The sequence below is a fragment of the Triturus cristatus genome, chromosome 2_1 (assembly GCF_964204655.1).
Source record: "Triturus cristatus chromosome 2_1, aTriCri1.1, whole genome shotgun sequence".
In the NCBI taxonomy this organism is placed as follows: domain Eukaryota; kingdom Metazoa; phylum Chordata; class Amphibia; order Caudata; family Salamandridae; genus Triturus; species Triturus cristatus.
Genome location: NC_140581.1, coordinates 648092066 through 648164154, shown reverse-complemented (window position 1 = coordinate 648164154; position 72089 = coordinate 648092066). Strand labels below are relative to the sequence as shown.

Here is a 72089-nt window from a genome sequence, read left to right as displayed (position 1 = left end):
CGGTCACTCGGGATGGGGTTGGCCTCTGATTTTCGCTGCAAAACCTGCTGGAGGCTTGGGCCACAAGTGGTCCAAAGCACAAGCTCGTAGAATGTTGTGAAGGGGTTGCACTTGACAATAGTACACGGTACCCAGGTATTGCTGTTCCTCGTCACTCGTGGGGTCCACTCGCCTCAGCTTTGCTGGGGACTCACAATGGCCGTCAAAAAGTCAGGAAATACACTTCTAGGGCTGCAGGGACTTCAGACTCTAGCGGGAACGTGAACGTTTGCGACTGTTGATTAGTGTTTTTGGTGCCTGCCAAGCAGGGGAGTCACTCCTTGACTCCAAGGGAGATTCTTCTATCTTCCAAAGGTAGTGGAATGTCAAAGGGCCAGGATTCTTCTTGTAAAGCGTTGTCCAGGGTTATCTACTTTGCAATGGCAAGGTTTGCTATCTTATACTGAAGATAAGGCAGGGACTAGCTCTATGACCACTCCACTGGGTAGGGTCAGGGTAGGGGGTGGTTACACCCACTTCCCTTTGTCCAGTTTTGCACCAGAGCAGGTGCAGGTAGCCCCTGAACCGGTTTGAGCTGGCATATACACAGAGGCGCCTACTGCTCCCCCAGTGCAGGACTTCAAAGCACTCTAGAAGTGCACCCACCCAGCCCCAATACACTGAATCCTGTCTGGGAGGTAGTGACACCTCCCTGTGACAGGATGCCTATTGTTGGGCCTCCTCCACTGTGAGTTTCAGTCAGCAGCAGGAGGGCAGCCCAGTGTCTGTGCTGGTGGCATCCATTTTGTGATGTCAGGGCTCTTTCAGATTTCTACTGTGTTACCACAGTAGGTACATGTCATCCCTTCTAGAAGGGTGGGATCATACTCCTACACCAGTTACTGGTGTGGGGGTATGATTCCAAGTTGTTTGACACCAAACACGACGTGTTTTGATGCAGTCATTCCAAAGTTAGCATTAACCGGGAGGTTATAATGCACTTAAGAGTATATGGTTTAACCGCATCCACAAACAGTCACAAGGAATAGACCCTGCCAGCTGCAGAGGGGCCCTGCTCAGGCAGAGGCACCCCCTCACATTGTAAACCAAGCACCCTGCCCTCAGGATTGATAGGGCCTGCCTTAGGGGTGACTGATAGGTTTATATGTGTGTGTATGGTGAGATATAGGAACCTATACCTCTGTGAGGAGTGCTAACACTACCTCACCCAGGCTGCAGTAGCAGGCCTGTGGTGTCAGATTTAGTCTGCTTCCCAGGGGTGGCATAATACATGCTTCAGCCTCTGGCATGCCTGTGAAGTGCCTATGCCCTTGGTACCTAGGGTTTCATATACTAGGGGCTCATAAGGTACCACAGTATCCAATCACCAGTGCATCTAGTATGCACTCAAAGTTGTTTAGAGAGAATAGAGAGACTGGGGCCCTGATTAGCAGGGACCCAGCCAGACTATAGCCAGAAACCAGTGTATACATCAGGAAAAAAGTGGGGGCTACATAAGTGCAGATCCTACTCTCCTACAACCACGTTAACACGGAGTTGTTTTCCCGCGATAGACAGCGATGTGAAGAGTTGCGTTTAGCTAACTTTGCGATGGTTATCACACGCTCTTGAGAATATGCCCCAACGTTTTTTACAATTTGAGAGCAAAATGAAAACATGGACCAGTCCTACATTTAAACAGAATGCAACATGGCAGAAATGTCATTTGGTTGATGATGCATTATGTCCTGCCGGTGTAAGCTACTGGGGGGCCTCTAACCCTTAATGTATTATGCTAAAGCAGTACGCACCCTGCCGTATCTCACTGCTATTGCCTGTTAAGTGCAAATATTCACCCCCCAGATGCTGGGTCAACACGTTTCAAACCCTCTGCAATTGTTGGGGTTCTCCTCAGGACCGGGACCTGGTCAGATCTGCAAAACGTAATATGAAACAGCGAATTACAATAATTTGTGAAATATTTATATTTTATATTTTAGTCAACCTACCTTCTAAAGTCTGCAATCGATTCTATTGTAATAAGGAACCTTCAAAAAGCCTCATGCTGCCAGGAGTCTGTGGGAAATTCCTTGTTGAAAACCACGTGTTTTCAATCATCAAATGTCAATAGTATGTCACCGTTTTTCTAAGAGGAAATCAATATTTTGCAACATTAGAGAATTAATTTGTATTCATTTGTATTTCTATTTAGTTTGTGCTATTCTTTAGTCCCCATCTTTTTCTGACCGATGCATGTGTGGCTTACTGTGCATTGCCTTTTTTGTAACATAGCCACATTCGTAATTAGTGCAGAACTTGTAATTTGTAAAAGTGGCATCTTCAGAATTCTAACTGAACGATTTTTAAATTACAGTTAATTTGAGTGCAAACAGCATCTCTATCTGTTCCTAATCCAAAACTAGCACTTACTAAATGTAATAAGGTAGCCAGGTGTTACTCAATGGGAGAGATAAGCCTTACAACAGTGAAAAATGACTTTAGGAATTCTTCGCTGCAAAGACATCTAAATCCTACACAGGTCCTACTTTTTTAAAAACAATACAACTTGCCCTATGAGCCTTTAAGGCCTACCCAGGGATGAATTATAATTATTGAAAAGGAAGGTTTAAGCCTGATAAAAGGTTTATTTTACCAGAGTGAAATGGCAGTTTCAAAACTGTATTACAGACTGCAGTAGCAGGCATGAGACATGTTTGAAAAGCCTACTTTAGTGGGTTGCACAATGAGAGCTACAGGCCCACTAATACCATTTAATATACTGGCCCTGGGCACATGCAGTTCCATTTACTGGGGACTACAAGTAAATGAAATGTGCCAATTATGTGCAGGCCAATGTAACCATGTTTGAAGGAGAGAGCACAAGCACCGGTTAGAAGTGGTAAAGTGCACAGAGTTGAACATCCAACAAAAATGAATTAAGCAAAACAGGAGGGGGTGAAGGACGTTTGAGGAATACCACATCAAGGATGTCAGGTTTCACACTGGAGATCTCGTCAGTCTTTTCACTCTCCCTCTCTGTTTCTTTAACCTTCAGTTACAGCTTTGTCCTTAACAGAACCCTCAATATCGCTTTTAGGTTCAATGACCTGTTTACCCAAGGCATCACAGCCCACAGAGGGCTGTTGACGATCTTGAATTGGAACTGCTGCAAGCCTCTGGTATATAGCCAGGTCTGATACTTCTCCGTTTATGTTATATAGGGTCATTGAGGAAACTTTTAACATCATACCTAAGTCCAGAGCCAGTGCAACTCTGTGCTCATTTTGTACTTGTTTTAATACTTCAGGTAGAGCTGCTAGAGAGCGTGTGCCATGCATGTTAGTGTAAATGCATGCAAATATCCTTTCCCGGCAGTCACACTCTTCTTTGGGTGGCACCATTCAAAGGAGAAGACACATTGTCTATCACTTCCAACTGATTGGTCTTGCAGGCAAAGCAGATAACAATTTCAAGATACTTCCCTGACATCTTTCTCATAATACAATTTATTGTCTGCGGACTGATTGCTTGTACGCGGACCTGCCCCTTGTGACTGGCCTTGCTAGATCTGGGCTATTGTTTATGGTTCATAGCACTTATTGCATTATTTCTTGTATAAGGAGGCTGTGCAATTCTACAATGTCATTAAGTGGTAGGTTCTCAGGATGTGGAAAGAGTGTATATCCAGATAGCACTGACTATTTTGCCCCTTCATTACTCTGGGAACCCAATCTAACATTCCTGTTTGTGTGTGGTAACTCACAGCAGACCAAGTTTGGTGCTTTTGGTAAGTTAAAGGGTTTCCAGATACTGGTATGGCCTATGGTGTGCAGATGATGCTGTCAGTTTGTTCACATGAACCTGCCAGGCAGCATCTATAGCCTTGAACTCCACTCATAAGCAAAACTTTTCAAGGGCAAACAGTGAGTGTGCATCTGTTAGAAATGTAACTGCCCCCCAAATCCCTAGATCAGGAAAACCTCTATTTCTGAGATGTTGTGTAACTGCCTCTTGGTAATTTACTTCTATCACTCCTGGAGCTGTCATTTTATTTGAATGGATTCAATAAAACATAAGATTCAAAGACACAGAAAACCACAGATGGGGAATAACCTTTTGAGAGTCAACTCTCTGTCTCTGAGTACTTGTAATGATGATTCCTCCTGTGTATTCAAATTCATAGACTATTCAAAGGTTAAAAAAAAGAGATTGCACCATATTGCCATGTTGTATAAAATACGGCTCTAGCCTAAAAGGTTTTGCTTTCCCACCCACAGCTCCCTGTATTTAGTTCAGACCACCAATGAAAGCCCAGGTTATTATGTCCTCACACAACCCCAATTAGCATACTTGTTGGTGTGGTATCCCTGCTTTCTGTGTCACTAACAGTCCCATAAAGGGATCAGAGATGCAGTGGTAATTCAAACACATAGAATAGCACCCCTACGTACTGGACTAAAAAAAGTCACTATATATATTTAGAAGTGTTTATTTCTAGGCCTGGGTGGAGCTTGCGGAGTTTCACTCCACGGAATTCGGCGGAGTTACAGAAAAACTCTGCCAAATTCTGCGAGCGGGCAGATTATTGCTTGGCCAGCCCTAGTTGTGTGAGGTTTAGACATGCCTGTAGGTTTATGTGGCAGATAATCTCATTCAGTAAACTGCAAACTAGTGTTGCATTGCAATGTTCTGCTTCAGTTTTTCTAATTGTTAATGATGTTTTGAATCATTAATCTGGGTTATTAACTCTTGTAAATTATTGCAGAACTGATGGAGTCAGCAAAGGTGTTTTGGTGTCTAACCACAAAGCAATATCCCTTTTACAATTGATGGTCCCATGACTTTCCTCAGATGGCACTTTAAGCTCCCTGGTATGTGCAAGAACCGGCTCCGGGACTTCCCCATGCCACCCTGCCAAGGTGCATCATTTGGGCGTCTGCTGCCAAGCATAGGGAAAGTCGGGACATGGCACCAGGTGGCGGTGTCTGGTGGCTTGGAGACAGAATAATGCTCATCGCTTCACTGAGGACATATACTGAGTCAGAACCCTATGCTGTCAGTGCCACATACTCTGTATCCGGGCTCTTGGCTTCTAATCAGTACTTGAACACAGCATTTCCAAAACGTGCAGACACAAGCTGTCCTGTCACAGAATGCGCCCCTGAACGGTCTTATCACAAGCACTAAGCTTTCCAAAATGCCTGAATTAGTACAGTGCTCTTCAATGGCTTAGGTGACATGTAGTGCATTCTATAAATCCACAAATATATTGAGGCAATGAGATTTGGTACCACAAAACAATAAACTGATATTTTAGTTTGTCAAAACATAAAATAAAACTGTTCTGGGATTTGTTTAAAAAAGTTAAATGGGGAAGTGTAGTTTGGCAAAAAAGCGCAATTAAAGTAAAAAGAAACACATTTAAAGTAATCCAGTGTAAATTCAAATAGGATATCGAGTGGACTAATAAATACCAGAGGGAGACGGTTTAGTGATGAATGGCACCATAGTGATGAGCTAGCATACTAATGCAGGATGTGCACTACATAAATAAGTCTAACTTAAGATCAGTCCATAACCTCATGGGTGACAAGACAACCTATTGATATCGAGAGTCACCTCCGTACCGGAAGGTGGGGGCCTGGGTTTTCAGAGGACAATAGATATTTTTTAGTTTTTACTCGTAAAGCCGTGAAAGAGATACAAACCAAAAATCACCCTGACGCCTTCAACAACCATTGTGAATAGATTTGAGGCCATAGGATTGTATTCTACCCCTGAGTGTAAGTGCTCTGGGCCTCGACTACAAGTCTTTTAAACTTATGCCTTGTCAGGACTTTAGCATCCGCAGTGTTTACAGTACAATTCACCATGCAGGGCAGGAGGATTGCGATCACTGAGGAAGCCTGATTACAGTAACTACGCCTGAGGATAAATAATCTGTCTGGCTTCAAAGTAATGCAAACATCTATAAAATCCCCACTTAACAACAGTAAAGTTGTCCAATGCGTGAGTTGACTCTTTTTTCAAGCTGGTCTGGTATTTCCTGTTCGCCTCCATTCAGCAACTGTTTGCAATCTGCATGACATCAATAAAAAGATTATGTCGCTCGATCATTATTTTCCAAAATATCTCAGGGGGATATGTACAAGGAAATGGCGGAGCGCGGCGTGAGCCTCCTTGACCTAACGCTGCGCTCCACCACTTTCAAAACGCAAGGCTGAACCATATGTACAAGAATATTGTGTAGCCTTGCGTTTCCCCCTGCGATATTGCTAAGTTTAGCAACTTAGCGCCAACGCAGGCACCCTTGCACAATAGTGCAAGGGTTTGTGCGTGCAGGGTAGGATTGTTTAGTGTAGGAATGTGTCCCTTCCTGGACATAAACAAACCTAAAATGCCATTCTGTCACTTTCATGTGTGCTGCTTCATGCAGCCCACATGGAAGTGCCAACATTGTGGGTTTTTTGAAGGTTTGCTTATGTACAGGAAGGGACACCTTCCTGTACATAAACAAACCATGGTAATTTGCTTTTTCCATGTATGCTGCATAAAGCAGCACACATGGAAAAAGCAAAAACGAGGAGAAATAATGCATTTCTCCTCGTTTCGCCAACTTAAGATCAGGATTTACCTGGTCTTAATTTTAGCGGTGCCTCCTATGTCTGCCACCCATGTACATAGGGGGCAGCATCAAAATGAATGGGTGTTGCAGTGGAATGCCCACCGCAACACCCACTGCCCACCCCTTTCAAGCTAACCATAGCGTGAAAGGGGGCCTTATATACAAGGCAGCGATAAGCCATGTTAAGTGGCCTAACGCTGCCTTGTACATAAGGTGCAGCCCTGTCGCCACCACAACGTCGGTAAAAGTCGATTGTGGTGGCGATAGGGGCTTGTACATATGCCCCTCAAAGTCTTATTGTTTGCACTTGAGGAGAGTTTTGGTCCTCGTGGACAAGCTGTGGAGATAGACACAATCTCACATCCCAGCCCACTGTTTGTGTGACGGGGCAACCTGCTGCTGGTCCACATTGATCTCTGGCACACTCCAAATGCTTTCCCTAATCCCCTGGTCCTTCAGCCCTCCACAAAAGGAATCTGGCAACTGCTCAAACTGACCACTTGATGCTGATGATAACATTCTCTTCATGAAACAGACCTGCAGAGCAGTTATTATTTCAATATGTAGCTGCATGTTTGAGGTGGCGAAGTTAGCGCTTGCTATGCTCAGCCTCGCTCGTGGCCCTCAAGAGTGCACTCCAATGGATAAATGGAGTCCAAATCCTTTAACTCAGGCAGGCAGTAAAACACGGGGTGAAATCTGCAAGGAGTCCCATGTGGGTCTGTTGCAAGAAGTGGGCAGATCTGTGCAATTTGTTTCAGCAGAACCAAGAACTCTCGCTGATCGGTTTTCTCACGTCCCATCATTGTTATTTAATATTTACACAAACTGGTTTACTTTTATCCCGAAAGAAGTATGTGTTTTTTCTATGGGTGAGTGACCCTGTAAACGATGCTCTGTAGGTGGTTGGCAGAGTTTTTTTTAACCAACTCCCACTCCAAGTGGAGCACATACTGGAAAGCCTTGCAAACTCACCCGGCGGAGTGGAGTTTACCACTCACCCCTATTAATTTCAACAGTCTCATCCTGTTGCTTAGTACATGAGTAATAACCACACTGATTATAGATAGAACAGCACTAATGCTTGTTACTAACAGTGAGAAAAATATGAAAATTTCCAACATAACTGGAATGTTCCTAGCAGCCTAACACTCTAAAGATGCTAAACTATAGGAGCATGGTGTAGCTAACTTGCATCTAGTGTTTCTTAGGATTCAGTGCACAGCATACATGTTTACAGTGGCAAAGCTTTGATTATCAGACTTCGGCCAGCAGAGAATGTTCCTTAGAAGCAAAAATGCACATAAGCTGGGCTCAGTTCTTTTCCTCTCTGTATCAGCTTTGTATCGGCTCTCAGCATATCAATGGATGCTGGGACTGTCACGTGGCCCATAGGGAAATTGTCGTCTTCACTAAGTTAGCATGAGCACGTTGCAGCTTGCCTGCTGCTTTGCTCACGTTACTACACATCTTTAATTTTGCAATATTTTCTATAGCTGCTTTCACATGAGAACTCAACAGTGTGTTTACTCTCTGCATGTTCCTGGGATTTTGCCTGAACATTAAGTGCAAGGTCGAACAACAATGCCCTTTGTTATTTTGTTATGGCCAGGCCTTAGCTCTTAGACAAAACATACTGATGTAGTTGTTGTGTGGACAACGTACTTTGGCTTTTAGTGGGGTACACAAATAGGTAACACACACTTGGAGAGGGACCTTTCCAGGGAGAAGAGCGAAACAGCACCTATGATGTAGATCTACCATCTATAGGCTAAGGTATGGGGTCTGCTGACAAAGCCCAGAGATCTTGTATTATATAATAGTACTTCTCCTTAGCAAGGGGAAGGAGGTTAGGCACTATAGTCGTATCTCCATTGTCTTTCCATGAAGACATCTCCCGTCAAGATATATGGACTAGCTGCTATGCTGACTGTATTTGTACACTGCATTTTCCTGCTTGTTGTGGCAGGTATACTGCATGTTAGGGCACGTTAGTTAAAATAAATATTTTAAACTGTTTTGTGACTGTCAGATCTTGTTGTTCAAGAGTGCGAGTGAAAGGTTGTGTCTTGTTACTGCGATTTCTGAGAGATCTGAGAGTGTTGTGTTTTGGGGTGTCTAATCATCTGTTTCTCTGTGAGTGAGTAGGAGCGCAAGTGAGACACTATAGCTAGTCGGTCCTGGACTCATGGGTACTAAGTTGGTAGGAAGACTCAGACTCTATACACCAAGGTCCCATATTCCTGCTCATAGTTCTGTATTTGTGCAGAATCCCTGTAACAGGGCAGTATGGAAGTCTTGTAGGACCTCTTGCAATAACCTGGGGCAGTCACCTCTCATTTGGTGCTCACTTCATGGCAGTGTTATAGGGTTGGCCACTGGTTTGTGCCCTAAATTCTGGTACTTTCCACTCAGTCCAAGACATAACCAGAGCAAGCCAGTGTGATGAAAATATGACAACTCGAAATACAAGTTTTTTCCACATTCACTGTCAAACCTTAGAATGTAGATATCAGGGAACTTGTAGCAGACTTGTGTCACCTTGGGTGTTAGTGAAGGCATTGCTTGAATGAATTGACACTTCCATGAGTTCAGCAAAAGATAATGACACGCGGAATATGGCCCAAAGGCACACAGGCTAACTGAAGGTTCTCAAAATGGAGTATGGCTTTGGGATCTTTATAACAGCATAACTGCACACAGCTAAGGGCAGTAGCCACAAGACCTATCACAAAGGCCTGGTGAATAAAGCTGCTTATGGATTAATTAATGAGTGTTCCTCATTCTTTTGGAGAATACATACATACAAGTATCGTTGGGTAAGTTGAGGTTTTGAGTCTTTGATAACATGATACTTTGTCACTGCCCGGGCCTGTGCATAGATTGGTCAGTTCCTGCTTGTATCCCTGTAAATTTGATGAGAATTTGTTTCTCTACCTTCACATTTTAGTTTTTGAGAACAAGTGGATGGTTAGATCCAGGGTTTCTGACCAGGAGTGATGTGAATGAAATTGCATATGTGCACTAACAGTCAAATGCATCCTTCAAGACGTTGTTTGGAATGTGAATTTATATAGGTTATAATATCAATCAGAGGTCTTCATTAATCTGGTATCTGGTTTAAAACAGCAAAGAGAGCATCATGGGAGTGGTTTCTGGTAGACATGGGGCCAGTTGCAGTGGGAATGACAGAAGTGGTGGAAGGTGGATTCTGATTCAGCATTCATGATATCATGATCAGAGGAGATGGGTCATTAGTGAGGAGAGAGTGAATACATGTGTTGGAGACTAGTATTTCATCAAGTGGATTTCTGAAGATAGGTGTAGGTGATGAATGTTCTTTTGTTAGGAAATGATCAGTGAGGAGCATAGTGGACAGTTTTTGTGTTGAGGTCACCAAGGATGATGGTAGGGTCAGCGGTGTTGTGTATTAGGTAATGAATTCAGTTTATCGAAACATATACTAACACCAACTGATCTTGAAGTGTCAGTATTTCAGAGGTCATGATGCTCTAATTAGATTAGGTTATCACTGAATTGGGGATATTATACCCTCCTTTATTTTCAATTACTATCTTTATGCAGATGAATCTCAAATATTCTTCTTATTTCCGACTCTCTCATTTCACCTACATCAATGTATATCTGACTCTCTCACTGCTATCCACTAGGGGTGTGTGCACAATTTACATATTTTGCTTTTACATTATTATGCAAAATTATGGGAAATACATATAATTATGTGAAATGCAAATCTTCCAATTAGCTCTATATATTTGCACAAAATGAACACTCACATAAATTTTTGATTCAATGATACATTTCCTGAGAAAAAATAGTGCAAGAAACAAAAGCACCATGAAAAACTTGTGTTCCGTAACCGCAAATGACTTGTAATTAAATGACATGGCGTAACGGTATAATTTCAGAAATTTCTCATAACAAACGTAATGCAAATTTCCCTAGTGATCAAACTATGCAGCTGCAATTAAAATTTCACCCAGGCCTACAATCCACCGCTGAAACAAATATGTTGAACTCCTTGAAATCCAAGATCTTCTCCTTTCTGCTTCAGAGACTTCTTTAACTTCTTCACCCTTCAATCAATTTTCACTCCCCTTTGCCTCGTCTGACAGAAATGTATGCATTCTATTCAAACAAACTATTCAGTACAGCCTTTCATCTCCACCACAGTCATGGCAGCATGATATTTGGCTTTTAGAATAGAAAGAATTTGATCATTTATTCTGTTGAATAGAGTCAAAGAAATGATAAATTGTCTGGATTTTAATAAACTGAATTTTTGCCATAGTCTACCCCACTTAATCTACTTCCTCCCACTAGACAAACACATCAACTTTGCAACTGGAACTTTATAGAACCTCCCTAAACATATACCCATTTTCCCTGGTTTTGAAATCGATTCACCATTTAGTACCGATGTACCTGAAAGTCTCCCTATAATGCAAGACATATGCACAAAACCTGTGTTCGGTTAACCTAAATCTCCTGAGAGCACCCAAACCTGAATGTTCTCCATCCCGATCCACTTCATTCCGTCTACTGGGATCTCTCTGCTGGAACGCCGCTTGCTCCAGTGTACATCTCAATTCAGAAATTCAGAACAGAGCTCATAAGTAATCTGTTTCTGGAAAATAAAGAGTAATCTCCAAAAACTAAATTACCTGATTGCTGCAAATATATAATTTATAACTATAGGATTTAGATTTATTTTCACTATCTGTCTCTGCTGATTACCGTCACATAACAGTACATATTTTACTCCCAAAAATAAAGATATGATATTTAGTTTATGCACACTATTCACTTATGCCCTTCATACCAACTTTGATCTCATGCGAATTGGTCTGTCCAAGGATTATGGTTATCATGCAATAAATAAAAATTAAATAAATAAATAATGCAAATTGCAAACTGCATTTTGATATAGTTGAGGGATTCAGCACTGTTTAAAGTGAGAGAAAAAGATAAGGGGGTTTAATGGGGTAGAGCCTAAGAACTGTGACAATCATCATTTATAAAAGATGAGGCCACTGTAACTAAGACTATTTCTTCATTAATGTTGCCTTCAATTTTATTGGCCTCCTCCTCCACCTGCTCATCCTCATCCACTTCCTTCTGGTCTCCCCCTCCGGCTGGGTCTTGTGGTTCTCTGCATGATACTTCTCCATGTCCTCCTCATCTTTTTCAACATCCTGGTCCTCATCATCCTGCTCCCTCTCCTCTTCCATGTTTTGTGATCTATCTCTTACTCTTACTCTTGGTAATCCTTCTTCTCCTCTTTCTTTTGTTCTTAGTGCTCCTTTTGTCATCATCAATTTTCTAGGTCCATAACATCCATATTCTTTCTGTTCCTCCATATGTTCCACATCTTCCTCCGGGACATAGCCCTCAATTATCCTGTCTGATGCCAGTCAACTACTCTGGAATCTGGGGAGCATATTCTCAAGGAGCTATCGCCAAGTTAACGGTACTTTAGCGCAGCCAAAGTCGCAATAAATGTATCACCCCATTCACAAGCTGGTGTTAAAAGCCCCTAACACAAGTTTACCCGCGATAGCAGGCGCAAAAAACATCGCCACAGATGACCCCGGCAACTATCGCTAATGAGATGCAGAGTAGGCGTTCCCATGCAAAAAGCTGCGATAACACCACTCCACAACATTCTCAACGACCAGCCTCATCGGCCAAAAAGCCACGAACCATGCGATAAGGCGTGTTAGCGGCAGGAAATTAACACCTGCTCTAACCTGGTGCAAAGTCGGACGACAGCCTGCAACAGAAAAGGGAGCCCAGCCCAGAGCCACACTTGAAGAACAACAGATGCCATGGAGCCACTGAACATGTGTGCCGGACACCCAAGAGAGCCACAACACCCACCACTACCACCCCCAGGACCACCCCACCTGGGCGCCACCCCGGGCACCCCCCACCTCCCCAGACCAAGACACTGCACATCTACGGCATGAAAACATGAACAAAAGTACACTCCTGATGTCGCACAATTTCAACATTCAACATACATGTGAGCATTGAAACCACGATCCATACATTTACCCTTGAAGACCAAACAAAATTTCACATCTTAATTTGTCACCAAACAACTATTTTGAAGGGTCATGGCAGGGCATCCCTGGACAATCTGTGACTCACAGCATACAAGACAATATCCAAGATAAGAAGGTGTGTCAGGAACTCATCAAAGGACAGGGAGAGAGAGAAAGAGAGAGAGAGGAAGAAAGAGAGAGAAAGAGAGAGACTGAACAAGGAGCGCAAGGCCAATCAGGCCCTTGGCTCATGCAAACATGCCAACAGCTGCGTCTCGAAATCTGTGCACTCCAAATCACAGGCCTGGCATCAAAGTCAGCACGAAGTCCACATCACATTTAAGAAATGCAGGCAGAAGCCAGACTGAAACCAGTAATGAAAGCCCCTCCGCCTCAACACACAAGGCTGAAGGCCAATTGAACCCCCGACCTTGGTCCAGAATGCGGCTGGCACATCCTGCGTGAGATACCATACCAGCCTCCGATGACTCCAACACCACAAACTGCGCTAATGAAACACCAATGTGCCCACACCCCACGCACACTTGTCCCTGCATGACCCACACCTGCAAGGGATGCCCTTGACACATGGGCTAAAAACTACCCATACGTCCAAACATTGCACACACATATGACTCATTGCCCAGAGCTGTGGCATATCGTCCACTGAACTGCCGCCGGTCTGAGGAGTGCCGGTGCCACGAGCCCAACCAACGCAATGGCAGGCATTCCTGGGAACTTGCACAGCCCCTGTCATGTGGAACTGTACCGTGGACAAATGCTGCATCTGTTGGGATCCCTGCCAATGGCAGTGTTGCGAATCAGTTTCCGTCTGAGTTTCCGTCTTGTCAATGTCACCTGCATCCAGCCATGGTTCCACTGTCAATCATGCACATTTGAGTGGCCCATGGAGGTCTGCCTATCCAACGCAACGGTACTGAATTGGATTATGACCTGACAGTGTGCCCCCTGTTGGCCCACGAACAGGAGTGTCACTGGGATAGCCGTGCATGGGATTCACTGATCTTTGGCATATGTGCTGGCAGTTGCACATGGGAGACTGCACAACTCCTCGTGTGTAGTGACCACATTGAGACGCTCCCCTATTGGGCTGTGTTGTGGATTGGGGAAACGGCGTGGACTGAGTAAATCTGCCCAGACCAATTATTGGATTGGCTCACCCTGGTGTTCCTTGAACACAACAACAACGTACTATTGGAACACATTGCACATGAAGCTGTGCTGGCATTCATGGACGAGTAACTACGTTCCTGCAGCCACATCGGATTGTCACCCACAGCACAGGTCCCCACACCTTGTAGCATCGTGGAGAATGCACACATATCCCACCACAACAGAGGACATGTCTGCCTTTGTCTGGACTCTAAATACATGTGTGTGGAACTACGTGTGTTTACACACACATGTGCAAGGTGATGCAGTTCCGTGGTCGGAGCAGCACAGTGTTGTTTGGCCACATTACCAATTCGGACACACTGTTGGGGGAAGAGCACACATATGGCAATGTAGCACGACATTTGACGTTGTCAGACCCTTTCACCTGATCACTGTCAGCAGAGCAGACAGTCAGCGCAGTCCGGTGGCAGAGCACTATGCAGACCCCATGGGCTGTAAGTCATGCCCCCTCACACGGGGCAATGGGCAGACGCCAAACAACACATGACTCATCCAGCAAGGCAAGGTGGACTTAGACCGTTGCCATTCATAATGATTAGTGTTCATTTCTGTCTCCCCATTCCCTGCACCTAGACATGTTCCCATGCTGCCTGTAAGTGTCTTAAGCATGTATCTGCATGTTGTGACCGTTGCCTTGTCCGTACTGACACGCACATGCCAATAAAGTCTGCGCAACTTCACTGGTGTCTAACTGTGATGAGTGTTGATTAGATTGACACATGTACAATGGGGGTGGGTCCCTTTTGACAGCTCCATCTCTGTGAGCCAGACATTGTCTTGGGAGAGTTGCTGGCAGACCTTTGCACTTACGTGTCTTCAGCAATGTGAGTATGGTGTCCAACCTCTGACCATGTGGAGCAATGTCATAAATCATAACAGAATGTGTCCACACAGATGTGTGTGAGTAGGTATGCGACGTGAAGTTCTGTTGTCACATGTGATGTAGGACACTGCTCCGGACCTGCTACTGATTTGGTCATTCCTACACACAGCCCTATTCAATACATGGACATGTGCCTACATTGGGGGGTTGTGAGATTGTTGTTAATGTGCAATGAGGACACAGCTAGTACTCACCTTCGCAGTCATCCAATTGGCGATTTGTCTCAGGGAGGAACATGCACATTGATGTCATTCACCAGGGTGTAATTTCCTGTTACCATCATAGTTCCTACATCCAGCCATACTTTTATACGTGAGTGAACATAGTCATGACACATCAGTGTGATTTTGAATGTTTTATTCACATTCTGGTGAATGACGGAGCTGGAGATGTACATGGCCATCCAAGCACACATAACATGGAAGCCAAATGGTGGGCCAACCAGAGTCCTTTGGGGAGAGAAAAGTGATTTGGAAGAGGGAGAGTGCAGCAGGATTGCAGTGTAATTGTCAAGCAGTGAAGATTTGGCAGTCCATGTCGGGGTCCAGGTGGATGTTGCAGAGTGTTCCGGGGGTCAGTGGAAGGTGTTGCCCCAGGGCATGATGCATAGGGCAGAACCAGGCTGGGACAGGCCATCTGGCGGTGATGGATGCAACTACCTCACCCAGTAATTACCATCCACATCTTACTCCTCTGATACTTCTTCTGTGTTCGGTGTGTCCGGTGTGTGTGGCGGTGTAATGGCTGCATCACTGGGTGCCACTGATACATCAGGGTGTGAAGGTGATGGGGCTGCATCACTGTGTGCCGCTGACACATCAGGGGTCAGAGATGTGTGTGTCATAGTTCCCGCTGCAGTTATCTTGGACTGGTTCAGTGGCAGCAATGGCAGGATGATGAACTGATGGGCATTGAAGATCCCAGCTACATCTCGCTGGTGTTCAGCCGTGGCAGGCATACTTCCAGCCTGCATCTGCTCCATGGTCTCCATTGTCCTCCACATCTGTGCAACTCTGTGCTGTCATCGCTGGCGCCTGTCTGACTAGACAATTCCTGTATCCGAGTAATGGCCCTAGTGAGGTCAGCCAAGGATTGTCGGTGAGCATGGTGTGTGCAGGGGGTGTCCGTTAGGGACTGTACGTGGTCCCTGATGGGACTCAGACACCCACATTTGGCATCAAGTTTGGCTGCCACGAGCTCGAAACCCAACCACAGCTGATCCGCCAACTCTACCTGGCAACCCAACACACGGTGTTGAAATTTCATGTATTGTTTGTGGGGGTCCTGGGAGACAGCCGTGGTGGTGTGTGTTTTCTGCTTTGTGGTCTGTGCAGGTGGTGGGGTCACCTTGAGGCTGCTGGCCTGCCCTGCTCCTGGGGGTGGGGTGCGGAGGCTGTCCATTATCCGTTGGAGTGTATCTTGACATATGTGTCGGTTGTCCTCTACATCATCAATGATGGGATTTGTGGTCTGCTCTGCAGTAAGTGTTGATTGTCCCTCTGCAATGTAACAGGGAGATACTGGTTAACAGTGTGTTCCATGTATGTTGACGCTATGCAGATGTTTACATACAGACCGCATGAGAAGGCACATTGTGACTGTTTTGGTGGAGCTGGCTATTTGATGGCAAACAGTGGGATTTTCGGCTACATGATGGATGTGTGGTAGTACCCATCCGTTATTATCACACAGTGTCAGGCAATGCCAGATGTGAGTGGACAGTTACTACGCACAAGCGGAACCTGTTGTGTCCTCTGTCCTGTGGTGTAGCTGTTGCACTTTGTACCACATTGCCGTCATTGCTGAGGTTCTGTGATTGCTATGTGTGTGTGCTGCATTGTGGGGGAGTTGCCCTTGCAGCTCTGATTTTGTGTACCCTTATCCCTTTGAGGCGGTGTGCCTTTGAATTGTGTGCTTTACGGGGGCTGAAATGTTTGCGACTTGGGTCATATGTGCTCTTGGACAGGTTTTGTGGCCTTGTGCATTGTTCGTCTGCTGCGTGTATTGGACGGCATGTGTTGTGTGTGCATGTAGATATGTCAGAGTGTGACCTGCTCCTTTACGAATGTGATCCGCGCTGGGCCACCTCCATGTCGAATCGTGCACCATGTCATGCATTTTGACTGCCTCCATGCTATTGGTCATGCAGTGTCACTTGCATAGTCAGTGTGGCTCACACAGCCGCTGCTTTTCTGGATTCATCACATGCGCATGGATCGATTGTGTCGTTGGACGGGGGCCTACTTGGTGTTTTTATGTGTGCTGCAGTGTTGCAAGTGTATCAGGGACATGTTCCACAGTCATTGTGTGTGTGCAGTGTGCTGCACATGATTGTGCATGTGTGCCATTGTGCCCATCTCTTCCCGTCCACCGGTCCCTGGTGGTTACTCACCCTGTTGCTGTTGGGTCAGGTCATTTTGAGCTGTGTCCATGCCCCTAACTCCTCCCACCATCTCCACACTGATGACTGTGGCAACCATTTGCTCCAGCTCATCCACCTCCTCCTGTGGTGCAGGACTCCCACCTCCAGTCACCCTTGTTGCCTTCCTGTTGGCGGCGAGCTTCTCCTTGGTTTGGCTTTGCACTTCATGCCAGCGCCTCTTGACCTCCTCCATTGACTTTCTCGACTCTCTGACTGCATTAACGTTGGTGACGATAGACTGCCATATTTCCGTTTGTGTTGCCAGTGCCTCAGTGGAGGTGATGAACAGTTGTTGATGGTGTTCGTGACGATGATCCGGTCTTCCTGAGGACTGAACCCCGTCTTCATCTTCCTCTTCTCCTTGCCCTTCCCAAACACGGGGTTCCTGGCTGGTCCTCCGTGGGGCTTGTGGAGTTCGGCTTGTCCTCTGCACTCGGTCCGGGTGTATCCATGGTGCTACGCAGTTTGAATTGGTTTTGGTGTTTTTTAGGTTTTGCTTGTATAGTGCATTTTCCCGCCAGACGCGTGGGATTTGTAGGCCTGCTGCTGGATTTGCTGCTTTTTGTATCGCAATTGGACTCATCGCAGCTTTTTTTGCGTTCGCGTTTTGCATTTTTGCGGCCTGGCGTTGATTTTAACGCGGCCAGTTGACGCGTTATCTGGTGACTATCGCATGGTACCCCCGTGTTGTGAATACCTGGTTAACATGGCGTAAATTTCCCACGATGGACTGCGATGTTGAGGGTTGCATTAAGTAACTTTTGCGATGGTTATCACACGATTTTACAACATCTAGCTGGGAGACTCTCCTAATCCATCAACATTAGTTAGAAATCCAGGCACATTGTTATACTCTTATTTCACTCTTTAGCAACAAGTCTCGGAAACCATTAAAGCCTGTTTTATCATTTGAAGATCGTATGTAAAACTTGTTCTCACCTCTCATCAAAGGCTAATGGTTATCAATGATTTTTTTTAGTCGGGACTGCATTTTAGGAACGCAACCTACTTTGATCTTCCCAAAGAAATATTGATTGATATCACAGTACATTCAGAATGGTGGTGCTTGCCTACTTTCGGAAGGAAAGAAATTCAAAACTGTGTAGTCTACATTTTGAAAGTAATTTTGGCTCTCCACCCAGAAGAGGATTTTATTCAATTAAGCCTGTATTGGGCATCATATCCACAATGACGTTTAGCATGTTTTTCAAGAAGGCGAGAAGAATGGGTCATATTTACAAGCAGGCGATAAAAAATTATCGCCGCTTTTGCGGCCGATTTCGGCCGAAAAGCGGCGATAATTTTATCGCCTAATTAGCAAGGTCACGCTAACGCGTGAAACCTTGCTTTAGCGTGGGGATTCTTTACACCCAGCTTTGCATCTCTAATGAGATGCAAAGTGGGCGTTCCTGACCTAACATGACAGGAGAAATGTCGCTAAGCGACATTTCTCAATCATCAATCCCCACGCTATGAAGCATAGCGTCAGGAAAAGTAGCGATAACCCCTGTTATCGCTACTTTCCTTACACCTGCTTCAGGACTGACTTAGCCACGATATCCTATGGAGGGTGGATATCATGGCTAAGTTTGTGAGTCCCTATCAACAAGCTAACGTGAGATTATCTCTGGGTTTCCAGCGATAATCTCACGTTAGGCAGTTAGCGTGAGGATTTTTATTGCTGAGGAGATAAGCGTTGCTAATAGCACGCTATCTCAGCGATAAAAATCCTCGTTACCCGGCGATAATTATCCTCACGCTAAGAGCGCTGAGCGATAATAATCGCCGGGTGTTGCTGATATGCCCCGAAGTTCTTTAAGACTCATCTTCACAGCGCCTTCTGTTCTGCCTCTCATAAAAGCCTTATGTTCAGACTCGCTTCGAATTTCATGGAGCACTTCTGTGGAAGAATCTTTAGTTAAGTGAAGATATAATCTGTTTGGTAAACATTTTTATTTGCAGCCGTCTGTTTTTTTTTATTATTGTGAGAAAGCCAAGTCAGGGCTGGGGGACCATGGTCATCTAGAGATTCCTGGTCCAAATGGTATCATAGCGTTCCGTTTATGTTTAGAGTCCTGGGCCTCGGTACCAACAAACTTCAAACCAGCCATCAAGTGCCCTTCTTAGCACCGAACAGGCAAGGTAATGAGGTAGAGCAGTACAAAGGCTGTCTCTCCCACCCTGACTGGAGAACACATCTTAGCTGCTATTGTTATGTCCCTGATTCTGAAAGAGGTTCCTCAACATTCGATCAATGGGTTCAAGTGGCTCTCACCATCGACAGTAAGGAAGATATTGTGAGACTTGGGGCCATATGTAGGTAATTTATATTTACTGATTCTTAAATACCGAATTTTACTGATTCGGTATTTATGAATCGGTAAATATAATGTAGGTAAAAATTTGGTAAATTTTACCGAATCAGTAAAATTCGGTATTACCGATTCGGTATTTACCGAATCGGTAATAAGGCATACCTTCCCATTCATTCCTATGGGCCTGGAGGCCCATAGGAATGAATGGGAAGCCATTCACTATTACCGATTCGGTAAATACCGAATCGGTAATAGGGGGAGCAGATTCAAGGGTGGCAGGGTGTCACATTGACACCCTGTTGCACCCCTGAATCGTGCACCTGTGCACGTGTGGCGCACATACATGCCCTAAGGGCATGTATGTCTGCCACATGGCATATCTAGAAAAGCACAAAAGTGCTTTTTCACAGGTATTCAGTATTTACCACCAACCTGTAGTTGGTGGTAAATAACGAATCCTTGAAACAAAAAAGCACTCACTTGAGTGCCCCCTACATAGGATTTGAGGATTCGGTAATTTCCCGAATCGGTATTTTACCGATTTCTTAAAATACCGATTCGGTAAATTACCGAATCCTTAAAACCTGCCTCCTACATTGGAAAGGGCTAAATACCGGTCGGTGACGGGAAAATTACCGAATTTCGGCCGTTACCGACCGGTATTTAGCTATCTACATATGGCCCTTGGAGAGCAAGTAAATCTTAGGCAACTTACCAATGACAACGTTAATTCCTATTGCTAATCAGTATGAGGAAGAATGTTGACTGAGTTCTGAAAATGCAAGATGAAAGAAACTGTACAGAACAATTATTCCAGGTGAATATGTTATACTAATGCCTCAAATTTCAAAGTGTTGCCTATTCAGCTGAGTTGTAGTGATTAAATGGTAACAGAATCCTCTGATTTGGTTTCAGGAAGGTTTAATTTCCATCTTTCATAACATTTCAGAAAATAATAAATATGTTTTTCTGACCTTTCAAGTATCATTGTGAAGTATGAAATATTATACAGCGTGTTTGAGATGGACTTTTAAATAGGGTTGTCTTCCACTTTTTTTTCATTAGCGTATTGAAACTAACTTTATGGAAAATGCAATGCAAAGTAATTTGTGCATAATATGCTAAAGTAATACCAACTGAATAGTTTTAGAATACAATGCACATATCTGCATCATTGTTAACTAATTTAGCATCGACTATAGCAAAATATACATATACGACTGACATCTTCACTCTCATTAATATTGCATGTCAGTGTACTAGTGCTCTAGAAATGCGTTAATGAATACATTATTGGCATCACAGTCACATCTTTCTATACTCGAGTATATTTCACTAAATAAGTTATTTGTTTTCGAAACCATCGATCACTACCTGCCTCTCTAATATTTGGCAGACAATGCCATACAAGATTTATCTTTGGACTGCATTCTGGACAAATGATGGCTTGGTGGAGAGTAGGGCAACCATTTTCCTTTCTAAAATGTTTAAAGCTGAAAAGTATCTGCTTTCTCCAGCAGTTTGCCCTCGATATTTTCCATTTCCTTACTTTCTATCTGTTGATTTTATGAAAGGCCGGATTCTCATAAACCACTCTTACTCTTCCTGGTGAGTTACCACTGCCCTAGATAGACACAAACTCAAAATCACAAAATAAAGCACAGACATAAATGTTTCGCTTCAGGCTGACTAGACAGCACAATTAGCTACAAGAATGCATTCCCATTTAAAATCGATGCTACAGCAAAGGGGTGGAGAAACAGCAATCAATCTTTCACAATGTCCATCATCGGAGGAATCCCGATACACAATGAGCCTGTCACACAAAGCCTGTCCAAGTAAGGCAGCCGCCAAACCCAAACCAGTTTTATTATCATGTCAGTAAAGTGTTTGCTGCTCGTCCTCTCAATTTGAGAATACATTACTTGATTAGGCGAAAGAGGATCTAAGGGCTGAGGAAAATAATTTTTGGTATGTTTATGACAACATAGGGGCCTATTCCAATGTCAAACGGACCGGACTCCGTCTGACATTGGCCAGGAACTGGAACCGAACGATCTCTTGTTGTCGGTTCCAGACCTGCAAGTAGGATGCGACTGAACCCTGTTTGGTCGCAATCTTATACTTAACAATGGGAGCATGCATTCTGAACGAAATGCATGCTCATATCATAAAGTGCAGAGGTGCTTTTCACCCCTGCACCCCATGTCAGGCCCCCCAAGGTGCCTGCCACCGGGTGCAGTGATCAACAGAGGGGCACCATAGGTGCCCCCTAGGCCACCATTCGGAAACATCACACCCATAGAGGCCCTTCTGGTGGCCCCCACATACAGTTTCACACTGCCTTTCTGTGTCTGAAAGGCCAGCACAGAAAGGCAGTGGGAAACTGCCATCAAACTCCCTTGGCTGGAATGAGCCGGCCATGGGAGTACTGAAGGGTTTCTGGATGGCGGACGGGCTCTCTGATCCCGTCAGCAGCCATTCGGAAAACCAAGTCGGATTCCTTTCCGACCTAGCCCATCAGAATGGCTCAATCGGAAAGGAATCCGAACAGGCAGGTCCGATGCGAATAGGATGGCATTCCTAACCGCATCGGAATCGGGTCCTAAATATTTCCCTCCAGACGTGATTCTTGATATAGTTGTAAACTGGGAGCAGAAACTCATTAAACCCACATCTCACTCCAGGTCATCCCTACACATGTCAAACTACTGACTGGCCTACACTTTTTGGCCATTAGACCTTTTTAGACGACGAATGGGGACATGATGTGTATCACACAGGCACGGCAATTCCGGTGCTTGTGCCATGTACTGAGATTTAGCACCAATATGTAGCCAGGCTACAATCACTGCAAGAAAGGCAGTGATCAGCAAGATAACTGTATACCTTTTCCAGTTACCCTTGGTCTTTAGGAGCCATTAATTGTTCCTGGGTGACACTGGGCCACCCGATTATGGGAGAAAGGTATTTTCATAACGACATCATTGCTTCTTCAACAAAATGCAATCTGTCCTCAATACCAAGAGCTGCTTCACTGACATGTATGCAGCATTTCCTGGGTGCACCCACAATAGCTACCCTTCCTTCCAGTTAGCTATTGCAAATCAGCTGGTGGCTGGGTACTTTGAGAACATGTTGCAATTATGTAACCTTACCTAACTCACTAAGCCACTGCATGAATTCCAGGGGAATTTCTATTAACTCATGTCTTCTTTGCAGGTGATGCCAGGATATGGCATCTCCCCATCTCCTCACCCACTCCTAGCGTCTAACCACCCTGCCCTCATAGAGGTACAACAGGGCCCACATACGCATGCAAATTATCTTTGAGTGTACTTGTGGCATCCTCAGTTTATACTTTAGCTGTCTTTTTGATGTGGGAGTGCTCCATTACTCTCTACAAGTATTGTGAAAGATAATTTCTCTTTTGTGTGCGTTTCACAACATTGCCACGTGATGGGGCTTACATGTATACCTCAAGCCTGAACTATGGCCTGTATCTTGTTTCCTGGTTGGCCCAAATTCCAGAGGTCAGAATCTGCAGATCCCTGACTGACTACTGGTCCAATATTTCACATGAGCTGCTGCTTTGGTAGCTGCAACACACTAGTTGAACAGTGTTGATTCATCAATGAAAGGCTGACTATGACACCATCCACAAGTACCATCCTGAGATCCATTGTTGCACCACCATGATGGCATAAACTAAATTGCAGAATATAAAATGCATCTCCAAAACTACACTGGCATATTACATCTTCCACGTGTATGTAGCACTAATCCACACTTATAATCTCCCTTCACATCAATGACCCACCACATATTGTACATCAGGCATGTTGTCCCCTTCTCCCTCTTTCTTTTTCACTTGTTCCCCCACCCTCACTATGTAGAACTACCCTGTGCAGGGGCATTTCTCCACCTAGGTAACATAGGCATGGAACTACATAATGGCGTGGAGATTTCCACCTACCATGACAAACAGGAAGTTACAAATGAGAAGTACAGAATCAGCCAATCTAGACCCCTACCTCCACCTGAAAGCCATCAACTGCCATCTTGCTTCTTAAAATGTCATTTTAGTCCACAAAATGGCTGAGAAGTGTAGACGGAGGGCCCCAACTTTGATACAGAGAGACATGACATAATTAGGGAGGCAATCCCTGAAACAAACCCTTAGTAATATGGTAAATTATTTAACTCTCAATTTACATGTTTAACTTCACAGTAGGGCCTTTGTATATGGTGCAGGGAATGCACAAAGGACAAGGAAAAGTTAAATGTCGCCTGGGAACTGCAGCACATGGTGTGCTATTTACGAGGCTGACTAAAGAAACATGGCTTTGGGCTACCTGTGTAGCCTGACTCTTGTAGAATTTATACCTGTGGGCAAACCTGTCAAAATAAACCTTTTTGAAAGGAACGAACCCTAGGTGTAAACATTAAATAAGTCACCGTAAGTACATCTTGCAGACCACAAAGGTTGTGCTCAGAGTATTTAAAAGCGGTACACGCAAGAATTTAATGTTGTCATGCACATACAGTGCTTAGCCATCAAAAGTTATTTAGCTGAAAGGTCTGTAGCTGTCCTGTAAGATGAAGATAAATAAACAATAACATCACACTGCTATTTCAGTTAGGAGTCAAGCTGCCAGAAAAATTCAAACACCATTTTCAATATTTATTAATAATCCAATTCAGTGGTGAAATCAGATTTTAACAAAATATTTAGTAAAATTACTTTTTTAACATTTCAGTATTTAGGTTTTCATGGCATATTGCAAGTTCCACAATGGAGATGTAGGCAGCCAAGATACCTCAAGGAACAGGTGGAGGCAATGTAAACATCATAGACAAACAAACCATGCATCACATTATCAATGAAGTATAGATAATAGTGCAGAATACTAACAACCTCTACCTACAGGGGCTGTTGAAAATGTATGCAAGAATGGGTGACTTCGCTCAGTGTGGTGGTAACTTCGATCACTATGGGTACACCTTTTCCCTATCCGAGTACTGTCACAGAAGTATGGAAGCTATCTCTCTTGCAGCATCAAGCAGTTACCCCAGGAAGGGCAAGACATTGCCATAATAGTCAGGTCTGATCCCTGAGGGCCCATGGGGGCTTGCACACCGCACTTACTGAGGCAGAAGGTTGGAGGGGAAGAGGCATGTCAGTCAAGCGAGATGGACTGGTGGTCTGAGAAGTAAGTTAGGGCATGACATCTATATGTCAATCTCCTAGTAGGGAATCATGCATCATCATCCATGTGTGAGGGAGGGGCAGAGAAAGAGTTTCCCTAAGCCTCAAACACTCCCATTTGATCATTAAGTTTGTAAATCAGGTGCGCAAATTTCACCACCCTGTCCAACTCTGCCAACTACTCCAAAGGAGTAGGGAGAGAAGGATGTCTCCAGTGCTACAAATTACAAACCTTGGCTGATGCAAGGGCTATCGCCAGCCATCACTGGGTATGTTTTGTGGGGGCCATGTTGTGGAGGAGGGCCAAGTGCATTGCGGGGCAGATCAGTCCCCGGGTAATCAGTGCTCACCACAAAGCAGCCCAGAATGTTTGAAGCACCAGGCATTGCCAGGGGATATGAGACAGATGGCAGCTTCTGCTTCTCCAGCATAAGCCATGTGGCAAAAAGCCAGCTCTTTGCAATTTTAGGGGGGGGGGAGAGCAGCCATGAAGCAGTTCAAAGTAATGGAATTTCAGTTTGGCTTCTTGCAGAAAGTTGTCATGTATGTGGAGGAGAATGAGCCAATCATTGTCAGTGCAGTCCCTAGCTAACAAGAGCTGCCAATTTTGTTTAGTCTGTTCTCTGAATGGCAAGGAGAATAAGCGTCCTATGAGTTGGTTATAGAGGCCAGATCAAGCCTCCTATGAGTCTCCCAAGTCTCCAGATTCTGTTGAATGGTGGAGCGGAGAGTCTAAGTCTTAATGCCCAGGCAACCCCTAAGGCAGTGCCATAATTGGAAGAAAGACCAGTGTTGGGATAAGGGAAGGCAATGCTCAGATTGGAGCAATTGAAATGTTTTAAATCTAAGTCAGTTGATTAGTTGGTTATCCTCCATGATCCCCATGGCCCTCTAGGAGGAACAGGAAACAGTGTTGCTGATGATGCACATCCTCTGATTTTGACAAATAGTGCAGAGGTGTGTAGCCATGGGTTAGTCGACAAGAGGGTGTACGATGACTGCCACATAACCAGCATGGTCCTGAGCACTGGGTTGTCAGTCACTACTGTGCTGACCTTATATTTATAGAGAGCATCTAGGGGCCTGTCACATTTCACAAGTTGTGACTCTATGGTGACTCACATGGGTGGATCAGGGGTCCTGGACAGCCACCAAATAAGCTGCAAAGGATGATGAGCCACGTACTGAGGACATGTGTGGCAGGTGCAGTCGCCCGGATTCAGTGTGAGCATACAGTTTGCCTATATTCAATCAGGGTCACATACCTCTTCAGATGAAAGATGTGATGGCAGCAGAGTTTTGGGGATCAATATTGGAAGCATTCCAAACATGTAACTGAAATGGGAGATGATAATCATTTTCATAGCCTGCACATATACCTCAGAGAGAGAGTTCAAGGGCCAGCTAGTTTGCAAATGTAGTAATTGTTTTAGCAAGCAGGGAGAGTACATTAACCTCCACCATGTGGGAGAGGCCCATGTTCAGCAATATTCAGCAGCGGCTCCTCCACTAAGGTGATTAAGCATTTCCCCACTGCTCTGTGAGTAGTGTAAAAAGGAAAACTAAAATGATAATAATTAATTTTATCATCATTTTAGTTTTCCTTCCTGCTTGGGTGCGGGGTGGGGCGGGTGGGCCCGGGCTGGCCGGTACAGTGGCATGAGGAGGAGAGGAAAGCGCATTCTAAAGTGGGAATAACTGTTTGGCCGGCCCACGAGGGCCGGACAAACTGTCATGCACACTTTGCATCTTCCCCACCAGGTTGCATTACACAGCCTGGTGAGGACCATGCAAAGCCTCCAAGCCCCTGTCTGAGTGCCAATCCATGGCACTCAGACCAATCACAATGCTGTTTAAGGCAGCGTTGTGATTGGGCAGGGGATTCTGGGAGGCTGGCAGCATCCGGTTACAGCACGGAGGAGATGAGCAGTGGCGGCAGCACCCGGGGGGCACCCAGGTAAGTCTGTTTAATTATTTTTTGTATTCCCCTGATCTGTTCTCCCCTGCCCCACCATCCCCGCTTAGTAACGGCCTCTACTGGCAATATCCCAAGAATCTTCATTTATTTGGACACCCAGCGGAAGTAGTGTCCTTAGACACAAGCTCTAGTTAAGATCGGGAAAATTCACATCAACTCACTCTTGTCCCAGTTGACCTTTTATCCACAGAACTAGTAGAACTTGTTGGTTCACACAGTGCATCGATAGCAGAAAGCTTAGACATTTGTGGGACGACTTATCAGGTCTATGGTCTAGAAAACTAGATAGGACCCTATCTGAAATAGACCTGAAAGACAACCTTCTTAAAAAATCTACACATCTGGATTTGAAGGTCCATAGGTCCCAGAATTGAAGGGAGTGAGAGGAAAACGTCCCTTAGTTCAAGGTTTGACCCAGAACCTTGCCAACAATTGGACTGCTATTTGGATGTAGGTCTTGTACATATGGCGTGTTCTTAACCCCCTGATATTATTCCCCCTACTGTTTAGATTATGGGATTACTGTGTGCCCTGTAGAAGGTATATGACTGACATTCAGTCTCACACCGAAATGTGTGTTGGCACAACGCTGGAGATCTAGTGAAGCTATCCAATTTTGTTCATTAAAACTACGGACAGCCAAAATGGCGGATCCTGAATAACTGATCTCCACGCGTCCACGTTTTTAATACTGTCTAATCCTGCCTAAAATCCTAATCAGTGCATCTTATTGGGCGCTAGAGTGACCGAGACTCAACCCGCAACTACATTTGTGAGCCACGGAACAGAGCGCCTGCCGTTGGCTGAACATCGCTCGCCGAGGTCTCCCGGCACCTGGCGCGGGCCGGGCCTGATGCTGCAAGCCTGCTTCCCTGCCCCTGGCGCGGTGCTGCCGGGAGCCGTGGTGTCATATCTGGCCCCTGAGGTGAGGAGAAACATCCGGCGTGGGGGTTGCCGGATGTAGACTGCTGGCAGTGCACGCTCCCCTGGCCCCCTTGCGAACTCGTGGTGGCAGTGGCTGACACTGTGTCCCGGGGACATCCTTGAGTGAGGGTCGGCTCCCTGCTGGAACCGGCCTCTTCTTCTTTGGTGGCAGGCCCCACTTGGATCTGAGTGTCGGCAGGTGGTGGTGGGCCCCTGCTGGGCGTTCTGAAGAGCGGGTGGTGCTGCACGCTGGTCCCGCAGGTCTTCCCCCGTCCATCTCCGTGAGAGATTCCCCTTGCCAGGGGATACGGCTGGGCCAGATCCATAATTAGAGGGCAAAACTGAATCAAGCCTTGCCGGGAGTGGTGGCGCTACTTTCCTGCTCGACGTGGTGTCCCATAGACCTCCGCAACAGGAACCCTGAATAGGCTGGGCTATCCTCCACCCTGATCGGTGCCTGGTGAGCCTCAGAGCATATTGCAGGGTCTTGCGTTAGGGTGCGGCGGTCGGTGGCCCCCCTCCTTTTTTGGGAAGCCACTACACCTGCTACAGACTGCACTAGAAGTACTCTGTGCGAACTATGGTTGGGCCTGAACGCTACTGCGGGCGGTGGGTGTGCCGCATGCTGTGATTGGGCTCAGGGGGACAGCTTGGACTTTGAACAGTGGGGCAGGGCTCGCGGTGGGCTGGTGGTCCAGTGAGTCTGGTCCCGGTAGGTGGGCCTACTTGGCTGGCCGTCATGGGCGGCAGAAGCGGCTGGGCTCAGTGCGGCTTGTGGCTCAGTGACGGCCAGTTTCCATGAGGACCGGCCCGTGGCGCCCCCCGTGAGTCCCCTGGTGTGACAGATCCATGACCCATCACGGCCCTTGGTGACTCTCTCTTTAGAATACAGAGCCCCTTGTTGTAGATCCCTTGGACCCCTGGATTGATCATCTCACAGTTCAATTATGGGGAACGACAAGCCTGGCGGGGTAGGTATAAAACAGGGTACCCTCGATCAATATACCACGATGACCGGCGGGGGAACTGTGAGTAGCACCATTCCAGATAACGCAGCAATTTTAGCAGCCATTACAGAGGCCAGGGACACACTAGATGCCAAAATTGGTGCTGTTGGATCTGAGGTCTCCTTTCTTCACCAGGATTTAAGGAAAGCGGTAGATCACATATCTGAGGCAGAGACACGGGTCTCGTCGGTTGAAGATACTGTGACCACTTTAAAGCAGCTCGTCAACAAACTAACAGTGATTTTGCAGGAGCTGGCATCCCGGTTGGAGGACGCTGAGGGCCACACCTGATGCAACAACCTTCGTTTTGCGTGTTTCCCAGAGGGTTGTGAAGGCACCTCCATGAACCGTTTCCTCACCCAGTGGCTCAGAGATCTCCTACCAGTTGATATGTTATATATTTGCTTTGTGGTCGAGAGAGCCCACCGGGCGCTGATGAAGAAACTCCCCCCCCCCCCCCGTGAAAACCCACTGCCAGTCATTGCCAAATAGCCTAATTATGCTGACAGAGACACCGCATTGCAATTTGCTAGATTACACAAGGACAAACTCATCTTTGAGTCCAGGTCAATAGTGATATTTCCGGATTACACCCGCCTGGTGCAGCATTAGCGTCAATCCTTCATGGCATCAAAGCAACGGTTGCGAGATCTTAACATTCAATAAACGCTCCTATATCCTGCCAGGCTATGTGTTGTCTAAATTCCAAATCTTATTTCTTTGATATGTCTGAAGCTGTTCGATTTGACTGATGAGCGAACCCACCTGAAACCGCACTCTCTGCCGCCGCTGGAGTCTGATTCTTCCCAAGGCTCAAAGCAAAATTGATCTAGAAAGACAAAATCAAAGTGGCGATATAGATCTGGATCCGACCGACGCTCCTCCAGCCTGGAGTTAGCATCCTGAGTTGACCTATCACTGGAATCCTAGGGTTTCGATCTCTGCTGATTGTCTGACATTTAAGCATGTTTCATCTATATCTGCAGTGAGTTAGCATGGACAATACACACCCTGGCTGTCCAGCCCCAGACATTTGTATGCCATGTTGAAGTTCTGGGAAAGGTTGGGAACCATTGGAAGAGGGACTCTCGGCTCCCCTGTTGGGGGTCAGGGGCACCCTCCACCGCAACAGATGCTCCTTGTTTTTGGCAGTATAGGGGGAGGAGGGATGGGGGGTTATCGGGTTCTTGTTCAGGTCAATCTTGGTTCTTAGTCATGTGCAGACACACAATCCAACTCCCGTTAAATTAGATACTCGGTATGCACATAAAAGCAATAGATGGCTGTTCCGGCTAGTGCTCCCTCACTGGGAGACCTGGCAGTGCTATCATGGAACGCTGGGGGTTACTCAACAAAATCAAATGGGCTGCCATTCTTCGCCAGGCCAAGCGATATGAAGCCAACATCCTTTTCTTACAGGAGACCCATCTATTGGGTACCAAGGCAACCTGCTTGGCCAGGTTTGAATACCATTTGATTTATCATGCTGGGTTTACGAGGGGTTCCCGGGGGACAACTATCCTCAATCACCGCCGTATTACTTTCATTCATTTGAAGCACTGGACGGATCCCATGGGGCGATATTTCCTGCAATCAGCCACAATATACAGTGAACAAGTTAGAATCAGCAGTATCTATGCTTCCCCCCTTGGGCTCTACCTTCATTGACAAAATCGCCTGTCTGTGGAGTGAACTTCCAGATGGTTTCATTCTTTTGGGGGGAGACTGGAACAATGTTATGTCATCACTTGAAAGAAGGCATGGGTCCAGTTCGGGACCCTTAACGGATGCCTCTAAATTGTCCCAGCTCGCCAGCATACTGGGATGGTTAGACATATGGCGTGAATATCAACCAGTGGAGGTAGGTTACACTTATATGTCCACTGTTCATGGTTCCCTATCCTGGCTGGATTATCTGCTTACCCTACGTAGTTACAATCACAGATTCTCCCAAGTCTCTCACCTCCCCAGGTGGCTGTCGGACCACTCCCTGGTTACTGTTAAACTCCATATGCATTTACCGGTGGCGAATGTCCCCATGGCATCTTCGGGACCACGACTATCAGGAAACACTCTCTGGGGAAATCCAGGAATATCTAGATATAAAAGCTGCCTTTGCCCCATCCAAGGTAACCCTCTGGAAAGCTTTAAAACCCACAATCTGGGGGGGTCGATATCAGCTAGCGTACAAATGAGAAATGCAAACACTCCACCCAACGGACTGAGCTCGAGGCCCATCACACATCCCTTGATGCACAATACATACGTGTTCCCAGCCCTTCCCTCCAGCGTAATTTACTTCAAGCTCAGCAACAGATACAGCAACATCTCATGGATGAGGCAAAAGAAATCTGGTTGGCGTCGCAACACCAGATTTATCAATGGGGGGGACAAGTCAAGCAAAATGCTGCATAGGCTGTGTCAGGCTGCACAGTCCCCGGCAGCTATTCCAATCATCCGAGGATCAGATGGTGATCTTCACTCCTCTCCCGGGGCTGTCGCTGCAGAAATTGCGTGCTACTTCTCTGCATTATACGCGGGGCAAGAACAGCTCTCAGAGGCTCTCATCGCAGAGTTCCATAGGGATGTCCCCCCACCAAGACTCACCGATCAGATGAGAGACCGACTTGATGCCTCCATCACAGTAGATGAAATAAATGCAGCACTGGTAGCAATGCACCTAGGACAGGCCCCCGGCCCTAACGGATTACCCATGGAATTTCTTCGATCACACATGACCACATTGGGGCCGCAGCTGTAAGAGGTAATACAGGATGCACTTGAACTGCACACATTGCCACGGCATTGGTGGCAAGCTGAGATTGTCCTCTTCTTAAAACCAGGTTGCCCACCAGAAGACCCATCCTCATATCGCCCTATCTCCTTGATTAATTTCGAGCCCAAGCATCTGGGCAAGATCCTAGCTGATCGTCTATGGGCCTGTATACAAGATCTGATTTAGATCAATCTGGCTTTAGGCCACACCGGGCCACCCGACACACCATTCATTGGGTCCAAAATGCCATGGCTCTGGCCCCAGAGCTGGGGCATCCTGCAGCCATACCACTTGCCAATATCGACAGTCATTTGACTCCCTTAGTTGGGAGTATCTCTTTCAACTTCTTGAAGCAGTCAATTTTGGCCCGGGTTTCCTAGCATACGTTTGTTTACTGAATACAGAACCAACCGCCACAGTATGCATCCCTGGGCATCGCTCGGCCCCATTTTCCATCTGCCACGGTGTGAGACAAGGATGCCCCCATCCCGTCTTTTATTTGCCCTAGCGATCTAACCCCTGGCGTTATGGGTATGCAGAGATACAGTGCTCTGGGGAGTCGAGTGGCCACGGTTGCAACCCAACCACATTGCGTTATATGCAGACAAAGTCCTTTTCTTTATGCCAGACCCATGGATTTCAGGGCATGGATCCTACAGATCCTCCGAGTTTTCGGTCAAACCTTTGGGCTTCATACCAACCCCTCCAAATCTGTATTGTCCCCGGTATGCAGTAACCAGGGTAGAGGTACATGGGCAGCCCAGTTAACGCATGCGACCGAGGGATTTAGACATTTGGGTATTTTCATGTCTCCATGTACAAAGAACTCATGGACAAATAACATATATCCACTTCTAGCTGGCCTCCGAGACAACACAACTATATGGTCATCCCTTCCCCTCTCACAATATGGGCGCTCAGCGATTTTTAAGATGGTCTCTCTACCTCGAATATTATATTGGTTACAGAATTTCCCATACCATATACCCCGGTCATGGTTTGCGCAAATCAATTCCATCCATAATAAATTCCTATGGAATGAAGGGGCAGTCCGGGTGGCACTACAAACCTGTGCACAATCAACGTACTGTGGTGTCATTGCAGCTGCGGAGGTTTACGCCTATTACGCTGCCTCTCATTTATTAATCATTAATACGCCAATGGATCCAGCGTTCACACTGGAACATGCAGCGATGGACGGTGTCCCCCTCCTCCGGCTATTATACAGTACCCAGAATCTGGACTTCCTTCCTCATGCCAGCAGAACAGCGGTTCGGCTCTCGCAAGGAATGCGCATGTGCAAATCATCGTGAAACTCAGAGGAAGAGAAGGATGGCAGCCTGGGGACCCCGCAGTCAAGGTAAGTGTTTATTTTTTTACCTTTAATGTATATTTAATGTAATTCTTCCTAAGGGGGGTGGAGGCGGGGGCTGGTCAACTCCGCACCGCCATATAGTGTGGGGAGTTATGCCTACTCCGCGTTCCCTGGGATCTCCCATACGACCCCAAACTATTTCTACTGCACAGCGATACCAAAGGGGATGATGGAGGGAACGCTTGAGCGAATCAAACACTCACCCCCAGTCAACTGATCTGGGTTTAATCCATCATCATTCTTTAGCTCACTCCACCACCCCAGTTCAGACAGGGCCATATGTAAATCAGTCTGACCCTGTGCCTCATGGGAACAGTCCAGCCCGAACTGCCAAGCCATGTCTTCCCTGGACCAGAAACAAGCATCCTGGGACCAGTTTCGGGCTCATAACCCTCATTAGCCAGGCTATCTTGAATCCAGAGAGCAAGGGACCCACGTCTGGGCATACCCTGCCAACTTAGGGCGAACAAAGCGATACCAAAGGGGATGATGGACGGAGCGCTTGAGCAAATCAAACACTCACCCCCAGTCAACTGATCTGGGTTTAATCCATCAGCATTCTTTAGCTCACTCCACCACCCCAGTTCAGACATGGCCATATGCAAATCAGTCTGACCCTGAGCCTCATGGGAACAGTCCAGCCCGAACTGCCAAACCATGTCTTCCCTGGACCAGAAACAAGAATCCTGGGACCGCTTTCGGGTTCATAACCATCATCAGCCAGGCTATCTTGAATCCAGTGGCAAAGTGAGCAAGGGACCCACATCTGGGCATACCCTGCCAACTTAGGGCGAACAAATCGATACCAAAGGGAATGATGGACGGAGCGCTTGAGCAAATCAAACACTCACCCCCAGTCAACTGATCTGGGTTTAATCCATCATCATTCTTTAGCTCACTCCACCACCCCAGTTCAGACATGGCCATATGCAAATCAGTCCGACCCTGTGCCTCATGGGAACAGTCCAGCAGGAACTGCCAAGCCATGTCTTCCCTGGACCAGAAACATAGCATCCTGGGACCGGTTTCGGGTTCATAACCCTCATCAGCCAGGCTATCTTGAATCTAGGGGCAAAGTGAGCAAGGGACCCACTTCTGGGCATACCCTGCCAACTTAGGGCAAACAAAGCGATACCAAAGGGGATGATGGACGGAGCGCATGAGAAAATCAAACACTCACCCCCAGTCAACTGATCTGGGTTTAATCCATCATCATTCTTTAGCTCACTCCACCACCCCAGTTCAGACATGGCCATATGCAAATCAGTTCGGGCTGGACTGTTCCCATGAGGCACAGGATCAAGACGGATATGCATATGGCCAGGTCTAAACTGGGGTGGCATGGTGAGCAAAAGAATGATGGATTTAACCCAGATCTCTTGACTGGGGGTGAATGTTTTGATTTGTTCTGCATTCTATCAATTGTGTGTTTTTTGCTTTCTCGCCCTAAGTGCGCCAGGTATGCCTAGACGTGGGTCCTGGGCTCACTGTGCCACTGGAATTAAGCTATCCTGGCTGAAGAGGGGTGAAACCCCGAAACCGGTCCTAGGATGCTTGTTTCCGGTCCAGGGAGGACCTGGCTTAGCAGTTCGGACTGGACTGTTCCCATGAGGCACAGGGTCAAGACTGATTTGCATATGGCCAAGTCTAAACTGGGGTGCATGGTGAGAAAAAGAATGATGGATTTAACCCAGATCTATTGACTGGGGGTGAATGTTTTGATTTGTTGTGCATTCCATCCATCAATTGTCTGTCTTTTGCATTCTCGCCCAAGTGCGCCAGGTATGCCCAGACGTGGGTCCTGGGCCTACTGTGCCACTGGAATCAAGCTATCCTGGCTGAAGAGGGGTGAAACACCGAAACCGGTCCTAGGATGCTTGTTTCCGGTCCAGGGAGGACCTGGCTTGGCAGTTCGGGCTGGACTGTTCCCTTGAGGCACAGGGTCAAGACTGATTTGCATATGGCCAGGTCTAAACTGGGGTGGCATGGTGAGCAAAAGATTGATGGATTTAACCCAGATCTCTTGACTGGGGGTGAATGTTTTGATTTGTTCTGCATTCCATCAATTGTGTGTCTTTTGCTTTCTCGCCCTAAGTGCGCCAGGTATGCCTAGACGTGGGTCCTGGGCTCACTGTGCCACTGGAATTAAGCTATCCTGGCTGAAGAGGGGTGAAACCCCAAAACTGGTCCTAGGATGTTTGTTCCCGGTCCAGGGAGGACCTGGCTTGGCATTTCGGGCTGGACTGTTCCCATGAGGCACAGGGTCAAGACTGATTTGCATATGGCCAGGTCTAAACTAGAGTGGCATGGTGAGCAAAAGAATGATGGATTTAACCCAGATCTCTTGACTGGGGGTGAATGTTTTGATTTGTTCTGCATTTCATCCATCAATTGTGTGTCTTTTATTTCTACTGCACAGCACCGATGGGATAGGGGGAAATCGGTATAAACAACATTTGCTCTTCCTGGCCCTCACTATTGCTAAGCGTGATATTTCTCAGTTATGGAAGGGGACTTCCCCCCTGACATTAGGGAAATGGTGAACAGAACTAGATAGGTGTATGGGTGCAGAGATTGCGGTTTTCCAAGCGCAAGGCTGTCCCGTGAAACACAGGAAAATATGGTCCAGATGGGCAACATACCGGGGTATCGATCTCCCCCCTTCCCTCTCAGACCCCCTGATGTGCGAACCTCCCCATGCATCCTTGACCACAACACGCCACACTCAATATCTTATCACTGCTGAGGCGGGTACTCCAACATACTCTCTAAAATATACGGGAAATGGGATTGTCTGCGCAAAATTTTCTTTGTTCTATATGCTAACTGTTGCTAATTTTTTATACGAACCTGGTACTCTTGAACTATCCTTTGTTTCAATATGTATATGCAGGGCTGCTGCCCAGATGGTACCTTACAAAGTCAATAAAATGTGTTTTAAAAAAAAAAAGATGAAGTACTGTGTTCTTTAGTTTAGTGATACAAGGGATTTAACTGTTATGTGATGGAAACTGTGTGTTTATGGTATGAATGAGGTATGAATAATATTGATGATAGTAGCTTGAGGATGAGAGGGAGGGGGGTTCTATGTTTTAGGGGAGAAGTTTGTGAATTGCATTTTGTAAATGATGTTATGCATCAAAATAGGAATATTTCAGTTGAGGAAAGAAGTAATTTGTAAGTATAAATAAAAGGAATTTGTATGAAATACAAGCATATATCCTAAGTTTCTGGCTCAACAGTGCTTAATTTTTATGGAGTGATTTTGTGACGTATGAGCAATGTGCAATAATTTTGGCGTAGGCAGGAATTTGTTCTTGTTCTATAAATTGTATCTAGATTACATACCTGTATGTATGGCTCGGTAGGGCAGTTCATATAGTTATACTAGTCACCAACAACGGGATCTACTCAAAGAGTATATGTCCATCCCCCTTCTCCTCAATGGGACGGTAAGGGACTCATACAGCAGTAGATGTAGATAATGTGCATGCGCTATCCTATATGACCAGGCAATCATGGTCTCTGAAGGTGTGTTGTAACCTAAATTTACTGTACCGCTTGCTGCAACACTTAGCCACCACCTTTAGCCTCTTTGATATAGCAGTGGTTTGCCTACTAAAAATGTCAATAAAGACCCACTTGGAAAATAAAAGCAAGTGAGGTGTGAAACCAAACTTGCACTAAATTTTGAGTCTCTGAGCATAAATATCATCATCTCTTTTACTCCTTTAACTACCTCTTCTTTATGTCGTTATATTTAAGTCTGGAAAAGTGTGACTTTTCCCACTGTACAGGGGCAAGGCTCACCACTTGCATTCCCACCTTCTCCAGAGGGCTTTCAATAGGAAGCTGTTATTTTATGCTGCACAAAAAGTCTCCTTTCTTAGGGACGTCCTTACAGATGTACAGTTCTGCCACCCAGGAGCGCAGGTTTTTTTGAGTGGGGGTTTGGGGTGTTGTACCCCCCTAATAAATGTACTATTTAAGAAGTAATTGGGTACAGGAGCTTTCCGTTGGTTATGATTAGGCGTCTGTCAGATTTCATCTGGGATTTTTAAATACTAACTCAGATAAAAATACACACTCACACACACACTCGTGTATCTGTTTTGAAGGTCTTAAAACATGGGTATTTTACAAAATACTGGGGCATATGTAGAAGCCCCTATTGCCACCACAGCATCCCTTTTATTAACATTGAGGTGGCGATGGTTGCTTAGCCTTATTTACAGGGCAGAGTTAAGCCACTTAACGTGGCTTAACGATGCCTTGTAAACAAGGTCCACTTTCACGCTATGGTTAGCATGAATGGGGTTGGCAGTGGGTGTTGCTGTGGGCATTCCACTGCAACACCCATTGATTTTGACGCTACCTCCTATGTACAAAGGCAGCGCCAAAATTAAGACCAGGGTAAACCTGGTCTTAAGTTGGCAAAACAAGGAGAAATGCATTATTTCTTCTCGTTTTTGTTTTTTCCATGTGTGCTGACTTGTGCAGCACACATGAGAAAAGCTAAATGCCGTGGATTTTAATGTACCGGAAGGTCCCCCTTCCTGTAAATAAACAATCTTTAAAGGAAATGTCATTTTGTGACTTTCACGTGTGCTGCATTAAGCAGCATTAAGCAGCACACATGAAAGTCACAAAATGGCATTTCAGGATCGTTTATGTGCAGGAAGGGTTACCTTCCTACACATAAGCAAGCCTTCCCTGCATGCAGAGTGCAAGGGTGCCTGCGTTGGGGCTACACTGCTAGGTGTAGCGCCACAGCGGGGGTAAACGCAAGGCTGCACCATATAGTTGTAAATATGGTGCAGCCTTGCGTTTCAGAAGTGGCGGAGTGAGGATAATGCCTCACTCCACCACTTCTATTGTACATATCCCCCACTGTGTTTAAGTTTCCCTCACAATCTGAACTCTTTTCCATTTCCGCTATCTCTTAAGCCCCCCTCATGCACTGCTTCCCATGTAATGATTAACATGATATGCTAGCGCTATTGCTGGAAAATCTGAAGCTCACACCCCTCCCCCCCACCCCCAGTCTTACTGAACAAGTTAAGCCCCTGGTGCTACCCTCCATAAACAAGGACTGGCATCAGGGAAATATCTGTTGGAAGAATCACAGATGACAAGGTACCTTTCCACTGTATGTCTGAGTCTAGGGGCAGAAGATAATGAACAAACTCTGAGGTAGAAATGACGCACAATACTTTTGATTTTAAACCAATTTCCCCTTTGACTCTGTGGTGCTGTTGAAAACATCAATCAGGTTTGTCAAATGTCCAAGGCCTTGGCGCTCTAAATACAGCCCATTGATACAAGCTCCTTTTGTTAATTGTAATTATATATTAACTTAAGGGCATGTGACAGGAAACATAAAGTGTTTAACTCTTGAGCTCTAAATCAAGGTGTTTGGGGAATTTAGAACTATTTACAGCGGGTTCAATTAAAATACTTCCTCACACATTTTGACCAATCACAACTTGTGAATCTGGTGCTAACGGATACGTGGAACATTTGTGCATTAAAAAGCACAATATCGGCTACACACAAGCTTTATCTTTAACTTGAAATGAAACGTAAAGGTAGGTACTCCATAGAAGATGCCTATCACATGGCTGCTAAACGCACGTCAGCAGTGCAGTGGAAATGGTAGGTACATTTCTTTTCTTCAACAACCGTTGCAATGGACCAATAGGAAAGATGGGAAGGTTCTCTCCGGGCGACAAGCTTAGAGGACTGGTGAGTTAACCTAATGAAACGATCCCACAACAGCAGCGAAACCCGGAAGCTCATGTGTACAAAGCCCGCAGTCCAAGTGGCAAAGTTTATATGGTCAGGTACAGCCTAGACCCCCTCCTCCCTTATACTTATCAATACTAAGACAGTAACACGCCTAGCACAAGGAATTTTTGGATTAGGGAGTCGTAAACCCCCTGGCCGTATTTATTAACATAAAATTAAATCAACAATTTTTAATTACAATATTTAAACAATACGCAGAAAACCATTACATTGATTACTTGGATAGGTACAGATGTAATTTTCCTAACCTTAACATATCTCTAATACATAGTCATAATTACTTTATTCAGCTTTTGTCATTGTAAAATACCATAAAAGCAGTCACATAAAAATACATCATATAATTATACAAGTGTATATGTTAAAATAGCAGATGTTTCATAAAAAGACATTTAAAATTCAAGTTTAAAAGAAGAAAACTTCATTAAGGCTAGAACACCATGTAATTCTTATAAATTCATTCGATGTCGGAAGATATATTTCAGAAACTTCACTATTATCCTTGCTGTCCATACATGATCCAATTGCTGTAAGGCCAATAGTGCTGGACGACATCTTCTAATACCAGTGAGTCTTAAAAGCGGTATTAACCATTTTTTCCGATAGTCTCTGTAGAATTGACAGAAAAAAACAGTATGAATTGTTGCCTGTTTAGAAATGTTGTCACACGGACAGCAAGATAGAATTTTATCCCAGTTGTTATTTGTTGGGAAGGCAACCAAACGGTGAAACAAGTTCAGCCTAAATCTGACCAAAAGAAATCTTTCAAAGGTGGTAAAATCAAAGGTTAGATAAGGCTGAATATTAGGAGTAATTTGGAGGGCAATACTGTTGGTTTTGATCCTTCTTTAGCTATCCGAAGTTCCTCGAGAAGGCTAAGAGACTCAATTTTCAACGTTTTTCTAGAAACCGCTGTAATTGATGTTGGGACTAGACAGTATTTTTCCTTGCCTAAGTCAGTAAAAAAAGATCTTATATAAGTTAACCATCGAATTTTAGTTACAGAATCCAGCTCCATACAGTCTCGGATTATTGATTGTGTCAAAATATTCTTATCCGAAGACCATATACGGTGCCAGAGTAAAAGGGGTTGGATTCTAGCTAAATCAGAAATGTGGGGTATGCCAAGTTCAGTATGACAGGCAAAGGTCGATGCACTCGTGGGAAGAGATAAAAGGTATTTCAGAAAGGCATTCTCGATTACCTGAAGTGAATACGTGTCTAAATAGCCCCAGAGACCTGCCCCATATACAGATTGACATTTAGCAGTATACATTTTTAATAATTTCCCTGGGGGTCTTTTGCCCAGTTTTTCAGCAAATTTGACAATGGCCTTTGTTGTGCGTACAAAGTGAAGCTTTCTAAACTCGAGGGCTGCTTTCCACTGTAGTTTATGGTCAATAATAATTCCCAGATAGGGATATTGGGATGTTATTGCAATTTTCTCTTGGTTCAAATAAATTTCCTTCATAGTTTTTTTTCTGGGACCAGAAGACATAACAAACGTTTTTTTTATATTTATTCGTAAGTCTAAGGAACCCATAAAATCGGAATATCTATTTAAAGCCCTTTGTAGCTCCATTGGGATTCTTGCCAGGATCACCGCATCGTCGGCGTATAATAGGGCTGGGATCTGACGATCCTTAACACGTGGGAGGTCCTGACTCCCCTTCAACATGGCTCTCTCCAAGCCGTTAGTATAAAGAGTAAAGAGAAAGGGAGCCAGCACACACCCCTGTCTCACCCCTCTCTCCACATTGAATGGGGCAGTTAGTTCGCCATTTATCCCAAACCTTACCCTGGCTGAAGCATTAGAGTAAAGTTCGCGTATAAAATTTAATAGTGCTGTATCTACTCCCATGTCCCGTAAAATTGACCATAATTTGAGTGACTAACACAATCGAAGGCCGCAGAGAGGTCTACAAAGACCATGTAAATGTTACCTTTTTTCGCAGATGTATATTTCCCCAGTATTAATGAAAGATTTAGGGCCTGATCAACAGTCCCTAGCCCTTCCCGGAATCCGAACTGGATATCCGATAGGATCTTAATATCCTCGGTCCAGTCCTGGAGGTGTTCTAATATAATCCTCCCCACCATTTTGCCCACCAAATCTAGTATTGAAATTGGTCGGTAGCAGGTGACATCTTGACGATCTCCTTTCTTAAAGATAGGGATCATGATTGTTTTAGACCATGAACCTGGTAGACCAACCCTGCAAGCTGCGTTAAGGACCCTTGTTAGAATGGGGGCCCAGAGTTCCAGATTTAATTTGAATAGATCTATAGGAACCCCATTTGGGCCCGGGGCTTTACCATTTTTGCTTGCTTTTAGTGCTAGTATTACTTCGTCTATGGTTATGTCAATATTCAGGGGATAGGACGTTCCTGGGGAAATCGACACTGCCTGATCTTGAGGATCCCCTTCCGTGTGATTGTTTGAAAAAAATCTTTGAGAAGTGCTCTACACAGGCTCCTGCGTCGATAGCCACCTCGATAGTCGGACAGTCATTAGTATTATTTAAAAACGGGGATTTAACTATTGTCCAGAGAGCTGCGCTATTTTTAGTTTTAATGTTTTTCTGAAGTTGGGCCCATAAATCCAACTTAAGTTCGTGTTTTCTGTCTTTTAGGGCTGAGTTGTATTCTCTTCTCAGGATTATTATTTCCTGGGGGGCCCTATTTTGTTTTTGCAATGCTTTTTTTAGTTTGGTGTGGGCGGCAGTACATCTACGATTAAACCAGCCCAATTTTTTCGAGTGGGTTGGTTTTTTTGATTTTACAAACAAAGCTTTATTGGTTGCTTTCAGGATCTCCCCAAAGTGGACCAGAAGTTCGGGATCCGTGGTGTGTAAATCTAGGCATTTAACAATGTCATTAGAAACCTCATTTATTATTCTATCTGATGTTTCTACTGGGTCCACCTTTTCCCATTTCAGAGCGTAACCGTTAAGCTTATCCAGGTAGAGGGAATTTTGTGTCAGTGAACTTAATACAGTTTGGGACGGGGTTCGTATAGGGGAAAGAATGTTATGGACAAAGCACAGTGGTCACTTATTACTGTGATGTGTGTATTAAAGTCTTTCATCCGATTTCCCACTGAATTTGAGATCAGAACAAAATCTATGATCGAGTGGCTTTCTCTACCTATAAAGGTCGGGTCCGGCCAGTCAGTTTCAGGGTTCCTGGTATTAGCGATTAGAAGGTCCATATCAATTATTATTTCGTTTAAAGTAGGACCTACTCCGATGTGGGAAAAATGGAGAGTTGGTTCCCCTTGTTCATCCGTTAGCCCACATAGAATACCTTTGTTAATATTACACAAATGTAAGTTAAAGTCGCCTCCCCAGATAATAGATGCGCCCAAATGGGAAGCTTTTGTCAGTGTTGTTAAATGAGAGGAGATGCGTAGGATAACTGCCCTTGCGTCATGATCCTTTAAGTTGTTATAGAAGTTGACAAGGAGAAGCAAATCTCCTTTAGCAAAGCGTATACTTAATATTTGAAAATGTACATCTAAAATAACTGGAGTGATATGAACACTTCCTAGCAAGTTTGTAATATAAGTAGTTAGGCCGCCCTTTGCTCTGCCAGAGGATGTGGGGACCGCGGATGAGAAGTAGGTTTTATAGCCTGCTATGTGTGTTACATCTGTGGTCCATGTCTCCTGTAGGCATATAATATGTGACTTTTCAAAAAGAGAAGGGCCCTGACCATTTTCAATTTTAGGGGATAAACCTGCTATATTCCAAAAGAGCAACGTTAAAGGTAGACCTTGTTTATAAGAAATTTTCTCCAGATATATTTTGGACTGTTTTAATTCCAGAGTTTCCGTAAGTCTAGACGAGATGGAATTATTCCCAAAGGTGTTGGCCGTTGTAGATGCCATTAAATCTAGGATTTTAGAAGAGGAATCAAGACCGATTGGCAAATCTTTTAGGGGTGTTAATAAAATTTAATAATTACTGTCCAACTGAGCTCTGGGAATTGTGTCTTTAATATAAGGGCATATTGCTATCTTATGTGGTTGAAATTTTCCAGCTTGTGTTTTCCCAGGGTTAAGGCGTCAGTCCACTGATTCCATTTCCGAGAGCGGAGCATATTGATTGAAAGTAGGCACATTGGGCCCGATTCACAGAACTAACTTAAGACAAAATCCTAAACTTACTACCATTTTGGTATTCACAGAAGGCACTTACTCATTTTGGTATTCACAGAAGGCACTTACTCATTTCGGTATTCACAGAAGTTAGGAGTCCTAACTTTAGGACTCCTAAATCCCTTCTGTGAATACCGAAAGTCTTAAAATTAGGATTTTTCTCAGTTTAGTAGTAGTAGTATAGTTAGGACTCCTAACTTTAGGACTCTTAAATGCCTTCTGTGAATACCGAAAGTCTTAAAATTAGGTTTTTTCTCAATTTAGTAGTCCTAAGTCTAAACTTAGGACTACTAAATTGAGAAAAATCCTAATTTTAAGACTTTCGGTATTCACAGAAGGCATTTAGGAGTCCTAAAGTTAGGAGTCTTAACAATACTACTACTAAACTGAGAAAAATCCTAATTTTAAGACTTTCGGTATTCACAGAAGGCATTTAGGAGTCCTAAAGTTAGGACTCCTAACTTCTGTGAATACCGAAATGAGTAAGTGCCTTCTGTGAATACCAAAATGAGTAAGTGCCTTCTGTGAATACCAAAATGGTAGTAAGTTTAGGATTTTGTCTTAAGTTAGTTCTGTGAATCGGGCCCACCATAGCTGGGGCATTCTCTGGAGTACCCAAGTCGGGGACAGGCTCTGGGAGGTTTGGGCAACATAAATTGGGGATAAAAATAGGTTAAGTCTCTAGTAGAGATAGTGTCGTCTTCATACTCCCTCGGCCAGTCTCTCAAGTGTCTAACCACATTTCTATCTCTTAAGTTAATGATGATAAGGTCGCCTCTAATATCCTTATGTCTGGATCCCAACCACCATAGTCTCCTTACATTAAGAATTTCTCCATCAATATGTGCCGGAAGGGGTCTATTACATCTTAACCAATGGATCACTTTGTTTTTTAGTTCCTGCTGCCCTTCAATCCTTGGACCCTTTAGTTCCGGAACCCCTGTCAATACTACCACAGAAGGAGCTGCTTCCGGGGGGAGGTCTATTATTTGTTGTTTGCCCCTTGTTGTATCATCGATAGGGAGAGGTTTACTCATGGGTTTATGTACTTTCTCCTGATTGTTAGGGATTTTATCATTGTCCGCAACTTGGTTTACACTTGGTCTAGTGCTGAGGTTATTGTGAGTACGAGGTGTCGTTGTTAAAGCTTCATTCCCTATTAAAGGATGTTGAGTAGATGATTTCTCCCCTTTTTGTTCTTGGGAAGGTTTTTTAGTGACCGTGATATTTGGATCTGTAACCATAATAAAAGCCCTAAATGCTTCTGTATTAGTTTTAATAGTTAGTTCCATAGATTCCAATTGAGTAGACATTCTTTTTACTCTCTCGATAAGTGGCAGTACCAATGCTTTTACTAATACTTCCATAGAACCTAATAGTTCCTGTAGTGATTTACACGAGATGGAGGAACTTTCTATATCCACTTTTTGGTTAGGGTTATCTAGAGGGACATTTTTTCTCTTTGGAACTTTAACAGACCACCTAGACTGAGTGATCTCGGATCTATTCTTTTGTTTTTTCAGTGCTGGGCAAACCCGTGCTTTCGGGGGTGTTGGGCCTTTACGGTCGTCTATAGATGTAATTGAGACGTGATTGGCACTAGTAGCATCGGGCGTAGGAGTGGAATGCAATTCTTCCATATCCGTATGACTTAGGATAATTGAGTCTTGTGGGTCAATAGATGTAATGTGATCATGTATTTGATCTATTTTGTTCCTTTTATTAGGGGGCGGTGTAGTAGCCCTTTGAATGTGACCCAGTGAAGAACGCTTCTTGTACAAAGGTTCAGAAGATAGACGTCATTCTGTGATGGCTATTTCGTGCTCCAGCGCGGAGGCTGCTCTAGTTATAAAGAGATCCAAGGTCCCCCTCACTGAACCACCCACCAATGATTTTCTAGGCTTGGTAGGACATGGGAACATGATCCCTGGGCACAGTAACAATGGTCTCACCGAATGGGAATTTTAGGATATTACAGTACAGAATAATACTAGTAATGGATATTAAAGACAGTATGTCCAATTATTTAAAAGTCACCTGTGAGCAGCCAATACGAAAGTACTCTCCAGACAACTGGGACGCAAACAGCCTCTCCACTGGGGCGATGAAAAATGATTTGGTGGAGTGGCCCAGCCCAGCCGCGACCAGCCCCGGACGGCCACAGACGGCCGCCCTTTGCCCGGGCTTAGCCCGGCGCAGTCCCGCGCGCGGACCCTCGAGGCGGTGGCTCTGCATCAATTTGAGCGCCTCCAGGCGCGAGATTGCGTGAGGCGGCTTCCGGTTCTGCCGCTGAGGGTGCTGGGCAACATAGTCCGCCTCCACAAAGCGGCCACGTTTGGGTAGCGGTGGCGGGAGGGAGACAAGCTGCGACTGTGGAACTGCGCCCAAGAGAAAGGTGGTGCAGGTAAGAGTTGGCCTCTGAGCACTGTTGACCTTCTGAATGAGAACTCGCCCGCTCTGCCAGCGGCTCTGCTTCAATTTGAGCGCCTCCAGGCACGAGATTGCGTGAGGCGGCTTCCGGTTCTGCCGCTGAGGGTGCTGGGCAATGTAGTCCGCCTCCACACAGTGGCTGCGTTTGGGTAGCGGTGGCGGGAGGGAGACAAGCTGCGACTGTGGAACTGCGCCCAAGAGAAAGGTGGTGCAGGTAAGTGTTGGCCTCTGAGCACTGTTGACCTTCTGAATGAGAACTCGCCCCTAATAAAAATATATTCCTATCCGAATCTAAACATTTCATAATCAATAATCATAACAACATTTCATTTTCTGCGTATCCCTATTTTTGAGCCTACGGCAAGGTCATTAACTGGTGCCAGATCCTTATCAAATTATGCCCGCACTCCAACGGAGTGCGCATGCGCAGGGGGCCCGTTTACCGTGAGGGTACTTCCCCCCAGGTCGCCCCCGTACGCCCTTATGCCCGCCCTCCAACCAGAGTGCGCATGCGCAGAGGGCCCATTTCCCATGAGGGTACTTCCCCCCCCCAGGTCACCCCCGTACATCCTGTAAATTATCTCCATAAGGAGCCCTTGCAGTTATGCGCCATTTACTTGCGCCCTTGGGCACGTGCGGGGTGGCCAAGCATCCCACTGGAAAAGCGTGACTCCCCCTCCCCCGCACCCATCCAGCTAACCGGCTGTAACTGCCCCTGGAGTTCTATGAGAGACCACTTGTCCCTCCCCCTTGGGCGACGCCATTCAAGAATGGCGCCGCCCTCTAAGGACCTTAAATTTACTGCTCACCAATCATGACCTTACCGCCTGACCAAGGAATAGCACTAAAATACGACAATAAACAATTTATTCAAGAAAACAATCTCCTATAATAATGGGAAAGAAACTATCACACATACGAATATACATTACCATGTCAACTTGAAGGAGCTAAAATACAACAATAAACATGACCTGTTCAAGAAAACCATCTCCTAAAACAATGGGAAAGAACATCATCACACATCTGATAAACGTAACCATGTCAACCTGAAAATTAACTTCCTAACAATACACCCTGTAAACCCTGCTTTTAGGGGACGATGGGTGGGGAAATTAAAATACAGCCTCCTAGCGAGGCTGCTGTCCTTAAGGGGAAGGCTGTGGGAGCGGCGAGCAAAGAGGTAGACTCTGCCGCTCCCCAGCCTTTTATTCAAACCCTATTCAGGCCATGCCGGTTCTAACTGGCCTAGCCTTGATGTGACGCAAGCCCCCGGAAGTGATTACAATTGCTTCCGGGGCACGCCCCCACAACCTAGAGACCAACCCTTGGTGGGGCGCGCCTGTCGCGTCACCCTTGCGCGCGACAGGCCCACCCCTGTGTGGTCGTCGGGGCCGGCAGGACCGCCATACATGCAGCGTGTCCGATGCCGGCCCCGCCTTCATAGTATTGAAGGTCTGTGACAGTGGCACATACAGGAACACTGAGTAATGAGCAGGTGGAATGAGTTATAGTGACACCAGCAGTGTGGGTGGTCTCCCTGAGACTAGGAATTTAGCCAGTATGCACACATACAACTGCTCTTCGTGCTGTATCGCCCTGGACTTGCACTGTTTAGCGCCGCTAAGGGACATTCCTCACAATAAAGTTGGTCCAGTTCATGGTGTTTTTATTCTCATTGCAATACATCTTGTAACTCAAACTACTTTAGATGTTTGATGTGAAAAATATTGTGCTGAATCAACCATCTTATGTTCATTCTAGAATACATCCCCACTTGCAAAGCTTTTGTGGAGTACTGTCGCTTTGTAGTCATTTTCCAGGCAACTTCATTTCTAGAAGCCTTTAGTGCACTGTTATGCAAGGGAGCTTTCCAACCCTAACCTTGTATACCTAAGAATGTCTCCTAGGATGCCACTGACATTGGAGTATCACCTGTATCGCCACGACTGCCGTGGAACCAAGGGTGATGTTTGTTCTATTGAGCAGCACACCTATTCATGAGACTGATAAGCCGACAATCACAGCAACAGAAGCACAACACAGCCTTTCTCTAGTGTTCTGGCTTACACTGCACGGGCCATGCATGGTCAGTGTCATGGAAAATGTGGAATAACACATCGTCTAAATGTTAATGTTTCTATTTGCAGTACCATAGCCATTGAAATCTATTTTCTTATGAACAATCAACATCTTTCAATTAAGCAATATCTTAAAATGATGAAAAGGTGGTGCTGCAAGACACAAGAACAGGAGAACACATCATTGCACAGAGATGGGAATTTTATTTGAAGGTCTGAACTAATAAATGAGCAGTAAGCTGCTGGCTAGAAAAGCAGCCTGCAGCTTCTAGCTTTGATGCCAAATGCAGGGACTAACTTTCTTGCAGAGAGGTGATTAAGACCACACTGTGCAAATTGGACTTGCGGCGTTTACTATATTCCAAACAACTGACTTTAAGACACTGATACCCATACTCTGTCTATTAAAAGCCAGCTGCAGGTGCAAAGTGACCTTATGTGTCTAGTATGATATGTCCAACACTTGTATTTGTTACACTAAGCGCTTCTTATTTAAATATTTGTTGCTATTTTTAACATCCTTATAGTCTGTCCCACATCTAGTCAGCACCACAGTGTTAACTCCAATTATGAAACTATCACGGATTGCACTTGCATTCTTCAGTCGGATATAGGAGTACAAGCATAAAGAACTATAAGGGCCTGATTTATGAGGGGGTTGTGTCACGTTTGCACCACGCAAACCTCTAAGTCAGATTTTTGAAGCTGTGGAAAGCCACTTTGTGTGGCTCTGAGTTGCTTTAATAATCTGGAGTAACGCAACACAGCACAAATCACTGCATTGTGTTACTCTTCCCTGGGTAGGCATTCCATAGGCATTCCATGGGTGTTCCCATGCAGCTCCCATGGATTTTGGCACATCCCCAGATTTACAAGAACTTGTAAGCCTGGGGATGTGCCAAAAGCTTTACACCTATCCAGGGGAGGCGTAACAAGGAGAAACATCTCTATTTCTGCAGCACACATAGAAGGAGGAAGAGGCCTCCCAGGATTGGTGTGCCCCTTCCTGCACAAAAGCAATCCTGAATGCAACACAGGTACCCTCGCGCCATGGTGCAATGGTGACTGCGTTGACGCTAGCCGGCCAAACTGTGCCAGTGCAAGGCAAAGGACAGGGATGCTCCATTAAGGTCCTTTGCCTGTCATGCATTGCAGCGCAGTGCAGCAAGTTGACTTGCTGCACTGCATTGTGTGCCTTCCTCATAAAAGAGATCCTTAAGGCCTGGGTATCCCAATCCAATCAGAATCAATAAAGAAGGGGATCAACTTATCCATACAGAGGGGCATATTTACAAGATTGTCATGCGGCGCAGCAAATCACATAGCCGCATGCACTGTGTGACAGGGAAACGGCAGGAATGCACCCTATTTAAGGCAATGCGACACATTCCTGTCTTTTCCCCTGCACTGGCACCTTTGTGGCAGCCTAGCTCTGATGCAGGAACCCATGCTCCATTGTGCCTGTGTTGCAAGGAGAATTATTTCTGTGCATAAACATCTCCTGAGGCTTTATGCTCTTTCGACATATGCTGAATGCAGCACACATAGAAACATGAAAAAACAAGGAGAAATAAAGGTATTTCACCTGGTTATGCCACACCTGGGGAGGCACAGATTGGTGGGACATTCCCAGGTCTTCTACTTCTAGTAAATCTGGGAATGCATCAAAATCCATGGACGCTGCATGGGAACACCCAGCAATGCCCATGGAAATGCCTCCCTGGTGCAGAGAATTTCAACGCAGCATTGTGCTCTCTGTTGCATTACTCGAGATTTATGAAGCTACAAAAGGCCATGCAAGGTGGCCTTGCGTGGCTTGATAAATCTCATTTTTTAGATTTGTTGCTCCTGCATCAGGTCGAGTGGTGCAAGAGCAATGTAAAGGGGCTTGTAAATATGCCCCAGAGTTTATTTGATATTGTGTATTCATTTCTAACGTACTCAAATTGCACTGCCTGATGTTACCAAACTTGTGGAAGTCTTGGGCCCTGAGTGCTAAGGGTAACACACCAACAATGATGATATGAATCAACAAATGGAAAGTGTATGTGGATCAAATGTGGAGTCCCAGGTGAAGGGTGAATCTCTGAATTGCAAAAGTTTTTGGAAATCCACCTGCACAGTACAATTTCCTCAATTTTTTCTCCTGATGTACTCAAATAGCTTTATTTTATTTTTTTAAATTGAATTTTCATTTTACATAACAGTGTAACATATATAAAGGTGCCTATGAGCATCACCATATCCTATCATACATAACAGTTTATGCAATGCAAAGTCACGTTGCCTGATCCAACCATTAGCAGATTTGTTCCGTTAGGGTTCATCTTGAAGTGTCAACAGGTATGTTGTGAATTGACTCCAGGGGGCATATGTACAAGTCCCTATTGCCACCACAATGTCACTTTCACCGACGTTGTTGTGGCGATAGGGGGTGCACCTTATGTACAAGGCAGCTTTAAGCCACTTAACGAGTGTTAACGCTGCCTTGTAAATAAGGCCCCCTTTCACGCTATGGTTAGCGTCAAAGGGGTGGGCAGTGGGTGTTGCAATGGGTGTCCCACCGCAACACACATTCATTTGGCGCTGCCCCCTATGTACAAGGGCGGTGTACATAGGAGGCAGCACAAAAATTAAGACCAGGTAAATCCTTGTCTTAAGTTGGCGAAACGAGGAGAATGCATTATTTCTCCTTGTTTTTGCTTTTTCCATGTGTGCTGCCTTGTGCAGCACACATGGAAAACACAAAATGCCATGGTTTGTTTATGTTCAGGAAGGTGTCCCTTCCTGTACATAAACAAACCTTTAAAAAAAATGCCATGAAGCAGCACACATGAAAGTGACTGAATGGCATTTTAGGATTGTTTATGTACAGGAAGGGAAACCTTCTTACACATAAACAATCCTCCCCTGCACCCAGACACCCTTGCACTAAGGTGCAAGGGTGCCTGCGTTGGCACTTGTTGGACTTGGCCCTTTTTGGCTAAAGTTCCCTAAACTTTTTACCTTCCCCCTAGACCTTTTTTCTGTCATGGTGTTGCCAACCTAGATGCTTTGGGTACTTTGCCACTGCTGATCAGTGTCAAAGTGCAAGTGCTCCCTGTATAAAGTGTTATGGTAATTGGTTGTCCATAATTGGTATGTTTTCCTTACTAGTAAAGTCCCTAGTAAACTGCACTATGTGTGCTAGGGCTGGAAATGCAAATGCTACTTGTGGGCCTGCAGCACTATTGTGCCACCCACACCAGTAGACCTAAAGAGAGTACTCTGGCCTGCCACTGCAGTGCCTGTGCGCAGTTTGCTAACTGCCATGTTGCCCTGACAAGTGCACCCACTCGTTGTTTGCAAGAGGAATCTGCCCAAGATTGTCAGCAACGGAGAAGGCAGCATCATAACCTGTCCAGCTACAGCGTCGCCTTGCATCGGAGCTGTATCATCATCGGGAGCGCCCAGCAGGACGTCCGATGAGTGGGGAGAGAGAGAGAGAGCGAGGCAGCACATCCCCCAGGTAAGTCTTGGACTCTGGTAGGGAGCCGCAAGCGTGTGTGGCCTGGGGTGCCATGCAGGAGGAGTACAGGAGTGCTCGGTCTCTCTCCCGCTGCATCGCGTTAGGTGCGCTGAGTCCTCGAGCGACCCGGCCCTGCCCGGTAGTACCAGGGTCGCCCTCAAAAGTTCAGGACTGTTGTCTGTGGTTGGGGACTATTGCTGCCCGCGCTAATCGTGTCGATTGGCCTGGTATTATTCCTGCACTACGAACTGCCTGATTGCGTGCCTTGAGGATGAATTATTCTCGCATTACACACTGCCTTATTACTTGCATGAAGGAGTGCGTTATACTTGCATTATGAACTGCCTGATTACTTGCATTGAGAATTGCATTATTCTTGCATTACGAACTGCCTGATTACTTGCATTGAGGATTGCATTATTCTTGCATTACGAACTGTCTGATTACTTGCATTGAGGATTGCATTATTCTTGCATTACGAACTGCATTAGTCGGACAATACAAACTGCATTATGAACTGCATAGCATTGCATTAGGACTGCATTTGAACATCATACACTGCTCATTAATGCCGCAAGAAACTACAAGTGTTTGTCAGCCAAATAACCGGCAAAGTGAAATATTACGAATACTCATATGTTGGATTTCTATCGTTTGGTCTTACCGTATTTTTCTTCTTGATAAAGATACCGCTATTTTCATACATCAGTGTGGTGTCCATTTGTGGTGTTATCACTGTGTCACTGGGAGTGTGGTTGCAAATACTTTACACATTGCCTTGAAGATAAGCCTGGCTACTCATGCCAAGCTACCAGGGGGTGAGCAGGGGTCATAAAACAGAGTGTCCCTCCTTTCCCTGACTAGAAGCAAGGGTCCCTATTTGGACTAAGGTAACTGCCTCAGCCAACTAGAGACCCCCAATTCTAACAGCGCTAAGTTGCTAAACTTAGCGACAGCGCAGGGGGAAATGCAATGCTGCACCACATTCTTGTAAATAAGGTGCAGCCTTGTGTTTCAGAAGTGGCAGAGCATTAACACAAGGAGACTAACGCCACGCTCCGCCACTTCCTTGTACATATCCCCCAGATATCTTTCTGCTGTGATGCTCGTGGTAGTTCCTCTGCATATTATTCTAATTGATCTCAACAGTATGCCATGTCTTTGAGCCAGGGTTTACCTTTGGGCACTATCCTCTTTACCCTATTTATTGGCACTCACTTCTTTGCCAGCAATAGGGCTATCGCTGCCAGTTTACGATTAGCTGGCTGGAGCCACTTAACAGGGCCTAAAATATACATCTGTGGAGTCTCCTCCACCGGCTCCATGACCATGTCCAAGAGTGTGCGTGTCACCTGCCCCTAATATTGTCTTACGGGCATGCAGTTACATGCCAAATGCATAAAATTGCCCACTGGAGCCCCACACCTTACGCCACTAGCATCTACATGAAGCCCAAACTTACATAATTTGGTAGGAGTATAATACATTTGTTGCGCATAATTAAAATGTATAATTCTGCGATTATAATTAGCTGTAAGCATTCCTGTTAACTCACAGCAGAAACCCCAGTCTTCCTGACTCATCAGTGTATCTAATGCAGTGTTCCATTTATCCAACAACTTCAGTGGGGCTGGATGTCTATCATGTTGGGATGCAATATATCATTTGATGACTTGGTTCCTACATGTGGTGCTCGTGAGTAAAATTTGGAGTGCCCCTAAAGTGTTTGGCACAGCCAGGAACTGTGGGTTTAAGCTTTGAAGGACCGTGCTGAGCATCTGGTATGTGAAAGTGAGCAGCAGGGTCGTACATCTATTCTGCGGAACTTCTTCAATCGTTATGAACGTCCCCTCTGGATAAGCATCCCCTAACATTTACAAGCCCACTTCTTTTAGCATAGTCAATTTCATCAATTCCTGCACAACTGAAATGTCCAGGTGATGTAGTAGTGGCAAAGCTGGTGCATAAATGTGCTGTGCTGCTGCCCGCTTACTACTAAGTACTTTCCATGCTTAAGTGGTGTTGGACTTGGCCCTTTTTGGCAGGTTCACCCCTAAACTTTTTGCCTTAAGCTCTGACATGGTGGTAGTGATTTTAGGCCTCTGCGTACTTTAGTACTGTGGCCCAGTGTAAAGTGTGTGCGCTCTCTGAGTGTGTGTGGTGTGATTGGTCTGCCCTCCCACAGGAATGCATGGGGGATATGTGTGTCCATGGTAATTCCTGGTATGAGAGGAGTGCAGGGGCGAGTTTGGTATGTATGAACTCGTGAGGATAAATGCAGCGCAATGGTGTGCGCAGATTTATAGTGACTGGTGGAGAAATGCCACTTTTAGAAGTTGGCATTTCTGGGTACTGTGTGTCTGCCTGCCTGATGTGAATTGCATGTCTGGCTTGTGATTGACAGGAGCTGAGAGGGCTGGGGAATTCCAGGAGCCAGGGTGAGTCTGCCCAGTGGTGAATAGAGAGATCTGCATGTAGATGGGAGGGAGGAGTTGCACCTGGGACCTGAATAGGACTGTGCCTTCCCTCCACAATGCTGGCTCCACCTCCTGTGGTGCGTCTGATGTCCCTGGCCTGTCCTGTGAAAAGAAGGAAGGAGTCATGTACACAAAGTGCTCCTGAACCAGTTGCATCTGGTTCCCCCAAACCCTGCACCTTTGCACAAAGGAAATGTGTGTATAAAAGAAGGGTCTGTGACCCCATGAAATGGTTCAGTTTTACAGTGTGCTGATCCTGCTGGGGGCGGGCTGCTGCTGGGGGCCAGGGGAGGGCTGGCCTTCCAGGGCCCTGCATTGCCCCTTCATGCCCAAGGACTATTCACTTTGCTCCTTGACTTATGCTTCATCTAGCGCCTGGGAGCGCTGTCTTTTAATTTGCCCAGCTGATAGAAAGCATGAGATTTGCAGTGCCGAGCTGCCTATCGCCATGAGGGAATCCCCAGTGTAGGGATTCCACTGAAATTGCCGGGATTGAGCGGGTGCCCACCCTGCATTCATCTGCTGCTTCGTGGGTGCCCACCCCACATGGCCAATTTTTATTTATTGCAGAATAGCGGGTGCCCACCCCGCTTTATATTTTTCGTGAAGAGGGAGCCTACCCATCATTGTGCCCAGAGTAAAGAATGGATCCCCCCTGCGGCCCGAGTCGCGGCAAAAACGCAAGTCAGGTAACAATGTGCCTGGCGGTGGGCGGGCTTCCGGTTTTGCGGAGGAAGTCCCGCGCACGCCCCGGCAGCCTGAGAAGATGTCGAGAGCCCTGCAGGCTCCCTGCTGAAGCCCCGGTCCCAGGAGAGGGACCGGGCGGAGATCGGAGTTCCGGCCCTGGGGCCCACGAGGAGGCCCAGAGGAGGTCGGCGCCGGGTGAGAAGAAGAGCCGGAGAGCGGGTAAGTGACTGCTCTTTGTGTAGACGCCTCAGTGTGGGGAGTCTGAGCAGCCCCGTCTGGCAGCGGGCCGCTCCAACGCTTGTGGGTCCTAGTTTGTTTTAGGAGCCAGTGTGCTCCAACGAGGGCCATTAGTTTAGGGGCCCCTGAGGGCCACAGTGCTTAGGGCATTATTTGTTTACCGAGCCCCGCGTGGCTCCAACATTTAGGATAATTACTTTCTGAGCCCCGTGTGGCTCCAACTTTTTGCATGATTACTTTCAGAGCCCCGTGTGGCTCCAACATTTGATATAATTACTTTCAGAGCCCCGTGTGGCTCCAACGTTTGATATAATTACTTTCAGAGCCCTGTATGGCTCCAACAAAGGGGGCACATTTGTTTTAAGGGACATTGAGAGCCCATGCCTCATTTTAATATTCCCAGCTGCCCAGCAAGTAGTGGGCAGCTGCACCGTTTAGGTCTTGCTTTGCTTTAGGGGATATGTTTAAGTTGGGAGTGAAATGCACTCCTTCCCCCCCCTTTTCTTCACAGCTGCGCAGCACTTAGTGCCAGCTGCTACGTTTAGGCCTGTGCAAAGTGCGCACCCATGACTTTCGCTGCACAGGCAGCCACCCTGACTTTTGGACCTAGGGCATTTGAGCCCTTTAGAGATGGCCAGTTGGCCAGGGGGACTATTAGGTTTGTAGGGCGCCAGGCCCTAGTGTGGTTTATGTGGTGCTAGGAAATGTAATTTATATAGTATGTTTTACGCACCCTGTTTTTATGCCTCTAGATGTGATTTTATGATTATGAGGTTTTGCCTACTACGTTATGTTTTAGTCTTTATTCTCTACTGTGGTTTAGGTATGAGTTATTCTCTACTGCGGTTCATGTTAGTAAGTTTATTTACTAATGCGAGTTATGTTTTGGAGATTATGGTCTACTATGTTTAGGCTTATGAGGTTGGCGCAGAATATATTTCTCGCCTAATGTGATACTGTGCATGATATGATTTATGTTACAGGATGATGCTGAGTATAGTGTTTGCCAGTAATTACTGGTTGTGGTCTACATTAATGATATGTTCTTACTTTTACTATTTTTACAAAGTGATGTTTCTGACAGTGGCCCACGTGGCCCTGTCATGTGTAAATAATCCCCTGTAAATATTGCCCAGTGCCAGTTGGCACAGTGTATATTGTGTGATTACCATCTAATGTGTTTTATTATAATACAAAGGCTATTTTTATATATAACCTTGTGTGGAGTTCCTTTTGTGGTGTGCCTAGTATGTTGTTGCTGTGTGTGTTGCGCAAATGCTTTACACATCGCCACTGGGATAAGCCTGACTGCTCGTGCCAAGCTACCAAGGGGGTGAGCAGGGGTTATCTTTGGCGTGTAACTCCCTTGCCCTGACTAGAGTGGTGGTCTCTGAATGGCTTTGGCGCAAGCCTTAGCCAACCAGAGATCCCATTTCTAACATTGGTGGCAGCGGTGGGATAGGACTTGCGTTTGCCCAATACCACAGTGACAACTGGCTGCACTACAAGCTCTGCATTTTAGATAGTCACATGTTTGCGGATTATTGTCCCTGAGTTTGTTTTAAATGTCATTTTTGTTGAAATGTGTTCTATGTTGCACTATGAGTTGGGTGTCCTGCCAAGGTCAGAAACCAGAGAATCTGGAGGAGTGACTGCCCTTGGGCAGACTGCAATTTCTTGGGTTGGCATGAAGCTGAAGGAGTTTTGTACTGCCCCTGTGCTGTCTACTATTTCTAGGGTTGGCCTACAGTGGAAACTTAATTGGCATGGAGTAACTAGCTCAGGAGGGTAGATTATCCCCTAAGTGCAGTGTTAGTTTTCTGGATTCTCCAGTAAGGGTGGGATCGAGTGGTGGCAGCAATATGTTGTCCAGTGCAGTTAGTTCCATTCACAGTTCCCAGTGTATGGTACCTGGTTCCCAGTTAAGAGGGGTACAGGTTGTGTTTCAGGGGCAGTAAGTTGCTGTCTCACCAGTCTTGTGGGGGGAGTGTGGATGAATGTTGTGGTGCACTGGACGTTTGGGTGATTGGTTAGCAAGGTAAATGGTGGTAAAGGGCTCTTCAATCTGTGTTGTCAGAGAGGATTTGCCCCATAATTGTTTTCCGGAGTCGTGTCAGCATCCGTTGGAGTGTGTGTAAGTTCTTTGATTCTAGGGAGCTTGCATTGGGGGAGTGACCCTAGAAGAATGGTGCAGGTATCTCCACAACCTTTGCAGCGGAGACGGTTCAGAGTAGCCCAGCAAGGTACCCTTATTGTGAGGAGGTTGTATGGCCTCACGCCTAAACTCGCTTAAGCGGGCGTGAGACTGGGTCGTATTCTGAACCCCAACCTCGGTCTCCAGGACTGGTTGGTTTCATGAGGGAACACCAGGTAGGGAGCCTAGTCTGTCCTGTTGGACCATTCTTCGAGGTGGTTCTTCTCGTTTTAGGTGAGATGGGAGTGTCTGTAGTCGGTCCTCTATCAGTTTTGGTGTATGGCAGTGCCACTCTTAGGTGGATGGTGCAGAAGTCCAGTTTGAGGGGTGAGAGGGGGAAAGAGTCCTCCCCAGTGGAAGAACCATTGGGTCAGGGGCCAGCCAGAAGGGCTGAGCCTCATAGGATTGGCCATGGTGATGCCACTTCTGTCCTGGGGCATCTTCACGCACTGTCAGAGGGACAGGAGATCGTAAGCTCTGTGCCAAGTTGCTGGGGCATCTTCACGCACTGTCAGAGGGACAGGAGGTTGTGAGCTCTGCGCCAGGCAGACTGTCACACAACACATTAGGTATGTGTCACCCTCAGGAAGTCCTAGTTTGCCGGGCATCTGACCAAAGGGTAGCGTCCCTGGGTTGGGGAGCCAGGTTCAGGTGTTTCCTGTCCTGGACGAAGGGCAACTGTAAACAGTGTCCTGATCGGTTTGCCTTCTAGGGGTACCACTCCAGTTGGGGGGGTATATGGCTCTGGAAGGGGGTGCAGAGGGAGGGAGTCATCGCCTCTGACCTCAGAGCAGCGGGTGAATTTGGAACCCAGGTGGTAGACCAGTTTATGGAGAGAGGTCCTGAACTGGTGGGTGAGTTGTGTTCTGGGGGTGCTTCTCCTGGGAGAGTGCAGAACGCCAGAAGGGAGGTAGGGTGAGGAGATGCTTCACCCGTGATCTCTGGTCAGTCGGAGAGTGCAGACCATAAGTTGGAGAATTGGTGGTAGTTTGGAACTACACTTAGAGGAAGAGTGGAGATTGGCTATTGTGTGCCAGGGGTTACTGGCCCCCACTCTGTGAATTGCCAAGTAACAGTGGTATCTGGATATCTTAGGGCCTGGTCCTGGCCGTGGACAACTAGGGAGTACCAGTGGGGTAGCCTAGTTGGGCCTTTTTTTTTCAAGAGGTAACCACGTTGGTTCAGAGTGTCGTAGAACCGGAGGTTATCCCTGCTGTTGTTGGCCCGCGTCCATGTTTTCTCGCCCGAAGCAGGGAAGCCCATCAAGGGAATGATTGGTCTACCCTGCGTTTTGGCTGGAAGGGGGTTGTGTTGGACTTGGCCTTTTTTGGCAGGTTCACCCCTAAAGTTTTTGGCTTAATCTCTGACATGGTGGTAGTGATTTTAGGTCTCTGCGCACTTTAGCACTGTGGCCCAGTGTAAAGTGTGTGCGCTCTTTGAGTGCATTTGGTGAGATTGGCCTGCCCTCCCATAGGAATGCATGGGGGATATGTGTGTCCATGGTAATTCCTGGTATCAGAGGAGTGCAGGGGCGAGTTTGGTATGTATGAACTTGTGAGGAAAAATGCTGCGCAATGCTGTGCGCAGATTTATGGTGACTGGTGGAGAAATGCCACTTTTAGAAGTTGATATGGGATTTGGCTCCTAAACAGCAAGGCCAAGCCAACAATAATCAAATAACAAAAAAGCGCCAGTGCTGTTGCCATTTTTGACTCAATTTATAGTGCATTGAAACAAAACAATGTCACGTCAAACACTTTTTCCGTTGGATTTAATCCCAAATTTGTACCATTTACATTAAAGCTTTACCAATCACAGCAAAAAGAACATCTTTACATTTTTGAACAACTATATCTTTTAGCACCCTCACCTACAGACATAAAATTCCTTCGCTTTCATACAGACTTAGCTAGCACCCACTCTCAACCATTCATTAGCTCATTCAGCAATATTCATACCAATCATACCATCACTACACATTACACACTTCTCACACAAACAACACCACTAATATCCAAAAATGTTTAGCTGCAAATCACAAAAAAAACAATTAATTGCCAAATGCAACAAAAAGGCCATCAGCTACATCGATGACTCTGGATAAATGACATATACAATTTTAATCTTTGATTGGCCTTTAAAACCGTGGTCTACGCGTTTCAAATCCCTCCAAATCATGGGATTCTCATCAGGACCAAAATAGCTGAAAGATACAAAAAGACATCCTTGTCTTAAATTTTGACCTCGAGTGACCCTATCTCTGCGCACCTCTTCTGTGCAAAACAGCCCTTACATTTTTAACTGCCCATTACTCTGCCAAACATACAGCTCTTCAGTTTCTCTGATTCTGGCACACCTATAAAGCAAACATTGTCATAGTCCCGTTGTGGAAATAAGCACTAACGTGTCTTAAGATGGTATATGATTGTATAAAGCGGAACTCTTACTTGGAAAGCAGCCGATCGTGTCACACAACCGGAAACGGCTGAAGCCGGTATTTTACATATCTGTAAAAAAAAGATTTAACATTGTTCCTATGGTCTCAATTATTTTCAAGGATTGAACGTACCCTCTCTGAAATTGCCCGTACCTGTCTTAGTCTCCGTTGTCTTTATGGAGCCGAAAAGGAAGCGCAAGTTGTGAGGGGACAATGGTAAACAAAAGACAGACCGGCTGAGTTACGTTTGTTAGCGGAACCTTTTCCGTTCACCTAAAAGCAAATGATTTCTCATTATGCTAAGTCCAGCCCTGCAATTAGTAATAATCTCACGTTGGAAATTTTGACATTTCATTACAAGGGATGGTCTTACCCCGTATCGCTGTTTGAATAATTTGAGGGAAGAGTGTCTCAGTTTTTTTCAAAAAGTCGTTTTCCTGCTATGTACACGGAAGCTTCTTTAAACGTCAAAACGATGACGTGAAGTGAATAGGAATTATGGGAGTTGTAGTACAGGTGTATCCGAATGCGAAATGCATCGGATACTTGGGGGAATTTTTTAACCCCATCTTCTTCAAAAATATGCAGCAGTGTCCTTAATAAAGGAAGCTGTTGAACTCTGCTTATATCTCGAAGCCACAAGATTTGTATAACCAGCCATATGTCATCTCTCGAATGATTTAAGAAAATCTGGTGGGGATTTCTGATCAATCAACTCGGATGTCTGTGAAGTGAACAATGTCCTTTTTATACGAAACTCTAGGTATCTGCCTTGATATTAACTTGTACCTGTAATCAAAGTTTATAGATCTCTGAGAGTTCGTTAAGACCGTCCACTGCTGTATTGAATCTTATGATCAACATTGCTTCTTGTTTTGTTAATTTTAAGTCTAAGTCGCCACCTCTCGGGTCTTGCTCGACCCTTGAAATTACAGTCCACCTTAGATCTTTTTCCGTTTGTTTGTTCGCATGCCAATGGTTGACTAAGGGGGCCGTTTGGACATTCTTCCGGATTCTGGATTTATGCTGAGAAATCCTATGCCGTACTTCTTGATTTGTCTTGCCTATTTATAACTTTATACACGGGCAGAGGATCCCATACACAACATTTTTTGACTTACAATTGGAAAACTGCTCATGTTTCCAATATGTCTCTTTGTGTGAGAAGAGTTCACCCTCCAGTGTGGATTCACAACAAATGCATGTTCCGCATTTATGATGGCCTTTTACTGGAGGGAGACCCACATAGTCACGAATGGACGCTGTTGTTGGTTTTGGAAGTGCTGCCCGTACTATCTGGTTTGCGATACTTCTATCTTTCTTGAAGGCAAAAAGTGGAACCTCAGTGAGCGTCTTGTCTAGGTTTTGTACCAGATGCCAGTTTTGATGAATTATCTTCTTGAACCAATTCGATGTAGGACAGTAAGTTGACACACAAACTAACCTTTCTGTGGATTTCTTTTCTTTTTTCTCAAGTAGAGTTTGCCATGGAGTCCACCACGCTCTCTTCATTGCTTTTTTCAAAAGTTTTTTAGGGTAACCATGGGCTAGCAGATTGTGTTTTAAGTTATTCCCATGATGTAAATACTCATCTTTAAAAGAACAATTTCGCCTTATCCGCAGAAATTGCCCATAAGGCAGGTTTTCTTTCAGACTTCGTGGGTGGTTACTTGTGAAATGGAGGGCTTTGTTTCTGTCAGTCTTTTTTGTTAATAATGTTGTTGCCAGGCGTCCTCCTGTTGCGTAAATCTCTACGTCCAAGAATGACATTTTATGGTTTGAATAATTCAAACTGAATTTTATATCGGCTGATCTATTGTTAAGCCAGCCATGAAAGTTGTTAAGCTCTTCCTCATCTCCTGTCCAAACCATAAAAATATCGTCTCTGTATCTGACCCAACTTCCAATCCTCTGGATAAAGGGATTGTTATTGTAGACAAATTTGTCTTCATATCTGGACATGAAAAGTACTGCCAGCTCTGGGGCGAATGGACACCCCATTGTGACTCCTTTTGTCTGGTAATAAAATTCATCTTTGAACTTAAAATAGTTTTTTTTTTAGGGCGAAACTAGCCAATTCCATAATAAATTCTGTTGGAATTTTCATTGGTTTAGTTCTAGTATCTAGAAATGATGTTAACACCACCAGGCCTTCATCCTGTGGTATTTGGGTATATAAAGATACCACATCCAAAGTAACTAGAAAGTCTTTATTTTCTTCAAAGTCCATTGACTCAAGTTTATTAATGAAGTGGGTGGTGTCCTGAAGAAATTATTTGACTTCAACCATAAATGGTTTTAGAAAATAGTCCACAAATTTCGAAATGGGTTCCATTAGAGATTCACAACCCGAGACTATTGGTCTCCCTGGCGGACTGATTTCATCCTTATGTACCATTGGAAGTACGTAGAATATTGGTATTCTTGGATGTTTATTTTGTAGGTAATCATGTTCTTTTTTGCAAAAATCCTTGATCATATCCTACCTTCAAGATATTGAAAAGCTGTCCTTGTAGTTCCCAAGTGGGATCTTTTGGTATTTTCCTATAGCATTCGCTGTCTCCAAGTTGTCTATTTACTTTAGCTGTGTACTGAGGAATTCCCCATACCACTATTGAACCACCTTTTTCGGCCTGTTTTATTGTTATTGTCAAGTCGTTTTTCAAATTACAAAGGGCATCCTTTTGTACTTTCGAAATATTGGGTTTCACGAAACTTTTTTTCTTCTTTTTCTCAATATCGGCAATTGCTGATAATACTGTTTTTACAAACATAATCACTTCTTTGGGAATTTTTCCAGATGGTGGACAGAAAGTTGATTTTTTTCCTTAGCCCCGTTGTTTCTGAATTACTTAGTCGTGGGTACTCCGCAAAGAAAGTTGTTAAACGAATTTTTCTACAGAATTCAATGAATTCTGACTTCATTTGCACAAAATTCATATTCCTTGTTGGCACAAAGGTTAATCCCACCTCCAAAATACTTATTTCTGCGTTCGTCAGAACTTTATCAGATAAATTATAAATGGGTGATCTATCTGTTTTGCACAGAAGAGGTGCGCAGAGGTAGGGTCACTCGAGGTCAAAATTTAAGACAAGGATGTCTTTTTGTGTCTTTCAGCTATTTTGGTCCTGATGAGAATACCGTGATTTGGAGGGATTTGAAATTCGTAGACCACGGTTTTAAAGGCCAATCAAAGATTAAAATTGTATATGTGGTTTATCCAGAGTAATCGATGTAGTTGAAGGCCTTTTTGTTGCATTTGGCAATTAATTGTTCTTTTTGTGATTTGCAGCTAAACATGTTTGGATATTAGTGGTGTTGTTTGTATGAGAAGTGTGTAGTGATGGTATGATTGGTATGAATATTGCTGAATGAGCCAATGAATGGTTGAGAGTGGGTGCTAGCTAAGTCTGTATGAAAGCGAAGGAATTTTATGTCTGTAGGTGAGGGTGCTAAAAGATATAGTTGTTCAAAAATTTAAAGATGTTCTTTTTGCTATGATTGGTAAACCTTTAATGTAAATGGTACAAATTTGGGATTAAATCCAACGGAAAAAGTGGTTGACGTGACATTGTTTTGTTTCAATGCACTATAAATTGAGTCAAAAACGGCAACAGCACTGGCGCTTTTTTGTTATTTGACTTTTAGAAGTTGTCATTTCTGGGTACTGTGTGTCTGCCTGCCTGATGTGAATTGCATGTCTGGCTTGTGATTGACAGGAGCTGAGAGGGCTGGGGAATTCCAGGAGCCAGGGTGAGTCTGCACAGTGGTGAATAGCGAGATCTGCATGTAGATGGGAGGGAAGAGTTGCACCTGGTACCCGAATAGGACTGTGCCTTCCCTCCACAATGCTGCTCCACCTCCTGTGGTGCGTTTGATGTCCCTGGCCTGTCCTGTGAAAAGAAGGAAGGAGCCATGTACACAAAATGCTCCTGAGCCAGTTGTATCTGGTTCCCCCAAACCCTGCACCTTTGCACAAAGGAAATGTGTGTATAAAAGAAGGGTCTGTGACCCCATGAAATGGTTCAGTTTTTCAGTGTGCTGATCCTGCTGGAGGCGTGCTGCTGCTGGGGCCCAGGGGACGGCTGGCCTCCCTGGGCCCTGCATTGCCCCTTCATGCCCAAGGACTATTCTCTTTGCTCCTGGACATATGCTTCATCTAGCGCCTGGGAGGGCTGTCTTTTAATTTGCCCAGCTGATAGAAAGCATGGGATTCGCAGCACCGAGCTGCCTATCGCCATGAGGGAATCCCCAGCATAGGGATTCCTCCGAAATTGCCGGGACTCAGCGGGTGCCCACCCCGCATTCATCTGCTGCTTCGATAGCTCTAAGCTCCATAGCTGCAAGAAAAGTCGTTTCTGCGCTACTTCCCAGCTAAAAGCCGGTCTGCGGAGGAAGTAAAATACAATTTGTCACAAGATATAAAGAGAAATTCTTGTTTAAAAGCTTCTCCAGGACTTTACTAGTCCTTGGAAGAAGAGAGATCAGTCTGAAAGTTTTACATTGTAGGGGGTCAGTGGAGGGTTTTTTCAACAAAGGGTTGACAATGCCATTTTTCCATCCTGGCAGGACAATTCTGTGCTGTAGTGAATGGTTAAAAATGTCTGTCAAAATATACATCACCACGTTTCCACCTTTTAAGATTACATCTGGGGTCGCTGGATCCTATAGGGAGCCTGACTTAACTGATTTTAAAGAATCTTCTGTTTCCTTCAAATTAATTTCCGTAAAGGTGGTTAGTTTTTCGGTCGCTGCTCTGATAACATTCAACACCTTGAGATGCTTAGTAATGCCACAATCCCCTGCAAGTGTGAGGAGGATGTTATTTGTCTGTTCCAGGAAGTAGTTTGCAAGCACGTTACATCGAAATTCTGATGGAGGAGGACCAAATTGATTTTAGCTAGTTTCATCAATCTGTTCACCAGATTGAATTATTTTGGGGTTGAGTTTAATGCACTGTCAAACTTAGTGAAGAAAACAGCTAACTGTAGTTTCCCTAATTATGTAAATATATATGTTTACTGTTTTCCTATGGTTATCATCACTTTTGTTCCATGCCCTTTCTAGTTTTTTGGATTCTATTTTCATTTCTGAAAGTTCTAATGAAAACCCTGGTTCCTGGCGCCTGAAACATCTGGCTTTTTGTTGTCTTAAAGGGGATAAGTTGTCTAGGGTGTTCTGCATCCACGCTGTACTTATTGGCAAGTCCCGTACCATTTCAGGGGTAGAATTGATAAGCATGCTCTTCCATGCTGCTGTGTCCATCTTTGACCAGCATCGTCTTAGCCAGGTTGGTGAGGCGTGGTAGTTTTCCTGCTTACTTACAAAAATATCGGGTTAAAAATATCATGGCATGAAAATATAATCAACAAGAATATTGTTGTCAAGAGTATCGATTTTAAGGTAAGTAATATTGATTTTTAAAATATCACAGTTATTATAGTTTACAAAAAAATAAGTTGGTTTTAGATTATTTTTTTAATTATTGTTATGTATATTCATATATATTTTTAATGTATATGATGTAACTTTTTTGTTTAATTATTGTTTATGTTTTTTAATGTGTTTGTAAATGTGTTAGTAGTTATTAAAATTAATGTAAGTATTTTTATGTTATGCTAAGTACTGTAGTGGGTTGTGGGTGAATGAATGATTGTTTTTTAATTAATATTCTTTATTTAATTACCACTCAATGATGTTGATAGTGAAATAAAGACAAATTAGTTAAATGTGTGGGTTGTGGAGTTTATAGTGGTATAGGGTGGAAAGTAATTTAATTTTAATTAAGTAATAATTCATAGTTAATTCATAATCTTTCATTAATTGACAGCTAATTATGTTAATAGTGTATATATATTTTTTTAATTTAAACTTTATGTGTGGGTTGTGTGGTTTATATGGGTAGAAGGTGGGAAGTTATTTGACTTTGATTAATAAGTAATACGTAATTGTTACTAATAATTATTTTTGATAATTAAATATTTTAAATCTGTATAAAAAGTTTTTTAATTTTAGATGTGGGTTGTGGGGTTTATAGGGGCAAATGGTGGGAAGTAAATTAGTTCTAAAATTTAATAATAATCATTCAATTTACAATTAATAATGTTAATTGTGTAATTACATTTTTTTAAACTAAAATTGTATATGTGGGTTTGGGTTTTGTTGTGGTATAAGGTTGGAAGTAAATTTATTCTTAATCAGGTTATAATTATTTTTTTCAATGATAATAAATATTACATTTGAAATGTATTATGTTAATTGTGTAATTAGAATTTCTTTTTTTTTTTGATAATCAAGTTTATTGACTTTTAAAACACAACACAAATTTACATTGGCAGCACAATCAAGCACGGTATAGAATTTCTTTTAATTGTTGGAGTGTGTGGCGGTATATTGTGAAGCATACATTAAATTTAATTCATTAAAAATTAATGTTAATTTATTGATAATTAATTTGTTGATAAATATTTATGTTAATATTGTAAGTTTTAGGTGTTGTTTGTAAGTTTTGTAGGGTATATGGTGGGAGGTAACTAAAATAAATAATATTAAAAGAATTACTTTTTGTTAATGAGTAATTTTTAACTAAAAACATTTTTTACATGAAAATTATTTTGGGATTTAAATTGTAATACTCTTTGTAAATATTTATGATATGTTTTCAACATTATGGTGCCGATTCCGATCCGGTAAAACTCGGGTACGAATGGTCGTACGGAGCGTTTTTTCCGTCCGACTCGTACCCGGGAAAAACACCTTACAAACCTGCAAGTATGATTCGCACAGAAATACCATTTCCGTACGAGTCGTAAAAAACACCGACCTGCAAAAAAATACATACAAATCTGATTCTGGACGGCACATACGCGACGTCCGGACGAAATCAGGCAGCGTTCTACGGACCAGCAAGTACGATTCGTGCCGACGTCCCTCCCCACGCAGCATTTTTTACGGGAGCCAAAAACTGCCGGGAAATTGAGGACGATGCGAAGAAGGAGCACTGGTACGCGACGGACAGCGATGGACCCCAACCTACGCGTCATCCCGGCCCTCATAGCCTACGACCTCGTGTTCAGAAACCGACGCAGATGCCGCCGAAGGTCAGAACAACCCCCAGGGGCCAAGGGGGGTGTGCAAGGGGCAGGAAACATAACCCACACCCCACAAAATACTAATACATCCTGCACATTAATTACCTCCATGGTCTGGTCACTTCGGGGGGTGTGTCCACCAATCCCACATCCCGCCACAATGGAAGTGGATGTGGACGCGTACCCGTCACCACCACAATGGTGGTACGGGACGTACCCACGCCCCTCAGAGCGTGTCTACGGACCGTACCCACGTGCCCAGAGCGTGGGTACGGGCCGTACCATGCATACCCCTACGTCACCGCCACTATGGTGGTGTGGCCCGTACCCACGCCCCCAGAGCGTGGGTACGGGCCGTACCACAAGTACCCCTACGTCACCGCCACAATGGTGGTACGGCCCGTACCCACGCTCTCCAGAGTGTGTGTACGGGCCGTACCACCATTGCAGTGGTGATGTAGGGGTACACGTGTACGGACCGTACCTACACCCCCAGAGCGTGGGTTTCGGTCCGTACACGCATACCACTACATCACCACTACAATGGTGGTACGGGCCGTACCACGCGTACCCCTACGTCACCGCCACTGTGGTGGTACGGCCCTTACCCACGCCCCCAGAGCATGGGTACGGGCCGTACCATGCGTACCCCAACATCACCGCCACAATGGTGGTACGGCCCGTACCCACACTCTCCAGAGCGTGGGTACGGGCCGTACCACCATTGCAGTGGTGATGTAGGGGTACGCGTGTACCGACCGCACCCACGCCCCCAGAGCATGGGTACGGTCCGTACAGGCGTACCCCTGCAGCCCCAATACATGATGGATACAAGGCGTACACACGCCACGGATGTAGGTGTACGGCTTGGTGCAGCACATCAGCTGTAAATTGGGGGTGGTGTATGCCCAGGACAGCAGTGTACCACAGCAAGGGCACAAGTGGGTGGGTGGGTGGCAGCAGAGGACCCCCAGCAGTGCCCAGACATATGAGGGGTGGGTGCCTATCACTCCCAGCAGTGCCCAGACAAATGAGGGGTGGGTGCCTATCACTCCCAGCAGTGCCCAGACATATGAGGGGTGTAAGCCTATCACTCCCAGCAGTGCCCAGACATATGAGGGGTGGGTGCAGAGGACCCCCAGCAGTGCCCAGACATATGAGGGGTGGGTGCCTATCACTCCCAGCAGTGCCCAGACATATGAGGGGTGGGTGCCTATCACTCCCAGCAGTGCCCAGACATATGAGGGGTGGGTGCAGAGGACTCCCAGCAGTGCCCAGACATATGAGGGGTGGGTGCCTATCACTCCCAGCAGTGCTTAGATAAATGAGGGGTGGGTGCCTATCACTCCCAGCAGTGCCCAGACATATGAGGGGTGGGTGCCTATCACTCCTAGCAGTACCCAGACATATGAGGGGTGGGTGCAGAGGACTCCCAGCAGTGCCCGGACATATGAGGGGTGGGTGCAGAGAACTCCCAGCAGTGCCCAGACATATGAGGGGTGGGTGCCTATCACTCCCAGCAGTGCCCAGACAAATGAGGGGTGGGTGCCTATCACTCCCAGCAGTGCCCAGACATATAAGGGGTGGGTGCCTATCACTCCCAGCAGTGCCCATACATATGAGGGGTGGGTGCAGAGGACTTCCAGCAGTGCCCAGACATATGAGGGGTGGGTGCAGAGGACTCCCAGCAGTGCCCAGACATATGAGGGGTGGGTGCCTATCACTCCCAGCAGTGCCCAGACATATGAGGGGTGGGTGCAGATGACTCCCAGCAGTGGACAGACATATGAGGGGTGGGTGCCTATCACTCCCAGCAGTGCCCAGACATATGAGGGGTGGGTGCCTATCACTCCCACCAGTGCCCAGACATATGAGGGGTGGGTGCCTATCACTCCCAGCAGTGGACAGACATATGAGGGGTGGGTGCAGAGGACTCCCAGCAGTGGACAGAGACATGGGGGTGGGTGCAGAGGACTCCCATTAGTGGACAGAGACATGGGGGGGGGTGTACATCATTATCAGATGACCACAGCTCCATGGGTGAATGTACGTATCCCTAACTTAGGACAATGATGATAGTGCCATAACAACACATCACTGACAGCAGTGTCCCACTCCCAGGAGGAAGGAGGTCTAACCCCCACTGTATGACACACCACATGTGGGTGTGAGGACAAATAACACATGCATACCCACCCCTGGCAGATGCAGCACGATACACACACACTGAGATCATGCCACAAGACTGTATAGTCATGTCACTGCCTAACAAACTAAGAGAGCCAAAGAGAACACACACTGTCACGCACATCCCAGGACTGATAGGAATGTTCAGGTGCTGGGTGATGTTGTCTGTCATGGAAGGAATAGGGTGGAGTTCCCCACAGATACAATGGCCAGAATTGTGAGTGAGGTGTTCAAATACCCAGCAGAACAAGTACCATATGTGTACTAGGCTGGGATTACACACATGCATTGTGCGGAAAAGGGACCATTTATCCATGAAGGCATGGCAAAATACTCTTTACAGTGAGTACCAAGGGTGGCACAGACGATGCAGCCGGACACATTGCTGAGCAGGCATGGCCAGAGTTGAAGGGATCCATCACCAACAAAGGACATGTAGACATAGGGCAACACAACAATTGTGCAACTCTCTGCAGGGGAGATGTCAGATGCCACAGAGGAAGGAACACCCCTTGGGACAATGTCTCCAAACACAAAGAGCATACAAAGAATCTTTGCAGAGATCGTGTGATGGCACGCAGATACCAGGTTCCACCCCATGAGCAGCAGACTACAACATTTCCCTGAAACATAACACATGCCCACAACCCCAACTCCTGTAGCATCAGCATCAACATCAATACCTGAAATGCAAGACTTTTCCAACGAAAAAGAAAATGCTTTATTCAGCATGAAAATAATGATGTGTAAACGAGACTATTCACAAAGGCCAATGGCCAGTCCATATCATCAGTCCTTGGGGGGGGACACATGGCCATGCGTCTCCCCTAGCTTGCCTGCACATCACAAGACTGTGTCGTCGACTGGGGGGGAGCATTGTTAGAATCCGGGGTCTCTGGTTGGCGCAGGTATGCACTTACGACAAGCAGGGACCCTTTTCATCTAAGTCAGGGCGTAGGATTACCTCTTTAAAAATAACCCCTGCTCACCCTCTAGGTAACGTGGCGCGAGCAGTCAGGCTAGATTCCAGAGGGCATTAGGTTAAGCATTCAAGATGTCCCACACAATAACCACCAACCCACCACACAGGGACACAAGGCTGTATTTATGTAAAAATAAAGTTCTTTATATAAAAGATTTCTTTAAGCAGGCTTTCAAAAATACAGGTCTTCACTTAAATAAGGTTCCAGTTACTTGTATTACTTTTAGGCAGTCCACAGTTCTTAAAATGGCAAAATTCTGGTCAAAATATGCTTCCTTGGGGGTCTGTGCGCTTCGTAGCGCCTCTGGTACGCTTTGTACCGCTGTTTGGACGCGTCGTGCCATTTCCCACGCTTCTCGCGTGAGCACGCGTATGCTGGACTGAAGCCGGACGGACCGTACCCTCCTAGGTACGCGTCAAACAAGTCCAGTACGCCTCTTCCAGAACCTCACGCTTCTTGCGTGAGCACCGTCTATGTATTCAATGCTGTACGGGCCGTACCTTCGTCGGGACGCCTCGTACAGCTGGTTCGCACGGTTCCAAAGCTCACACTTCACGCGTGTGAAGCATAGCGGGACGATGGCGCAGTACACAGTGAAGGAAGCTGCGTACAGGGGCACTGCAGCGGACAGTACCTTATTCTTCGGGGGCAATGTTCGTGGCGGCCTCAGGAGTCCACAGAGGAGTGTCCCACGTCACGTTGTCATCCCTCGTGGTCAGTGGGCGGCGATGCTTCGTGGGGCGCTTCAGGACGTTCCCAGGCACACAACGAGGTTGGAAGCAGGAGGGGCTGCTCGGGGTGATTTCTAGCGCGTTGCAGCACGATCGGCTTTCCTCAGATGGCGAACAGTGCGTTGCAGGTCCTTACAGGGATCTCCACGGCCAGGGGTCGCATAGGCTTTACTAGGGGCTGATAGTAAACCAAATAAGCCAAACATGGACACCAATCAATGTATACATTTTACAAAAGGGAGCACTTGCACTGTGGCACTGATTGGCAGTGGCACAGTGCTCTGAGCAGCCAACACCAAAAACACATGAGGCACATCAGCAAAAAAGTGGAAGGGAAACTCACGCCAAGGTGCCAGGTCTAACACGTGTCCCCTCCAGCTGAAATGTGGGGGGAACTACCCTACCCCAGGGAGTTCCTCTTCACTAAGGCGGAAAAACCTGGACAGACCATCAGCATTGGCGTGATCTGTGCCAGGGCGGTGCTCCACCGTAAAGTTCATACCCTGTAGGGAGATGGACCACCTCAACAGTTTTGGGTTCTCACCCCTCATTTGCATCAACCATCTGAGGGGCCTGTGGTCGGTCTGATCCCGGAAGTGAGACCCAAACAAGTAGGGTCTTAGCTTCTTCAGTGCCCAGACCACTGCAAATGCTTCTCGCTCGATTGCACTCCACCTTTGTTCCCGTGGAAGTAACCTCCTACTAATGAAGGCTACAGGTTGGTCCCAGCCCTCCTCAGTCATCTGTGAGAGAACAGCCCCTACACCATGCTCTGATGTGTCTGTCTGCACTAGGAATTCTTTGGAGAAGTCAGGAGCCAAGAGCACGGGCGCTGTGCACATGGCAGTCTTCAGGGTGTCAAAAGCCTTCTGACAGGTGTCAGTCCATATCACTTTTCTGGGCTGCTTCTTCGAAGTCAGCTCTGTCAAGGGGGCAACGATGCTGCCATACCCCTTGACAAACCTCCTGTAGTACCCTGTGAGTCCTAAAAAGGCCCTCACCTCTGTCTGGGTCTTTGGGGGCTCCCAAGCCAGGATGGTTTCAATCTTGGGTTGTAGGGGCGCCACCTGGCCGCTCCCTACTTGGTGTCCCAAGTACACCACGGAACCCTGCCCGATCTGACACTTGCTTGCCTTGATCGTGAGGCCTACCTTGCGCAGTGCCATCAACACTTCCCAGAGATGTTGCAGGTGTTCTTTCCATGTGCCACTGAACACTGCGATGTCATCCAGGTAGGCGGCGCTGAACTCGGTCAGCCCAGCCAACACCTGGTTGACCAACCTCTGGAAGGTGGCAGGGGCATTCTTCATCCCAAATGGCATAACCCGGAACTGGTAGTGCTCATCTGGTGTGGAGAATGCGGACCTCTCTTTGGCCCCATCAGTCAAGGCAATCTGCCAGTACCCAGACGTTAAGTCGAACGTGCTGAGGTACCGTGCAGCCCCTAACCGATCGATGAGCTCATCAGCTCTGGGGATGGGGTGCGCGTCAGTCTTGGTGACCGAATTGAGTCCTCTGTAGTCCACACAGAACCGGAGTTTGGGTGTGGCACCCGGCGCTGCAGCCTTTGGGACCAAGACCACTGGGCTGGCCCAAGGACTGCTGGAGGACTCAACCACCCCAAGAGCAAGCATCTTTGAGACTTCCTCTTTGATGCAGGCTCTGAGCCTCTCAGTTACTCTGTAAGCTTTGTGCTTCACAGGCAAGCTGTCTCCTGTGTCCACGTCATGGACGCACCAATCTGTGACACCAGGAACCAGGGAGAACAGGTCAGGAAACTGCCCCAGCAGCTGGCGGCAGTCATCCTGTTGCTCAGGGGTCAGGGGGGGTGAGAGGTTAACTCCATCCACTGACCCGTCTCGCTCTGAGGCTGCCAGGAGGTCAGGAAGAGGCTCAGACTCCTCCTCCATCCCATCATCTGTGGCCAAGAGCATGCCCACTTCGGACCTCTCCAAGTGGGGCTTCAGTCGATTGACATGGAGGACCCTCAAGGGGTTCCTAGGAGACTGCAAGTCCACCAAGTAGGTGACAGAACTCTTGCGCTCCACAATCTCAAAGGGTCCGGTACACTTGTCTTGGAGTGCACAAGGCTCCACAGGGGCCAGGACCCATACCTTTTGACCAGGTTGAAGCTCAACCAGAGTGGCGTTCTGGTCGTACCACCGCTTCATCTCCTCCTAGCTGGCTTCCAGATTTGCCTCAGTAAGTTGCCTGAAACGCCTAGTCTGGTTCCGGAAGGCCAGCATGTAACTATATACATTCTGGGGAGGTTTCCTGGGAGATTGCTCCCAGCCTTCCTTGAAAAGATTAACTAGATTGAA

At 45.7% G+C, this 72089-nt stretch overlaps 1 long non-coding RNA gene across 1 annotated transcript; it reads right to left on the bottom strand.

The window, feature by feature from the left end:
* Positions 1-38776: 38776 nt before the first annotated feature.
* LOC146865712 (uncharacterized) lies at positions 38777-59196 on the bottom strand. Its single transcript, XR_014976680.1, has 4 exons — positions 59149-59196; positions 58929-59048; positions 58786-58845; positions 38777-39175 (listed from the first exon to the last, which is right to left on the bottom strand). It is a non-coding gene; the product is annotated as an uncharacterized LOC146865712 (long non-coding RNA).
* Positions 59197-72089: the final 12893 nt, after the last annotated feature.